The following is a 68,778-nucleotide window of genomic DNA, read 5'->3' as shown; positions in this document are numbered from 1 at the left end:
ATTTAGAAGTGAGTAGTTTTTCGAGATTTACGATTATACTGTAAATCATATTCTTGGTTCTTTCGGTAAAGTCACGTAGATATAAAACAAAAATCTAAATTAAAAGCAAAATATCCACGACGTTTCGATCGCAATACAAGCACAAGAATTCCTGCAGTCATGAAAGTTTTTATTGTAAATCACTTTCACGAATCAGCCCCCAAATGTAGTCTCCTATCATGTTCTCGTTATATTGTCCTTGGTAGCGGCGTTCAAAGTCCAGCATATCCTGGTGGAAGTGCTCGCCTTGCTCCTCCGAGTACGCTCCCATGTTCTCCTTGAATTATTCAAGATGAGCATCAAGGATATGGACTTTGAGGGACATCCTACAGCCCATTGTGCTGTAGTTCTTCACCAGTCTCAACCAGCTCCACATAGTCTTCGACCTTGTGATTGCCCAGGAAGCCACGAACCACTGCGACAAAGCTGTTCCAAGCCGATTTCTCCCTACTAGTGAGCTTCTTGGGGAATTAATTGCACACCAGGATCTTCTTTATTTGTGGTCCGACGAAGACATTGGCTTTGACCTTTGCCTCAGACAGCTTAGGGAAGAAGTCTTGAAGGTACTTGAAGGCTGCTGACTCCTTATCTACAGCTCTGACAATTTTTTAATAGGGCCCATTTTGATGTGCAGTGGTGGCATCAGCACCGTCGGGGGGTCCACCAGTGGCTCCCACTTGACGTTTTTCCGCCCCACAGAGAACTCGGTCCGCTGCGGCCAGTCCCGCCTGTGGTAGTGCGCCTTGGTGTCCCTGCTGTCCCAAAGGCAAAGATAGCAGGGAAACTTGGTAAAACCGCCTTGGAGACCCATCAGGAATGCCACCATTTTGAAGTCTCCGATGATCTCCCAGCCGTACTCATCATATTTCAAAGCGTCCAGCAAGGTCTTGATGCTGTTGTAATCCTCTGAGGTGCACCGAGTGAGCCAGGGGAACTTGTTACTATTATGGAGCAGCACGGCTTTGAGGCTCCTGGATGAGCTGTCAATGAAGAGGCGCCACTCATTCTGGTTACAGGCGATTCCGATTGCCTCGAACAGACTGATCACATTGTGGCAGAAACAGAGCCCATCTTGACGGGTGAAGAAGCTGCAAAAAAGTTGGTGACGCTTCCTCTTATCTTTGACTTGCACACTTTTATCCAACATGTTCCACTGCTTGAGCCTAGACGTCAAAAGCTCGGCATTGGACTTGGTGAGACCAAGATCTCTGATCAAGTCGTTGAGCTCTTTTTGGTTGGGGTAGTATAGGTTTATCTCAACTCCACCTCTGAAATTGTCATCTGGATCTGTCTTCCTCGCTCTCTGACTTGCTGCTCTCTTCTAAAGACAGCTGCTCTCTCTCCGGAGGAGTGGGTACGGGGAGCTCATGGCAGTGTGGCACCGGGGTGATGGATGAAGGAAGGTCCCGATACGTGATAGCAGGTGCATTCTTGCCAGTCCGACGTTTGGAATGGTCCACCATGCAGAAGTAGCAGTTGCTTGAGTGGTCAGTGGGTTCCCGCCAAATTCTTGGGATAACGAACTTCATGGCTCTTTCCCCTGTGTACCATCCTACAAAAATATTTATTTCACCAATGACTAATGTGTAAGATTCTCGCAACATTTTTCAAATGATATATTTTTTTCAATAACATTAAAAACTCTAGATTTGAAGCTTTCGTGACTGCAATGATTCATATTCTTAGGTTTTTTCGGTAAAGTCACGTAGGTAAAAAATTAAAATTAATAAAAGTAAAATAAAATAAAAATCACGACGTTTCGGAGGCAACACAAGCTTCCGTCTTCAGGTGGAACTCACAGCACGATTGCTGCATCAAGTAAGAGAAATTCCAAGAAAACAGTCCCTTGTATATGAAGTATAGTAAACTACGGCGGGAAACCACTTGACGGGTAGCACACTTTATTCACACTTGGGTTGTCACAATAACACGTGTTGTCACTACAGCTCACGCTACACGTTCCACCTGACACGGGTGGTAACTACTGCTCACACTACACGTTCCACCTGACACGGGTGGTAACTACTGCTCACACTACACGTTCCACCTGACACGGGTGGTAACTACTGCTCACGCTACACGTTCCACCTGACACGGGTGGTAACTACTGCTCACGCTACACGTTCCACCCGGCTACACACACACGGGCATTCCAGCCCCGTAGCATCCGGGGAAACCTCTAGACCCACCCCAGCTTGGGTACGGATCACGACCACTGGGTCCCGTGGCCCGGTCGTCACACGGACGTCCGGCCCCCGGGTCCCAAGGTCCCGCCTCTGAGCCACACAGGGCCCCGGTCCCTACAAGGACAGCAGGACTAGGTGTCTCAGGGCCCTATCTCTTCCTCCTCCGTCTTCCGTCTTCACTGGTCACCAACTTCTCCTCGAGCGCCCGCGTGCACCGCCTTATATAACCCTCCGCTCCAAGGAGACGGAGCCTATGCGGACCGCGATGCGAGCACCCACCCTAACCGACCAATCATCACGCGCTGCCACACGATCCCTTCTTGTGCCAGCGCACATAACCAATCCCCACGCGCTGCCACACGATCCATCACTGTCAGCGCACGTCACCAACACACAGCCAATCACCATCACATAACCCATGACCCCGCGCTGACCTACGATCTCTCACCGTCAGCGCGCGTCACCAACACACAGCCAATCACCACGCGCTACCCCACGATCCTTACTACCAGCGCGTATCACCACTACATCACCCCCCCCCCCCACATAGCTCGCAGCCGGCCCGGCTGCCAAACAACAACAAACCAACAAAAAAAACCCCACTCCCGAAGTGTGCCCCGTAACACAACAACAACGCAAAACAACAACACAACACAACAAGACAACACAACAACACAACACAACAAGACAACACAACAACAACCTATGTACAAACCGACGAGCAACACAATAAAATTATTCTGAAAAAACGTGTCCAGTGTCTCCTTGACTACCGATCCCCCTTCCGCACGCTCCTTGAACGGGTGATAAAGTGGTCGAGCGGACGGGGAACGTAGTGACGAGACGCTCCGGCCGCGTCGGCCCGCATCCCCACCCCATTTATTCGGTCAGGAAAAGTTGCGCGACATAGCGCGAGTCCGCCTGGCCGGTCCGTCGTACGGAACGAGACGCTGTCGACCGTCCGGTGGCACCGGCAGCCCAGGAAGGCACGGTTCGGGCCTGGAAGAACCGGCCGTGCCCCGGGGATCCGGTCGCCGGTGGTCGGCAGCCGTCAGTTCCCCGACACCTGGGAGCGGATCAGGCGAAAACATGTGAGGATCAGGCGAAGAAATCCCCCTTCCCGGGTCGTCGGTCACATCACCTGCTCGGTCATCACGACACAAAGGAAGGCCATATGGTGGCGAGAACGGTTTTAGCCGGGAGGGGTGAACGTACCACCGGCGCTTTCCCCATTTTATCTGCACACACTGGGGGCGTGCAACCCGCACGACCTCCACGGGTCCCCGCCATGGCTTCAACAATTTAGGTGACGTAGCCAAAGGTGCATGAGGGCAGTGCAGCCAGGCCTTATCGCCCGGTTTCCAATCGTGCACGGACACCTTCCGTGCACGCAAGCGCTCGTTGGCGACTTGCCGAGATCTTGAATTAAGCCGTGCGGCCTCCCGTGCCTCGGCGAGTTTTGCAATGTTAAATTTAATATGGTCGGCCAATTTGGAATTGGGCCGTGGCGCGGAAAGTCCCAGCTGAGTCTCCATGGGCGGATCGGCCTCCCGACCATACATCAGATAAAATGGGGAAAACCCCGTAGCTGCGTGGGGGGCCATTCTATACGCGGCGAGGACCCCCGGGACCTGCAAGTCCCAGTCAACCTGTGCCTCGCACACCTGCTGGCACAACATGGAGGTTAAAGTCCTGTGGAGTCGCTCCACCATCCCGTTAGTCTGTGGGTGGTACGGGGAGGTACGCACCTTTTTAGTACCCAAAAGGTCGCACACCTCCTGCAGCAATTTACTCGAAAAATTCTTTCCCTGGTCGGTCAGCAAGCGTTCGGGAGCCCCCTTGTCCAAGACGTAGCCTTGGACAAAAGCATCCGTCACGGCCGCCGCTGACTGGTTGGCGAGTGGCCACGCCATAGGCCATCGGGTAAAGTATTCCACACCAACCAACAGGTACTTGTTACCCCTAGTCGTGACAGGAAAAGGCCCCAAAATATCCAGCGCAACGAGCTCGTTGGTGCGCGAGACCTGAATAGACTGCAGGGGTGGATTCGGCGCAACGGGCGGTGGTTTCCGTTTGGCGCAATCCACACACCCCTTCAGTATATTGACCACATCGCTCCCCATCCCCGGCCAATAATAGTCCCGCTGGATCAGGGCAAGCGTTTTGTTTACCCCCAGATGTAAGAGGCGTTCGTGTGCAGCCAAAACAACTTTGCCCCGCATAGCGTAAGGCACGACGAGTGCGTGCCGCCGGGACATATTGTCCCACCTCATTAGCAGGCCCTGCTTGAGCAGCCAGGAGCCAGCCCATGTTCTACCCTCCTCGGGACCCCCCGCCCTACGACGCAACGCGAGCAGGGAGCTGTCAGCCATCTGGAGTCGGCCCCACTCAACGAGAGACAGTGAGAGTAGCGAGTCCCTGCCCGTAGGGTTAGCGGGAACGTCAACCATCGGCGCATTCGTGGCCGCGACCAACTCACTCTCGGGCACAGCACCTGGCGGTTTACAGCGCGCCGACCCCATCAAGCACGCACATTCAGGACTAGGCGACAACCGCGACAGGGCATCCGCGTTGGTGTGGCGCAACCCCTTACGGTAAGTGGTCGTAAATTGATAGTCCCGGAGGACTTCCAACCACCGTGACAATTGGCCCGAGGGCTGGGCGACCCTCAATGAATACTGAAGCGCTGCGTGGTCCGTCCGGACCGTAAAATGACGGCCATAGAGATAAGGCCGAAATTGCTGCACAAAAAAAACAATAGCCAGCAACTCGCGACGGGTGACGCAGTAGCACTGTTCCGCAGGCGACAAAACCCTGCTACCATAGGCGACCACCCGTTCAACTCCCCCAACGACCTGTGAGAGCACCCCCCCAATGTCCGTGTTACTAACATCAGTATCCAGCAAGAAGGGACTCGTAAAGTCAGGGTAACGTAAGGGCGGGGCACCCACCAAGGCGTCCCGAAGGGAGCAGAACGCGGCCTCCTCCTCTGGCCCCCATCGAAACCTGACTCCTTTGCCTGTTAGAGCGTGCAAGGGTTTGGCAATGGTGGCGAAATGCTCCACGAATCGGCGGTAGTATGACGCAAAACCAATGAAGCTGCGGACCTCAGAAACCGACGTGGGCGTTGGCCATGAACTGACACAGTTTGTCTTCGCGGGATCGGTGGAGATCCCTGAAGAATCGACAATGTGGCCCAAGTACCTTACGGATTTTCGCAGGTGGCATTTCGCCGGTTTGAACTTTAACTTAGCCGAACGCATCCGCAAGAACACCCCTCTTAATCGCTGGAGGTGTTCCTCAAAGGTTTTACTGAAAACAATGACATCGTCAAGATAAATTAAGCAAGTATCCCATTGCAAACCCGACAAAACCAATTCCATAAGGCGCTGAAACGTCGCGGGAGCGGAGTGGAGTCCCATGGGCAACCGATTAAACTGGAACAGGCCCCCTGGGGTCCGGAATGCTGTCTTAGGTTTAGAATCCCGACAGTAAGTCAAGCGTAGAAAAATACTGCGCCCCGGACAATGCGTCCAGGGACTCGTCCATCCTGGGGAGCGGATACGCGTCGGCCACGGAGATTTTATTCAGGCGACGGAAATCCACACAAAATCGCAAGGAGCCGTCTTGCTTTTTAACCAGAACGATAGGTGCTCCCCACGGACTGGATGAGGGCAAAATAATGTCGGCCGTCAGCATGTCATTGACGGCCGATTGAACGTGTTCCTTCTCGGCAGGACTCAGCCGGAAGGGATTCTGCCGGACTGGTGCTGCATCGCCTGTTTCAATGTGGTGGCGTAACAGGTCCGTGCACCCAATATCATATTTGTGCGTGCTGAACACATCGGAAAATTCGATCAGCAGAGCGCGCAGCGCACCCAATTGCACCCTTGACAAATCACTCGAGTCCGCACACAGCGAATCGACCCATTCAAGGTCATCACCCGATGCAATTTTCTGCGCCGGGACGGGAACAACATGTGCAACAAGGCGCTCTTCTGCAGGGACCCGTGCCGCGTGAGCAAGCACGGTGCCCTGCGGAATAATGGCCGGCCTAGAACCCGCGTTTAACACCATAACGAACGGGTCCCCGTCAGCCCGAACCAACGTTTGAGCCACCGCCAAATCCAGACCCCCGACGGCTCTATTCGATGGACCCAAAAGCACGCCTTGTCCCGCAGTCTCCCCACCCAATGGCTTCCGCAACCGGAGGGGTATCAACATCTGCGAACCCGGGGGCACGTGCACCGTCTGTGTCGCTAGCGCTTGGATCGTCGCGCACGCCGTCCGTATTTCAGTAGGGTTAGACATAAAAGAAATACGGCGACCCAATGGCAGCTCAATACAACGTTGATCCACGAGAATTTTAATGGACATCTTAGCCAAAAAATCTGTGCCCAACATACAAGGAACCGCTAGGGAAGAGGAGGTCCTGCCAATTTAATATCACCTATGGAAATGGACGCCCGAATCTGACCAATAATACCCAATGAGCCCCCATTTGTCGCGTAAAATGGCACGTCCACCGGAAGCAGAGGTCGACATTGGACGGGGAGAATGTTATAAATGAGGTCTGAAATTATAGTGGCCGACGCTCCCGTGTCCACCAACACCCTGACCTCGACCCCGTCTATGAAACCCGTAACGACCGACGAACCCGCCGCCGCGGCCACAATTCTGTGGCACAACTCGGACCATTTAATGTCCCCGTCGCCCCGTACGAACCCCCCTCTCCGAACTGATTCCCCGACCCCCAATCGCCCATCCTCCGCCGCAAAGCGACGGCCCATGTGTGTCGTGTATGTAGGCCGAGCATGTGAAGTGCCGCGACTTGCCGGGGGTAGGTGGGACGACTTGGGGCCATGGTCGTCGTCCAGCCGAGGTCCCGTGGCGCACTGACGTGGAGCGCGGCACCCGGACGCCACGTGGCCCCGAAGGCCGCAGTTGTAGCACGTGATGAGGGACGTCGGAGGTCTCGGTTGCTCCAGCTTGCGGGTCGATCGCAGAGGCGAGCGACCCCCCGACCTCCAATCCCCCGGTCGTGCAGCTGTGAACGCCTCCTCCCGTGGGCGAACGACCTGGGGCTCGGTGACCACCGGGCCCGGAGCTGAGACCCCGGCAGCAGTGCAGACGACCACTTGTTTCCGCTGCAGGACCTCGTGCGCTTGAATACTCGTTGCAACACGCAACGAACATATATCCACTTCGTCGGCTGTGTTGATGGGGACCCCCAGGTCCTGTGCCAACTTGAGCAGTTGTTCCAAAACCATAGCGTCCTACCCCTCCTCGTCCATACGAGGGAACGCGGCATCGGCGAGGGCCAGCAACGCCGTGCGGTAGGCGAGCGCGGTCTCCGTTGTCTGCCTTCCGTCGGCCGTAAAATAGGTGGCGGCAGGCCGAAGGTGGTCCGTAAACTTTGGCCATGAGGCCCAGCGCAGCCTTGAGCGTGGAGCGCGCCGATCTCGATGCGGACCCGAAGGCCGCGAGCGCGTCGTCGTCCAACATGGCCGGCAGTGCCCGCAGCGCCGTAGCGTCGGACCAGGCCGACATCTCTTGATGCGCCAGGAACCTCCGTTGGAATGCGCCCCAGTCCCCGCCGTCCGCCTTGAAGGCTGTCAACGTGGGAAGGCGCTGCTGGAAGATGAAGTCGTCCTCCGCCACGTGGCTCTCCCCCGCCGCACCGTCGGTCTGCAAAATGGCGGCCCCTATGGTAGGTGGAAGATGGCGGCCCGCAGCGCGCGCCGATGACGTAAGCGGCCGCGCTTGGAGGACCCCCGCCACGTGGTGCTCGCCATTCCCGCCAAAAGATGTCCGCTCGGTAGAAATGGCGGGAACTGCAAAGTAATTTTGGCGGGAATCAGCGAGGCGAGTCTTTTGAATGTCCGCCGACGTCCCCGCTCCTCCCGACATGGTGATCTCCGCCAGGATGGACGCCGCGGCGAGTAGCAGCTCCGCCAGGCGGGAGTGCGCCTCGCGGAGTCCGGCATCAGCCCCCAGCCGCTCGTCTGGCGGCCATGAGGGGTCCTGTGGCGCAGGCATCTCCTCCTCTTCTCCCCCCGATGCCTGCTGGCCCGCGTCGTCGTGGTTATCCTCGCGGTCAATCTCGTGAGTCCGATGAGTCTTCCTGGTATCCATGCCTGGAAGACTTTCACTCCTGATGCCAGTTGAAGTATAGTAAACTACGGCGGGAAACCACTTGACGGGTAGCACACTTTATTCACACTTGGGTTGTCACAATAACACGTATTGTCACTACAGCTCACGCTACACGTTTCACCTGACACGGGTGGTAACTACTGCTCACACTACACGTTCCACCTGACACGGGTGGTAACTACTGCTCACGCTACACGTTCCACCTGACACGGGTGGTAACTACTGCCTACTGCTCACGCTACACGTTCCACCCGGCTACACACACACGGGCATTCCAGCCCCGTAGCATCCGGGGAAACCTCTAGACCCACCCCAGCTTGGGTACGGATCACGACCACTGGGTCCCGTGGCCCGGTCCTCACACGGACGTCCGGCCCCCGGGTCCCAAGGTCCCGCCTCTGAGCCACACAGGGCCCCGGTCCCTACAAGGACAGCGGGACTAGGTGTCTCAGGGCCCTTTCTCTTCCTCCTCCGTCTTCCGTCTTCACTGGTCACCAACTTCTCCTCGAGCGCCCGCGCGCACCGCCTTATATAACCCTCCGCTCCAAGGAGACGGAGCCTATGCAGACCGCGATGCGAGCACCCACCCTAACCGACCAATCATCACGCGCTGCCACACGATCCCTTCTTGTGCCAGCGCACATAACCAATCCCCACGCGCTGCCACACGATCCATCACTGTCAGCGCGCGTCACCAACACACAGCCAATCACCATCACATAACCCATGACCCCGCGCTGACCTACGATCCCTCACCGTCAGCGCGCGTCACCAACACACAGCCAATCACCACGCGCTACCCCACGATCCTTACTACCAGCGCGTATCACCACTACATATATATACTGGTTGAGGGTGGGAGGAGCCAAGGCAGGCACCTGGATATTATTATTGTGAGGTTCGGTGCAGCTGAAGCACGCTGCTAGGAATGAGCCTTTGTTGTGTAGACTGGTTAAGGCTGTCACGTGGCTTGGGCAGGACTGGGTTCAGGCTGTCACGTGGCTTGGGCAGGACTGGGTTAAGGCTGTCACGTGGCTTGGGCAGGACTGGGTTAAGGCTGTCACGTGGCTTGGGCAGGACTGGGTTAAGGCTGTCACGTGGTTTGGGCAGGCCTGGGTTAAGGCTGTCACGTGGCTTGGGCAGGACTGGGTTAAGGCTGTCACGTGGCTTGGGCAGGACTGGGTTAAGGCTGTCACGTGGCTTGGGCAGGACTGGGTTCAGGCTGTCACGTGGCTTGGGCAGGACTGGGTTCAGGCTGTCACGTGGCTTGGGCAGGACTGGATTAAGGCTGTCACGTGGCTTGGGCAGGACTGGGTTCAGGCTGTCACGTGGCTTGGGCAGGACTGGGTTAAGGCTGTCACGTGGCTTGGCCAGGACTGGGTTAAGGCTGTCACGTGGCTTGGGCAGGACTGGGTTAAGGCTGTCACGTGGCTTGGGCAGGACTGAGTTCAGGCTGTCACGTGGCTTGGGCAGGACTGGGTTCAGGCTGTCACGTGGCTTGGGCAGGACACATCACACGATGGCCGATGGACGAGGCTGGGCATGGAATGGGAGCCAAAGTCGAGAAGACGCCCACGAGTGCAACCACCGTGGAGATGGAGCAGTGAGATCAGCTATGAGGCAGGAGATGAAACGTGACATCACAGGACCATTCAGCAGTGGAATGAAAATGTCTCAGGACGATGAGTCTCAAAGTATAATTGGATTATAATTGCCTGATAATGCTGATGGTAGTTATGACTACAACACAATCCACAACAGCACAATTGTACAACAAAAAACACTACGGTAGTGGAGGAATTGTATGCAGATGTCTAGAGATAAGAAAAATATACATTTGCCATGATTTTTGATTTCAGATAAGAGATGTGGCTCTTGATGAAGATGTCCTTCATTTCATTTACTACATCATAAATTAATTTATTGAAAAACTAACAGGAACGTGTGCACATTTACTCTAATGATAAGTGTGATACATGGTAAAGGAGGTATCATTTTTCATCTAATTCATTTTTCAAACGGTTTTAATGAAATAAACATGGTTTGAAACACAAACTGTGAACCCATGGACTGTATATCTTTGAAAATAATCCAGTTTTCAAGTTATTGTTACTATTCTGTCCGCTCTTTTGTTACAAAATCACAAGAGAATTTAAGAAAAAATCTATCGGGAGCATAACCCACACGTAAACCAACACTTGCCATCATCATTATTTAATGCAAAGACAGATCCACCACCAGGTCACAACCGCCACGTCGCCTATACAACCGTCCGTCGCGCTCCTTAGCACCATGTATACGAGAGGGTTTTGATTAAGAGGCTCGGAGGGTCGCGAAAGCAGGCACACAGCCCGCGACTCCCGCGCGCACCAGCGGGATCCACCACGTCGACACAGCGACCGCACCAGGGCCAGTGTTGGGCCAGCGACGGCCGATTTTGGTCAAGACGCATTCACTGCACTACAATGGCTCAATATACATCACTACTGGTAAGTGGATTTCATTGACCCAGCATTGGCTGCCATCGGTCAACACAGACCCTAACACTGGATGAAATTTGGCCCACAAGTGATAGCCCCCCCCCCCCCGTGTATTGTGGGCCCACCACAAAAGCGGAGGTGGATCTTGTTCCCTGCGAGTAGCAGAGAACACGTGAAAACACCGTCTGTTCCGAGACCCCACTAGCATCAGTTTTATGCGCTAATTCCAACGGCGAATGTGAATTATCTTATTTTATATTTATCGAGCATCTTAGCTCAAGCCGATATACATCGTTAAAAAGCTGTAAGAAAATGACTGATTTAGATGTTGTGGACGTGCAAGGGCCATGGAATGAGTGACGGTAACAGAGGTAATATAGGGGTCACAAAAGGGCACAGGAGTGGAGGGGTGAGCGGAGGAATTGGTAATAAAAGAAAAGGTGAACATTACGAGAGGAATCAAATGAGGTGAAGGAGGGGGACTGCTTAATGTGCAGGGGAAGTTGATTCCAGTGGAGGGGTGCAAAGAGTGAGAAAGATCGAAAACGGCCACCTTTGTCTCACCAGCCCCAGTGGCCAAGTAACAGGAGGGACAGAGAGACAGAGAAGATGGTGAACGAAGAGAGGGGACATAAAAAGAGATGATGGAGGCGAGATGAGGAGGGGAGCAAGGCCATGGAGAGAATTGAAGGCGAGTGTAAGGGATTTGAAAAGACAGCGGTGCAGTCAACCGGAAGCCAGGAAAGTTGTGATGGGTAAATGGGAGACTGAAAATAACCCACACGGAAGTAGTTTTTAATTTGGGGAGTGAGAGCATAGGCAGGGAAGCAAATGGTCAAGCAAGGTGACCTTTGTCGTGTTTTGTTTAGGTAGATTTGTAATCCGTGCAGCAGCAGTGGCAGCGGCCGGTGAAAACGCACCTGGAGGCGATACGCGAACACGGGACGGGTTTATATTTCTGCCGTAATACCATTTGCAAAGGGCAGCGATTTACATTAAATAAAGAAATAAAATGATGAGCAGGGAGCCACGAGCTCGGCTCCCCAGGGTCACCCCCCCCCCCACCAGCTTCTTCCACCGAACCAGCCCTGATGCTCATTTAGTCGCATAATTCAAGAACACCGCGGCACCCATGTGCATAACGATGCAAACCAACCCACACCCCGCATTTCCATGAATCGTCAAATTCTGGTGCACGAATCGGAAGAGGGCGAGGAACGATTTATTGACGTAAGTGCAGCACCCCCTATTGGCTGCAGAGGTCATGTGACCCTATTACCACAAGAACTGAAAATAATTCTGAGACACATGATTTTATTCTTGTACCACGAGCATAATAATCAATTTTAATGAGTGAACCGGAAGCATCGTTAGCGACGCATAATGCGGACACCAACGTTGCTGTCATCAATGCAGGGATTCTCAAGCAGAGGCTGGTGGAACCCGAGGGGAACACAGATCATACTCGGGAACAGGGTCACCAAAGGATAAATAAGGGGTCCCAAGATGATTCTCAGAGCACCTATAAAGAAAGGTGTGCAATCCTAGAAAGGTTGGAAACCTCTTAACTGTACAATACTTAGAAGTGCAAAAGCTATGAATTGTAATTCGTTTTTGTTGTACAAATCTCAAACGTCGCACGTAACAATCGCAGCAAGGCCGATTCCACTTCCCAAAGGCCCAACTTGTACATTGTGAAATACCGGCAAACAGGGAAACTAGCGTTTGTACACTTAGGCGGTTTGCATATTGTGATAATGGAATACTAGTAAAGGATACGACCGACTTAAAATGAAATCAAACAGATTCTCGAAAAATCTAAAAGCAAAACACCTCAGCTATACATTATTGCTGAAAACTGTACAGATGCATCGTGCACGCGACCTCCTATCCGTTATGGGCAACGCTGTACACACGCACACACACGCTCGCTCACGGCAAAACCAGTCACCGATTTCATTCTGCATATGGTGAAAACCGGCATAGAGGATGTATGCTCTTGTAAACAAGTTTGATGCAAACGTCTTGATGTGTAGCACCCTCGACAACTCAACAACGCTCTCCCTTCTCTTCACTCGGTCTCCACTGTCTCCTTGGCTTGTTCCAAATTATTCCCACGAGCAGTCACGCTTGGCCTCTCGGCATTGGGCCAAACGTCACCAAAATACCGGCGAATCAAGTTCCGTGGGCTCCGGTAGCTTCGGTGAATCCAGTGACTCGGATAGGCAGCGAGCGTATAATTCTGTGTTCGGCCCACGTGAGCGAGCGAGCGTGCCGTAGGGTGGGTTTGGGGGGCGAGTGTTTTGTTCCAAGTGGTAACGCCATGCTCTGGACTGGGTGGACCGAGGAGGCAGAGGATGAGGTCGTTAAGCGCAGGTGTCCGAGTTCTTGAACATGAGGATGGAGTTGTAGATCTTGAGCGCCGGGCCCAACTTGATGCTCATGATCCTCACTAGATCCGTCTGGTTGAGCAGCAGCAGCGCCTGCCCGTCAATTTGCTGTCACAAGCACGGCGCGCGCGAAAAACAAATCACATGCACGTGCGCTGCTGGGAGTTTGTTGGAGTTTGCACTGCCCGTGAATCACACAGACATACCGAGTATGGTACTGGGTGCGTTCATGTGATATCGATTGTACATCGGTGATTGCAGAGGCCAGCCACGGCGCAGAGCTGCAAGGGGCACCGAAGATAAGTGCGGAGAACGCAAGTTTTTTAAATCCAGTTTTACTGATGCTCACGTTATTGATTAATGTAGGAATAAAGGTTATTCATTACTGGCCTGACACAGCACAAATATGTGGCCGAATTCGTGAAGGCCACTTCCCTGATAGGCCAGGCTCTCGGCCGGAGGAACGCAACGGAGTGGGTGCTTAGATTTCCTGGCGCAGAGCGACGCAGCTACTCACCTGCTCGTGAAACATGCGTGCCTGCTCCTGGCATCCAGGCAGCGTCTTGATGAAGCTCGCCACCTGACAAGAGCGAGGACGGTGAAAGCGTCATCAAGGGGGTGGGGAGGGAGGTGGGCGATGGGTTGTGCAGTGAAAGTTCCCGAGAGAAACCACAAAACTGGCAGCGGTTAGGCTCTATCTGCGGCCAGAAGTGAACTTTGTCTTTCGTAAGCCATGTAAGAAACAGTTTATATAAATGTCATAGTTGAATGTTAAAGTTCTTTAACCAATCGAAGGCGGCAGTAGATGCTGTATCGATTGCAGCGATACCACCATTGTGTGCATGGATGGTGTACTCGTCAGTGATGTGTTTGATGTTGAACTAAGCCCACACGCTACAAGCGATGTGTTTATGTGGTCAGATTACCGAACGTTGGCAGCTGCCATCTATTCCGTTCAGTTTCTTGTCGTGTTTGCTTGCTTTTGACATTACCTCAAATCTTTTTCTTGCCTAGATGATTGTGGGCTTAGTTCCCTCTGAACCCCGATCATTGTGGTATGTCATGTTCCAGGAGTGCGGTGTGAGATGTGTAAGAAGTCCATAGCGTGGTTCTTAATCGGCAAGCGACGACGGAAGAAACTACCAGTGCGGAAATTCAACTCTATCATATTGTGCCAAGCACGCCGCCTGATTTGATTAAATTTCCGTTTTTTCCCATCGAATTTGAATTCTCGATGCTAATATCCTAATCGTAACATTAGCAGTTAATTTCCATACACGGTAAATATTATATCACTTAACTTCCTATGTATGTATATCGGGAGATTAACCAATTTTAATAATTGAGCTGATGCATCGTTACTTGCCCAAGTAGTTGAGCAGTGAGTTGTCATGTTGTTTTGCATGAGGCCTGTGCGGTGCGGTGGCTCAGTGGGGTGCGGTAGAGATTAGTGCGGCTGTTTATCGCGTGCATCGTCGTCGCCACCTCTTCCGTGCCCCAGGACGCCACGCGGCTCGCCGTGAGCCCCGCCACCTCTGGCAGCAGCTTGCCGTGCTGCTGCCAGACGAGCGGCAGCTCGCGCGCCGGATGCGCCGAGAGCGCCGACATGAAGACGGACTGGTGCAGTGTCTGCTGCAGACAGTGCTCCTCTCGCTCTGCACACGCACACGTGGACACTTGTAACATCCTGCAGAGATATTCCTCGTCCGTAATGGATGCACAGACAAAGCCAGCAAGACACACAGACATAACTCACACGAGGATAGACCGCACCGAGCGTACAAGCCACGCATGTACCGGCACACAGACGCACATGGACGTGCCTCTACCACACAGACAGAAACAGATACACCGAGCACAATGCACACTTAGAGACAGGGTTTAATTTCACACTCAATATTGACAATCAAACGCAAGTTTTTTTTTAACCACATGAGAACTCACAAGACCAAGATGGGCTGTACTTGTATACATGCACTGGTGTCGATGTTTTCAAAGCAGGTACTAATGACCTGTGTTTAAGTTAATCCAACACAACAATCTCGAAGTGTCATTGTCGAGAATGTTCATCACGTGATAATGCCTCCCTTCTCATGTTTTTGCCTCCACACATCATATCAGCTGCAAGGCCTTCTGGGAGTGCATCTTATCAACAGCATTGGATCAACGCAATCAAATTCTGGACCAGTTTCGACATTCAGGGTCTCATCAGCAGAGTTGGGTGTGCTTCAACCAATGCTGGTGAATCACCTGATGTTGGTGAATCACCTGATGTTCATAGGCAAGGGACCTTTCTATAAGATATGGGTTCTAGTTCATCTGCTCCGCTTATATTCGACATAAACCACCACGTAACCGAAGCCTGGCCACAAACTCTGTTGTTATAAGATGGCAAAAAACAAGATTGTGGTAAAGTGCATTCATCCATGACACTTCTCATCCCGCAACAATCTGGCATCCACCTACGTTGAACATCTCTTTCCTCTATTCAAGCCCCTCAAGATACATGCAACATTTCCTTTATTCCCTTTATTTACATGTTTACTTGCTTTAAACACGCAGGCTTTCGCGACCAATATCATCCATAACATAGATTGTTTTGGGTTAGATCGCGTGAATATAAATGTATCGTTAAACATGCCACCACCCGACACAGGGAGAGCAAGTCCACAACATTTATGATTGGAGTACTGGATTTGCTCTCCAACACACCGGTGTGCTGTAATAGTAACGAATTGGTATGTTCTGTTTAGGTGACAAACCTTACTAATTGGCTGTTTCGGATGGTGGCGGGTTTAACGACACATTTATATTTACGCGATTTAACCACAAAAAATTACTGTGTTTGACTTTGTACCCCAGCTTTGCTTAAAAATACAATATTTCAGTTTCAAATGACACGTGATAAACCTAGCAGAGATAAATAACAGCCGCCATTCGCCACGAAATCACCACTGCTTGTGCCAGGCTATGTACATTTTAAGGCCACATGAAGTGTCGAATGCCCGCTGACAGGAGGTCACGGGACAGACCCAGGTGCCATGGGTTTACTGAGATGGCTGGCAGATGCACCACGTGTGCCCTCTACTTTGCCATGACACACCTAGCACACACACATGGCACGCCTGGCACATATACACACATCGCACAAAGAGACACCTGGCACAGAGATACACCTGCACATAGACACACCTGGCACGCGAACACACCATGAGCTACAGATGAACTGTAGGTTTACAGAGTCAACTGGCGGTGGTGGTAGTGGTGGTGCTACCTTTGGCTTCACGCTGCTGTGCCAGTTCCTGCTCACGCTTGAGCTTCAAGTATTTTGGCGGACGGCCAACCCTGCGAAATAACCACCGCTCGCTCGTTTATTAGCTCATTAGCGACGTTCTCCCGCAGCAGTAAAAAAAAAGTTGACAGAGCACAATCGCTAGGAGCACTCTAATTGTTAAGCGAGCTCGCTCTTCCATAATAAATTATAATTATTATTTAAACGTCCACAATCAGGATCGTAAAACCACGGGTGGTCTGATGATACATTTTCCATCCGCTGCACTGTGCATCACCGCGTCATTCTTATGGGGAATATTAAAAACCCATTTGCCCGTGGAAAGAACAGCCGGAATTAAGATTACAGGTTAATTAACCCTGTATTAACTTAATATATATGCAATGTATCATTGATAACGGAAAGTGCAACCTGCTAAACCGTAGGAGCCAAACACAAACAGGAAAAGGTTATATTCTTGGTTCTTTCGGTAAAGTCACGTAGAAGGGAAATAATAAAATAATAAAAATATAAAACAATAAAATTCTCACGACGTTTCGACTGCAACACAAGCAATCATCATCACCTGATGATGACTGCTTGTGTTGCGGTCGAAAGAACCAAGAATATGAATCCCTGCAGTCACGAAAGCTTTAAAGGAAGCGGTTAATTAAGTGCCCCAACATCAAGCTAAGAATGTATTATCAGGGAGCGAAGTAATGCCCACTACACCCCCACGCCAGAGGGGTGACCTCGGCCGTTATCCCTGTCAGGAGCTCTCCCGCCGGACTCGAATCCAGGGGAAGCGAGGGATGCAGAGACGAAAAGGCCACCATAGTAAAAACCAAGGTGTCTCCGCAAAATACCCCACTCACTGGCCCAGCTCTCCATCTCACTTTCCAGCACAATTATCTTAAATTGCATCTCGCTAGTCACTCTCAGTCTCCATCGGCTGGAATTGCCACGTAACATTAAAACTCAATGTCAAACGTAACAAATACGAGTTAAGAACATGTCATTCAGTTCCACATACATACATACAAATGGGGCGTAGGAATTGGGGTGAAAGCGAAGACAGAATTTGCTTAGCTGAAAAAACACCCCCCAGACCACCGTGGTACAGCTTGCGCCAGACTGCACGGCCGTTCCTGCAAGCAAACCTTGCGGCAAAAAAGCAGCCAATTACACGCCAGGCAAACCGGGGACGTGGGAGCTGGCCACGAACCAGCCTTGGATAACGCTGCCCCATCGGCGGTGGTTTTTGCATCGCGGCATCCATACCTTGTGTTTGTTCACACTCACGCTGCAACTCGTAGGAATTCACGTGTGAGGACGTGCACATGCATTTATTAAAAATGTACCTTACGCGTCGTGCCCACTATAGAATACACAAAGAGATCGGCGTGAAGATGACGATGATGATGTAACCAGTGAAAACTTGAGAAAGCGTGGCCGATACAACCGATTCGAATTGCAGACCGTGATGAGTATCGTAATGCGGCGGAAGTGCGATACCTGTGAGCATCACTTAGGTACTGGGGGTATCCCTCGAGGTGCATGACAAATGTGGACACAAGCAATACATTCTGTTACGTCTCATTTGTATCATCTCATCTTTACTGTCTCTCTTGATTGTTCAGTTGCATTTGTACTGCTCGCCTGATCTGCGTTCCGCCGGGAACATCTGTGCGATGCTCCTCAGGGTATGCTCCATCAGCGGTGCAGGTGAACCACAAGAGTGTGAGCAGGTGAACCACTGTCCGCTCGAATGATGACTCGGATCATCAGTCGCCCGAGTCGGCTGTGACCGCCACATGCCGCACGCGAGCAATCAGCCGAAGAGAACGCAGGCCGCTCACCTGCCGTAGAGCTTGGGCTTGCGCCCCCTTGAGGGCGACATCAGCGACGCCTTCTTGGACAGGGGTGAGGCAGTGTCGTCTTCGGGGGACGGCGGGGAGGGCGGCTCCGACGGGGCCCCAGGGTCGTCGGGGTCCGGCTCGGCGCCGAGGCCGCCCCTGCCCGTCCCGGGAATGTCTACGCCACTCGCCGGGCTGCTTCAAGTGAGAACGTAGACGCATGCATCAGCCGCTTGTGTAAATGCGGCGCCGTGCACCACGCTCGCTAAGCTCACACACAAAGGTCCCCCACATAGCGAGAGAGACTGCTGTTAGCACCAACAACAGCATGGAGCACAAGGTCGTGTGTCCGGAATCACACCCGACCACTTTTGTCTCTCCACTGGTGACATTAACACACAGTAATGGATATGCATTCAAGACTGAGTCAAGCTAGGAGAGAGGCCCAGGACAGGTTCAGACACCAATTGCCACTGATGCAAACTATGGCCAGAAATGTAATCCAGCTATTTAGGTTCGTAGTGCAGAGTGCTAACCACGGTGGCATCGCTGTCCACACAGAAACACACACAGATACTACTGCAGTTTCCTCCCAAACGAAATACTTAGATGGAATTTCACACTGAAACAATACAGAGCTCTCCTGAGAAAGAGTCTTGAGACTCAGTGAGGTTTTCCTAGATAAATAAAGAGCATTACAGATTGTGTGCAAAGTACTGTGACCATTGCGATACCTGGTTAGATATAGCTGCAGGGAAATACAAAGAAAACAAATTTTACTTAAGAAGCATAAGAGCCTGAAGAACCTGTTAGTGCCATTGAGTTGCGTCAAATGTCCATCTGACATTTTTAGTCCTCACAGATGAAATTTGCCAATTTAACTGAAAAACTAAAATTAATATGATGGAGATTGTGCAGGCATAGCTGACTGGGTTCAGACCATCAACTCACGACATGGGGGGCAAATACCCAGATTACAACTCAGCATTTCACCTGTGTTGACTCGGGGTCTCTGACATGGACATGATGAATTCCGAAGGGCTACTCGGCCACCTTCATTTTGTACCAAAGTTTTTAACTATTCACGCATCATCATCATCCTACCATCTGCGCACGCTGTGTTGTTAACATCCAAGCATGCGTGTGAGCATGTCTTTGTGTGTAAGCACTGTGCTATGAACCAGGCTACCTCAGTGACTTTTCCAGCCACAATTAACAGCAGTGACAATTATCTGAAATGGTTCTAAGTCGATTCAACCTTAATGAGTACTTAGTGTCGTTTGTAAACATCAGCATTGGGGAGACAAAGGCGGCCATGTGAGGTTCTAGCCACACCATGCCCTCATGTGCCTTGATGGCCTTTGTAGGAACTCACAAACAGAACTTACCCAAACAGTCTGGTCAGCTATATGGGGAATCTTTGTGTATGCGCGTGAGCGTATGTGCAGTGGTTCGGTGGATTGGTGATTACAATTCTATGGGCTGTATGGTTTGGCAGCCGACTACCATTGTTATTGAGCTGATCTAACCCATGTCTTTCAATCACCCATAACTCTCTCGGAAGCTGGGGATGGTTCTGGCCACACCACAGCACTTGTCCCAGCAGTTTGTACAGCGACAGCAGTGTGTTTGTCTTTGCGAGTGCGAACAACCATGTGAGCGAGTGCACAAGCCAGAATGTGAGCCACTTGGTGGTACCGGGTGCCATCGGTGGAGCCGTTGGAACCCGTGGAGTCGAGACGGCGGGGACGTGGGGGACCCGCGGGGCCGGGGAAGCGCTCCCCACCACCGCTCGTACTACCGCCCCCCAGCCGATCCTGCAGCGACGTCTCTTTGTTGATGTTCAGCTCCGAGTAGGGACAGCCAAAAGCGCTGCAAGCACGGGACGTGAAGCACGGTGCAGGCAAAGCCCAGTGCGACGCAGATAAAACAACGGCACTGGGAAGAACCTCAATCACGTCTTCAAACAACAGTACTGAAAAGGATTCTGAATCGATCTGGGCGGTGCTTGGGCACTGTGAAGGCCACTGCCAATTTCCGACATTGGTACTCATTTTATCGATACTGGAGCGGTAAAGGGCCGAGTCAAACTCCAGCCAGGATTTGAACTTAACTTTGAAATTGTCATTGACTGTAACCATAGAGATAACTGGGTGCCTATGGATGCAGGTGAAACACAACAAACGTGTGTTCTGAATTAAAATACGTAGCCTTGCCCACCGACGCTTCCGAGCGTCATTCGGTTCCAACAGACGAGGTGAGTGGCGCGAAGGGAAACAGGTACACACCGCACCGAGGTGGGGTCTGGTTCATGAGAAAATTATACGTGGAAACAAGTTCCAGAAATGACTGCGAGAACACAAGATGTAATAAATCCCTACAGGTCCATCTCAATATCTTAAATTAAGGAATTAAATATTTTTGTGTTTGTTGAACTGTCTGGGGATTTTTCAAATTCTTTTGTTTTAGTTTTAAAAGGAAAATAAAAAAAATCTCCGAATTATGCCCAGGTTCCGTGCGTATGTGAAAGTTTCTCACCGCAGGAGAGTCCTGCATTGGTACGTGTGGCCAATTACTATTGAGCGCTTAACGTTGCAGGAGCTCGTGCTCACTCGTGGGTTCCCTGTAAACGCATCAAACTTTGGTGTGACAAAGGGGAGTGCTGAGTGTTCTGCGATGTGTGTAGTGTGTATGTAGTGTTTGTGTGCGTGATGTGTGCGGTCTTGTGTGGTGGTGTGTGTGGTGGTGTGTGTGGTGGTGTGTGTGTGGTGGTGCATCAGCTAGTCATCTCGGTTATCTCAGTCCGTCGACCCGTGGCACCTGGGTCTGCCCCGTGACCTCCTGCCAGCGGGCGTTCGACACTTCACGTGGCCTCAAGGTGCACATAGCCTGGCACAAGCGTCGTGGTGACGTCACGGCCACTTAGTGGCGAATGGTGGTTGTTGTTGTTGTGTGGTGGGGAGTGGTAGTGTAGCGTTAAGCGTGCTGCACTAAAAACCTGGCTACCTGAGTTTGATTCCTGTTCACGGCCAACACCAGTGACGATTATCTTAACCGGTCCTGGGCCTCCCTGGGTCGACAGCCTCAAATGAGTACCTGGTGCTGTGTGTAAACATCGCCGCTAGTGTGGTGTTGGCCACCCACCCCCTCGTACACCATGCCGGCCTTCATAGGTGCTCCCTAACAGCACTTGCCCCAACAGTCTATTAAGTCTATACTGAGGATATTTGTCTTTGTGGTGGTGTGCATGGAGTGTCAGATCCAAAATGTGAAGTGGTAAGAAACAAACAGTGCTTTCAAATGTATAACAAAGCAGAGTTAACACGTTTCCTGAATTGATTAAGGTTATGCTTAGAGCATGGAAAATAGACAATGGGAGTGAATTTCCAAGTGGAGCAGTGGAAGAGACGTATCAGAGAGAGAAGTGTTGTGACCTGCAGCGTGGTAAGTGAATACAGTGTGGATGAGATGAAACAGTCAGTCTAAAAGTCCGAGTATTTAATACAGGTGAAAAAAATCAATGAGTGAAGTTGACAGTAAAAGTAGCCAAGGTAGTAGCAGTAAAAGAGCAATAAGGAGGTGACTGACTGCCGGCGAACGAGCGACGTGCGGCATTTGGCTTGAGAAGCGAGCCCACCTGTGGTGCCTCGTGTACTTCGCTCCCTTAATGTGACCAATGCCTTTGCAGCCCGGCGTGGGGCAACCTCCAGGGCCTGGGCTCGACACGAGCTCCACGGAACCTAGGAGGGGCAAGGTACGGCAGCCGTGGGAAGGTGGAATTTGGAAAGCGTGGAAGGGGGAGATGTTGGAGTACAATCCTTTGTCATCCATATTTTACAGTAGAGCAGCAAGGAAAATACTTGTCGCCTCTCCTCCCTGTCCCAGCCAGAAAGGCCGCCTGTGGACATACCAGATCAACTCTGCGAATGGGAGGTGGCTCCTCATCTGCTGCCCCTACGCTATGGAACTCCCTACCGCTATCTAATTTCTCGGCCTATAACTGCCTCGCTTGATTCAATATCTCCTCTGCCAATCTGATTGTGGCCTCTCTTCACCTCTCTGCTCTCCCTCCCAGTCACATTTCCCCATCACTTGTTCCCCATACTTCTGTTCATCACCTTGAGATGTTGCATTTTGATATGCAATATATTTAAATTGTATTGTAATACTCTGAATATTACATAATTACAAGTAAATTTTGACTTAACTTTCGTGACTACAGGAATTCATATTCTATGGTTCTGTCGGTAAAGCCACGTAGATAGGAAAAATAAATAGCTACACCCCCCCCCTCTCTCTCCTCCTATCTCTACCCCCCTTCTTTCCCCCCCAATCTCTCCCCCCCCCCTCTCTCTCCCCTATCTCTACCCCCCCCCTCTCTCCCCTACCTCTGCCCCTTCTCTCTCCCTTCTCTCTCCCCCTTTGTCTTCTCCTACATTAACATTTGCTGCCCCGCCCATGCTGCTGGCACACTTGGACTACGCCAAACGAGCTCGGCACCACGACTCTTGTGCCCCGCCCACTCACACCTTGAGCTCGTCCATTCATGCTGCTTCACTGCTCTTGCGCCCATTTTAGACCTTTATAAGCAGTTTCAGTTAGAGGCTTGCCCCCCTTTTTTCTCTCCGCCTGATGACGACCTATTGTGTTGCGATCGAAACGTCATGAGTTTTTATATTTTTTTTGCATATTTTATTTTTATTATTTTATTTTCTATCTACGTGACTTTACCGAAAGAACCATAGAATATGAATATAATTACAAATGTCAATGCATAATCAAGGGTCAAGCTTACAACATTTATCAAGTTCCTGAAGGAGTAATTTATGACGTTGGATAAAAATGAGAGTTCCTAGAGAAAACCACACAAATTACGCAACGGCACTCAGAAATCTGCACAATGTCAGCAACATAGTCGCTGTGCTCAGTCTTGCAGGGCATCTCTCACTCAAGATGGGATGATGAGAACAGAACCACCAACCTTGCTCATCTAACTCCGAGTTGCCGGACCACAAATACGGTTTACTATGGCCAGCACGACACACAAGCCGGCACGTGCGCAGACAAAAGAGAGCGGGGGATACTCACTGACGGGCAGCTGCAGGGGGTGTCCCGTCTTCTCGCACCAGCCCACAGGGTGGATGTCAGGGCAGTCTGCGTCCAGCCAGTAGTTGTATTCGGGGCTCCAGCCGTCAAAGTGAACCTAGTTATTGTGACAACAGCACACGTTGCTGTTCGGAGCCTTTTATTCGAGCACAGCACCAACAATAGGCCCGGGCTTCGTTCTTGATGCTTGAAACTCGTCCCCTCCCCTTGTACTCTCCCCTCTTATACCCCTCGATCCCCCTTTCTGGAAGCTTCGCTCACCCCACTTCTATAATCCAATCCTCATCCTCCTCCTCTTAATGGTTGTCAACCGTCGCCCCTACCGTCCACCCTCGCTTCCTCTCCAATCCTTTTGAACCTTGCCTCCCGACCAATCACTCTGGAGGCCTCTCTGCACCAATCGAGGACTTGGTTGACTTCCTGACTGTCTGTTTGCACGTACGCTTGTTTTAGATAAGTGGTCTGTTGCCTCTGTCATTACACATGTGTAATGCGGGCGTAAACGACCTTCCGGATGTGACGTCACGGGGGGGAGGAGTTACGTCACGTGGGAGAAGGGTTCGGGTCTTTAAGGGGAGAAACCGGAAGAGGAAAGGAGGTTGTTGGAGACTGGACTAGGGTGAGGCCACGCAGGGCGAAGGCTGGGAGGAGTGGCGAGATCGCCACACACACTCGGAGAGAGGATTAGCACCGTCGGCCAGCGGTGACCAACCCAGGGAGCAGCGGCGAGGCTGCAGCGAGTGCAGCCAGCGAGGCTGCACGAAGAGGCAGCAGTGGGACTGCTCGGAGAGGGAGAGCAGTGGTGGAGCTGCAGCGAGGGCAGCCGGACAGGCTGCGCGAGGAGATCAGCAGCGAGGCTGCTAGAGGCTACGGGAGCGACACGAGGAGATCAGCAGCGAGGCTGCTAGCGGCGACGGGAGCGACAGCAGCGTCGGCGCCGAGCGGAGGGTCTCAGAGGGAGAGAGCCGTGTGGGAAAAGTAGACGAACCCGAATAAAGGACACCAAGCCAGATACCGTGGTCGAGTCTTTTATTACACTGGTGTTGGAAGTGTAACGGCATGTCGAAGCAACTAAGAAAAAAGAATATTCCGACGCCATCATCTGCTTCTTCGTCCGACGACGACGACCTTCCTCCAACGATGGATTCAGCTGCGGTGGTGGAGGAGAGCCCTGCTGAAGCGAGTGCGGGAACGGGAGTTGAAGATGTCGCCGCGTCGGCGGGCCCGTCAGCACCAACGGACGCGGATTTCCGATGGGAACAGATGGCGGAGCAGCTTGAGACTCTCAAGAACGTACTGGCGCAGTTATGTCACCTCGTCACGCCGAGGACGGCGATGGGGAGAGCTGAGGGTGGTCCACAGGCCGCCGCCTTGCCTTCGCTGTCGACGCCATCAGCCACGCGGCACGAAGCCGCCATCTTGCGCGCTCCGCGGCGGGAAGCCGCCATCTTGACCACGCCGCGGTTCGACGCCATTTTGAATCTACCGCCGGATGAACCATCGCTTGAAGACGGCGTGCTAAGGAGTCGCAGTCGGCATCTTACTACGGTCAAAGAATTCTCCATCGGGGGCGATTGGAGCGCTTTCGCCTGCAGATTTTTGGCGGCGGTACGTTCTGCTAGGTGGACCGACGCTGAGGCTTTGGAAGTGTTGCCGACTCTTCTTGATGACGAGTCGGTCAGATTCTTTCGTTCCATAACGGCCGAAAAGAAGAAAACATTACGTGGAGTTTTTGACGAAATGGCGGACGCTTACGAGCCACCTGATGATGCTCATCGCCGATTTGCTCAACGACAGCGAGCGCCCGAGGAATCGCCGGTGGCATATAGGGGTGCGGTGCTGGAGTTGGCTATGGCCGCATATCCGGAGACGAAGCCTGACCTGCTCGAGCCTCTCATCTTAGGTAAGATGCTCGAGCTGTCTCGGGATCTGGGGATTCCCATGCCTGTGTGTGGCCACGAGAAGCTGACTTCCCGGGCGGCAGCAAAATGTCTGGATGCACAGTTTAACCTCCGTCGGTGGAAGCAAGTCGCGGCGTGGACGGGGGGGCCCATCGTCGAGGGAGGCGCCTTGGGTTGGGACCCTAAGAAGGCGGTCTACGTGCCGGATGGGGGGGGCCCTCAGGAGCTGACGGCCGCCTCTGGTCCATGGTCGGGCCGCGGTGGGCCGGCCCCGCGCGCTGCACCACCGGTATGGGCCCGGCGGGACGCTGGGCCTGCGCTACGGCGCAACGACGTTGACTGCTTCCGCTGCGGGCGTAAGGGCCACTACGCCAGGGACAGCTGGGCCCGCGTCCCGGGTCCGCCCCAGCAGGAGGCCTCGTCAACGGACGCGCCAAAGAAGGAACCGCCAAGACAGGCAAGTCGGTGCGCACCAGACACCCGGCAAGGCTTTGCACCTCACCCATCACCGTTGTCGTGCGATCCGGGTGTTGTTATTAAGGGGAGGCCATCGACGGGGCCTTGTCGCTCGGTGACGCAGTGGCGTAAATTGGCACGGAGGGTCGTCGCGGCCGCTACGGGTTCGTCCACTGTACCGGGGTCTATACAAGGGGTGGACGTGCGTATTTTGGTTGATTCTGGAGCGTCTGCGACTATTATATCGGATGTCATTTTCCATCTGTTGGGCATCCCACCGGGGGCCGTGCGTCCAGTTTATGGGTCGTGCGTCGCTGCGAACGGGGGTAGCATGGGCATTGTGGGCCAGGTGGACGCTAAAATATCTATCGGGGAAGTGTCGGCCTCAGGAATTGTGTTAATTTCAAGATCTCTGGCAGTTCCTTGTTTACTGGGAACTGATTTTCTGGCTAAGATGCCCATTTTGATCAAAATTAATGAGAATTGTATTGAATTGCCGGGTGGCCGTCAAATCTCGTTTCTGCCGTCGCCCTGGGGGCGATCTGCTCCTGCCGCACAGGTGCAGGCGTTATCCGTAGTATCTGTTGACATTCCACCTGGCTCACAGATGCTTATTCCTTTGCGGTATCGGAAGCCCCTGCCTGATCGGCTAGGAGCGGTTGGGGTCTTGTTATCACCGTCAGCCACGATATCGGCCGGATTGGCGCTGGTTGGGGTGCAGACCATCGTCCGGCCGGACCAATTACCGTTTTTGCAGGTGCTCAATGCGGGTACCGAAAACGTGTTTGTCCCGGCTGGTACGGTTGTGGCACATGCCACTACGGCATTTACGGCACAGGATTGCCTGCACAGCCAGGGCGTGGTTGCTGGTGTTTCCGAGCCGGTAGCTTCGGATAATCGCTGGATTGCCGACTTATGTGAGGAAAATTCTTCCCTGTCCGAGGAACAACGTTGTGCGATTCGTAAATTGTTATTGACGTATTTGGATGTGTTTAGCTCCGACGATTTGGATTTGGGACGCACCTCGTTGCTTTACCATCATATTGACACAGGGGACGCTGCCCCTATTCGGTTGAACTCGCACCGGATGAGTCCGGCCGAGCGAGAACACGTTCGGGGGGCAGTGGATGACATGTTGGCTGCGGACATAATATCTCCATCTAACAGCCCATGGGGCGCGCCTGTTGTTTTGGTCAAGAAAAAGGACGGCAAATTGCGATTTTGTGTTGATTTCCGGAAATTGAATAAAATATCGGTGGCAGATGCGTATCCCCTGCCGCGTATGGACGACTCCCTCGATGCCTTGTCGGGGGCTAAGTTCTTTTCTACGCTGGATCTCTCTTCGGGATTCTGGCAGCTTCCCCTTGACGAGCCCTCACGGGAGAAAACTGCATTCCGTACGCCGCAGGGGTTATTTCAATTCAATTGTTTTCCGATGGGGCTGAATGCTGCCCCTGCCACATTTCAAAGGTTGATGGAGCTGGTATTGACGGGGTTGCAGTGGGAGACATGTCTCATATATTTAGACGATATTATCGTCTTCAGCCGCACATTTGATGAACATTTACGGCGGTTGGAGGCGGTGTTCACGAGGATGCGTTCCGCGAATTTGAAATTCAAACCAAAGAAATGTCACCTACTGCAACGGTCCGTCCGTTATTTGGGGCATATCGTGAGTGCTGAGGGGGTGGCCACGGATCCGGACAAAACGGCGTGCGTCTGGGATTGGCCAACTCCGGCCACCGTGGGGGATGTACGTCGGTTTTTAGGATTCGCCTCATATTATCGGAGATTCGTTCCAAATTTTGCGACGATCGCGAGGCCCTTGCACCTCCTTACGGGTAAAGGACGAAAATTTGGTTGGGGACCGCCGGAAGAGGCGGCTTTTCAGGGCCTGCGTGATCTATTGGCTACGGCGCCGACGTTGGATTATCCGGATTTCGATCACCCCTTCATTCTTGATACGGACGCGAGTGACACAGGTATTGGCACGGTGTTGTCTCAGTCTAAAGGGGGTGTGGAGCGCGTGGTGGCGTATGGTAGCCGGGTTTTGTCTCCCGCGGAAACCCGCTACTGTGTCACTCGCAGGGAACTTTAGGCTGTTGTTATTTTTCTACGCCAATTTCGACCGTACCTGTACGGTCGTTCTTTTATTGTGCGTACGGATCATGCGGCCTTGCAGTATGCTCTTAAGATGGATCAGCCATCCGGCCAGTTGGCGCGTTGGTTGGACACGCTGCAAGAATTTTCCTTCCAAATTCACCATCGGAAGGGGGTGCGCCATGCGAATGCAGACGCACTTTCAAGATTGCCGCAGCGCTCCCCTTGCGCGTGCGCGTCGGGGACGCATAGGTGTACGCCGATTCTATCCCCCCCTCAGCCGGTTGCGTTGGCTGTCGAGAGGCCGGATGCTCCGATGGAGTCGGGTCCGACTGACGGGGTTTTGAATCTGCCACGGTCTGTGTGGATTCGGGAACAAGTGATGGATGAGTCGTTGTTGTCCTTACGGAAGCGGTCTGCGGTGGAGAGTGGGGGTCCGGGTACGGATGGGGTGCCGGAAACCGCTCTCCGAGATGGTCTGCTCATGTGGAGGGAAGGATTCCAGGAACGCTGGCGTCTGGTTGTGCCAGCGTCCCTGCGATACGAGTTAATTAGGACTCTCCATTGCGACACGCTCTTACATTTGGGTGTGCAAAAGACCCTATTAACGTTGCAACGTCATTACTTTTGGCACGGCATGGCGACAGATGTCGTCGGGCACGTGCGCGCGTGCCCTGATTGTGCCCGGCGTAAGCCACCTAAACATCCTTATGTGCCGCCTATACAGTCTATTCAGGTGTCTCGGGTTAATGAATTGGTGGCACTGGACATTTTGGGACCCTTCCCACCATCTGCGAGGGGTAATAAATATTTGCTGGTTGGGGTCGAGTACCTCTCCCGTTGGCCGATGGCCTGGCCGTTGCCCGACCAATCGGCCGCGGCTATTACCGAGGCCTTTCTATTCGGGTACGTTATGGACAAGGGTGCGCCGGAGAGACTCCTCACGGACCAGGGCCGAAATTTTTCTTCTAAATTATTGGCGGAAGTGTGCGCGGCTCTTGGGACTAAGAAAGTACGGACATCCCCATACCATCCGCAAACGGATGGTATGGTCGAACGGCTGAATCGGACATTGTCTGCCATGCTGTGCCACACGGTGAGTGAACAACAATCAGATTGGGATCTGCACATCCCTGGGGTGCTTTCCGCGTACCGGATGACGCCTCATGCGGCTACAGGATATTCGCCGTTTTTCCTTATGTATGGTCGGGAAAACGTGCCGCCGATGGATGTGCAGTTGGGAACCGGTGTGAGGGGACCTGGTAAACCACTCCCAGATTACATTCGGGACACCGTTCGCCGGGTCACGGAGGCGCGGGAGGGTGCCCGCGTGGCTACGGCCAAAGCTCAGGCCCGGAACGAGCGGTATGCTCGACGTTCCAAGGGGGAGTGCCCCTGGAAGGTTGGGGACCTGGCCTGGCTCCATTGCCTGCAGGTGCGGCCAGGAACCTCTCCTAAATTGCATAAACCTTGGCAAGGGCCCGTCCGCCTCATCGAGGTTCCCAACCCGCAGTCGGCACGTGTTCGGATTGGATCTCGTCGCTGGTTTGTTCACACGTCGCGCTTGAAGCCTTATGTTGCTCCCCTACCTGATGCGTCATCTCCTGATGTTGCCTTGCCGGGGTCTGTTGCTGCCGACTCTCCCTTGCCTGCGTCCGTTGATCTTGCAAGAGCGCCTGTCGTGCCTATTCCAGACAGACCGGCCGTGACACCGCAGGTGACGAGGGGCCCTGCTCGGGGGGTGCCTGCCAGGACTGCGGGAACTCCGAGCCCTGCAGCCCTTCCGACCCCACTGCAAGCACAATCGCGGGACACCTCCGGGGCTGAGCCTTCGGGGACACGGGACGTTGGTGGGCCTCCAACAGCGACAGGAGGATTGCGGCCTGTCACTCTTAAAACCCCATCACGTTCCCGCTCTGCGGGAGGGCCGCCGACCGTCCGTGACGGGCCGGCGACCCGCACACGTTCTAAATCTCTTACGTTTCGTTGATTGTTATGTTGTGTTGTTGTTCTTACTGTTATAATTATTGCATGCTTCGTGTCCTTTAGTGTGTCAGGGTCGGTTTCGCCCGCATTACTGTTCGGAGTTTTGTTCAGCCGAGGTCGGCTGGGTTTTCTCTACGGGGGAGGGTGGTGTAATGCGGGCGTAAACGACCTTCCGGATGTGACGTCACGGGGGGGAGGAGTTACGTCACGTGGGAGAAGGGGTCGGGTCTTTAAGGGGAGAAACCGGAAGAGGAAAGGAGGTTGTTGGAGACTGGACTAGGGTGAGGCCACGCAGGGCGAAGGCTGGGAGGAGTGGCGAGATCGCCACACACACTCGGAGAGAGGATTAGCACCGTCGGCCAGCGGTGACCAACCCAGGGAGCAGCGGCGAGGCTGCAGCGAGTGCAGCCAGCGAGGCTGCACGAAGAGGCAGCAGTGGGACTGCTCGGAGAGGGAGAGCAGTGGTGGAGCTGCAGCGAGGGCAGCCGGAGAGGCTGCGCGAGGAGATCAGCAGCGAGGCTGCTAGAGGCTACGGGAGCGACACGAGGAGATCAGCAGCGAGGCTGCTAGCGGCGACGGGAGCGACAGCAGCGTCGGCGCCGAGCGGAGGGTCTCAGAGGGAGAGAGCCGTGTGGGAAAAGTAGACGAACCCGAATAAAGGACACCAAGCCAGATACCGTGGTCGAGTCTTTTATTACACATGTATGGCCCTCGGTCAATCCACTGCTGGATGAGGGCCTGAACCTGCCATCGCCGTTTGTCGTGGTCTTTCGATGCCATGATCCACCGCACTCCTGCGCACAAGCTGATCTCAATGCTCTATCTCCACTCGTTATTCAACCAATGCCACTCTGCTGGTCAGTATGAGTCGGTGAATGCGGGGAGCACAGATGCAGGAGCACTGCACAACAATGGACTTTGCACCTCGTAGTGCCGCAGTCAATAAACCACTGGCTGTGCACAGTGGTCATCATCCAAGTACCACCCAGGCTAAACTCGGCTTTGATTCCGAGGGCTGACGAGATCGGGCGCATTCTGCCTGATTTGGAGAGATTTGGCCATAGGCTGCCAGCAGAACAGTGACGATATGCACAATAGGATGTGCTCACATGTTGGCAGGTAGTCATACACGAATCGCCCGTAAGGTGATTCGATTAATTGTCAGGATTTGCGGTTGTCATTTGATTTAATATAAGCGTTTTTTTTCCGAAACATTCATGGAGTTGCCCTGGTATTATGGTTCGGACACGGGACTTGCCATTTAGATTCCACCTTTCAGTGCAGCAGTTGAAACAACAGCGCCAGTTTCTTGAACACTCCCCGCCTCTCTCCATCCAGTAGCATAAATAGGTACACCACAGGCGATCAACAAGTCATGTGTGGTGGGATAAAGTTTTGGTACGCCATCTCTTACAAGTCTGGTCTGCGTGTAAGAGTAGACCAAATACCTTCTAGAGCTTCCCCTAGCAGAAGCCGTTCATCCAGCAGCAATTGCAAGGCTGCACCTTTACCTATTACACTCCAAGCACGCAAGGCAACACACCCTACAGGTGAGTGTCTGAAGCAAGTTCGTGGTCTTTCAACCACGCATCCGCATTGCCAGATTACACACACGGCGGCATCACGCCCACAGTTTTTAAACAAAAGCCCCAGAATGTAATGGAATTTTCTGAAAATGCAGTGAGCTTACACCCACCCAGAAACATATTTGCACTCGCAGTGGAAGGCGACTATACTGACACAAACGCCCAGCAGGGGTCTCCTGCCTCCTGCACAGAAATCCAAGCACAGCACTCAAGGTGGTGGAAGCATGATGGTGGTGGTGGTAGTCATGGTGATGGTGGCAGTGGTAGTGAACATGGCGGTGGTGGTGACGGCCACGTTTATTCTGTAAGGACTCATGGGTTAAACTCAACTCTTATGCTCAGAATATGTGCATTCATATTCTTTGGGTCTTTCGGTAAAGCCACGTAGATATAAAAATTATAAAAATAATAACAATATCACGAATGTCGTGATATTATTATTATTTTTATTATTTTTCTATCTGCGTGGCTTTACAGAAAGACCCAAAGAATATGAATTCCTGCAGTCACGAAAGCTTAAAGTCAAGATGTATGTGCATTAAATTTCAAGTGTAAGGATCTATTAATTTTTTTTAAATGTATGCAAATAAGGTGCTGTTATATTACTGCTGATGGTAATGGCTGTGACGTAAGTGGCGGTGCTGGCAGAGACACGGTCTGCGTTGCTGATCCCACCTTAATGCGATGGTCATCGCAGTTGGCGATGGTCGCGACGCAAACCAGAGTTGGGTTCCTCCGGTCCACGGCCTCAAGACGCATCCCTGGCTGGAAGCCGTGCGTGGGCCGCTAAAGAAACGTGCGCACAAACACACACCGACACGTACACACACACACCGGCACGTGCACACACACACACTGACACACACACCGACACGCACACACACATACAGACAGACACGCACGTGCACACATATGTAAGCACAGTGCAAGCATACACGGACACACATGCAGGTTTGCATACACATTCCATTCAAAGACACGTATGCGCACATTCACATGCCCACATACGTGCATGCACTCATGCACAAGCACACAAGCATGTACATGCACATCCACGCGTGCACACGCGCACAGACTAAAATCGAAACACTCATGAAGCACATATGAGGAATGAGTGTTATTATCCTTTTTATTCAACTGTTATTGGCACTTCCTCAACATAGTTAAAGTGACTGACCTCTGCCATAATAATGTAGAATTTCCAACAATGGCAAAACACCGCCGGTGGTATTGAGCGTTGCCACACACGAGCTTGAGCAGACACGCTTTCACTTTGAAGACCACCACTGCGGGCTCAGTGATGCTGGCATGGGGTACCTGTGTATGGGGCCCATGGATGAAGGGGGCACCTATCAGGGGCCCTGCTGGGCCTGTGGTCTGCACATGGGAACTGGATGGGAGAGCGGCCAGGCGCACGCACCTGCTTGAAGGCGCGTGCAGGAGCAGCTTGTGCTCCATTCTCCTCCAGGTATTTCTCCCAGGAGAACTTTTTCCCTTCGCTGTAAGCTGCAATGGATGGAAAGAATGGTAAGAGATCATCCATCAGCCAGTGCCGTCACCATTGTGCATGGCACAGGCGGCGTGCGTCGGAGGTTAATGTGGTTGTGTACATTTTCAGAGGGGCGTATTATTTTATTTTGTTAGCGGTGGAAGGAAAATTGACAATGCTGCTGCATGGCACTCTATGAGGGTTTCACAGCGACAGGGCAGCACGACAACCCGCCCCGCAATCTGCTTCGCTCGTTTGTAAAATCAGACATCACCATCGCGTGACGGCCATCGCGTCAAATCACTCTGCCGAGCAAAACGAGCGCAAAGTGGAGGATTGTGCGGAACGCCAGGCTATAACACACGCTTACATTCGAGAGACACCGACCACCCATTAACCTTGATTCATTTTGCGCTGAGGTACATTAATCACTGCTTGTTGTCAATTAAAAAAACTATAAAAAGTTGAATGGAAAACGAGTAATGAAGGTAAAGGAGTACAATTTTAGTGAGACGCACATCAATAAGTGAAGCTATAAATTACTGGTGGATCTTGATGCAGCGTGCTGCACTTGGGAGCGTACGGAGCTCTGGCAGCGTACACGTGCATTGAATTTGTTGTTTCCCAAACGATGCGCCATGATGCCGTGTTTCTATGACTACCAACAACCATTCTGGAGCTGTGCTGGCTCGAGGCCAAGCTGGCCTGCCCGTGTTTCCACGGCAACTTGGTCTGGCTGAATATAATCGTAATCGGTTCCAGAACCTGGCCACGATAACGTTCCTCCAAGTGCCTTACTGACTGAGAGCCAAGCTGACCCCAGAACCAGATGACATGGGGTCACCGATGAAGCCGCAGGGTGTGACGTCACTTGCAGACTGAAACAACTCAGTCGACTAAGTGTAAGTGTAACAATCTAATGTAAAAATTAATATGCATCTTTACTGAATATATATTGACTAAAATAATCCTTAAGTGATTTCCAGCTCAAATTAGCATTGAGGCAATTGCACATCTCATGCTTACAGCCTTGAGACAGTTGTGGACATTCCATAAAACAACCACTATTAACAGCCCCATGAAGTGGTACAAATTGTATCGAACCTGGAGGCACGATGAGCTGAGTCAACCCCTAATCAGGAAATTAATATGCAAACTTCTGATTGCGAGCCACCTGTCCTGCCGCTGAGCCACCTGGCCTGTGTAAAGTCCAACCCTCCACATGCCAACATTAAACTTTGTCCAGATACACTTTTATTTAACATCTGGACCATCATGCCCATGCCCAAGGACTAAGAAAACACTTTGAGATGGATTCGGAAGAGATAAGCCCTCGGAGACTAATTTGCTCATATGCAATATATTGTAGATTTATGTTGTTTATAAATGTGACCAAAAGTGACCTCGCACTGTATTCACCCACTGTGTGTGGGGACAGAGGGCAGACTGGGAATCTAGCGATTCCTAGGTTGTTCCTAGGACTTTTCCTGGGCTGTTTCTGGTGGACACGCGGTGATGGTGAAGGACGCGAAGTATTGTGGTGGACATGTGGTATTGTGGTGCAGGGACTGACTCTGTGGGGGGGTGAGGGGGCGGCCATGCTCCTGACACCAGCCCACGGGGTGGATGTACGGGCTGCTAGAGTCGCACCTGCATCGCAAGAGGGGACACGGTCAGACGCGGGGACACGGCCACAAGTGGAGACAGGGAGACATGGCCACACAAAGACATAATCACATGCAGTCGACAGGAAGATATGATGGAATGCGGGGACACAGACACAATAAAAGACAGAGGCACGGTTATAAGCGGGGACACAGACACGTGGCTGTACACTCTCAAGTGGAGTGTTGTCGCTTCACGTTGTATAGGAGTGGCGTGGCACGGCACTCACCAGTAGTCGTAGGAGTCATCCCACGTGTCGAAGTGCACGAGGAAGCGGCTATCAACAACGTCGGTGATGGTGGCGACGCACACGAGCGCCGGATTCTTCTTGTCGACGGCCTCGAGCTTCATGCCCACGCGGAACCCCATCGGGGTCACGGTCTGCACCACAGGGTTCCTCCCCCACATTAAACACGGCTGAATCCCAACAGTCACACCGCAGATCGTGTAATTTATGATTGTGTACCCAGGAAAGCCTCACTGAGTCTCATGACTCTTTTTCAGTAAGGTGCTGGAAGGATTTCACAGTAAGGGCGATCATTGCTACGTATAATTCCAATTAAGAAATATGCGGGTATTTTTTTTCACTTTGCTAATTTGGACAATGCCAGCGCGGGATCTTTTAACATTCACTGTGAAGCAGATGGCACGTATTTTTGCATTTAATACACCCGCAGTATAATTCAGGGTGGCCACTGGATTTGAATCGTTAACCTCTGCAACAAGTGGCTAACATGCTAACGCCAAGCCGTTTCACCTATTGCAAAAATCAACATGAATCACCCAAATGTGTCTGTGGCACACGGCGGGACACATTGTGAGCCTGAGGGTCTCTGTGCGAGTCTATACACCTGGGTGAGAGGAGCACCCACCGTGTTCTGATTCTTGAAGAGCTGCCGCGGCGCCGCCTGTGCCTTGACGGTCTTCAGGTACGCCGGCCACGCAAACTCCTCTTCCTTGTGACCTGTCGCTCACGTCGGGGGCAATGGAATCCCCCTTCAGCCACTGAGGCAAGGCTTCCTTTGTCATGCGGTAGGGAGCTGATCAGATTTGCTTAATATTTTGGATTTTAAACACAGTTGTTCACCACAGGCCCAAAGGCCCAGAAGGTCAAGTGGCCAGAAATAAACAGAACTATCACCACAAGCACATTTCCACATGTGCTTAGCACATGGGCTTCCTCTTGCCTCAGCTTACAGGAATAATTCTGTTGTGGTGCTACATAGGACGGCTAGAGGACATCATTGTGCAGAACGAGCAGCAAGAGCAAGAAGAAGCTCGTTGAAGTAGAGGCGTAAACAAAGATCTTTCCATTGTGTTGTACTGCATGCACACACGTATGTACATACGCACGTAGACACTCCAGCATTCATACGTACAAGCACCATGACATAACTCTAAATCGCAACAGTAGTTAAAATAACGAATGCTCATATCACTGGTAGTTTAATAAAAGTGTGCAGTATGTGCCACATGCTTTATAAATAATTGCCAGCATTTTTATATTTTCATTTTAATCAATCTTACCTATAGACTAATTTTTTTGTCTGTTGATAAAACTTGCGAAGGATTTGGCTCGCGATCCGTGGGGTTTACGTTTAAAAAAAAGTACCTGGTACCACACGATAAGCCCCGTGGTGAGCCAGCGCTATTCCATTTTCGCATCCGTCAAATTTAAAGTAGTTAAATTAACAATTTAGTGCTATTTATTATCATGGACAAAACCACATACATTAACAAAATTCAGGACCTACTTAATGATGGCAGCTATACCAAAATCAATAGAGATCCTACCAACAGCCTGGTTACGAAAACCAACAAGATAATCACTGATTCGGCATCTTTAATCGAACCAACCAAGCGGCTTTCTCTAAAACCCTCTGCTGCTAGACCACCCAGATTTTATGGCTTACCAAAAATCCATAAAGAAGGTACACCACTCCGTCCTTTCGTCTCCACCATTGACTCACCCACCTACAAACTGGCCCGATTTCTGTCTGAGACCTGACATCCATTCACTGGCAAGACCACCTCAGCGGTACTTAACTCAGCTCACTTGGTATCTCTAATTAAGGACATCTCACTATCTTTAGGTGACTTGCTTGTCAGTTTCGATGTGGTATCTTTGTTTACAAAAGTTCCTGTGCCTGACACCATCCATTGCAATCATTGAAGATTTGGTCCAACAAGGACTGAATGCTGATGTACTTGCCCTGGTTACACTTACTTCACCTGAAATGGAACATTCTACAAACAATTTGAAGGTAGTCTTGATTTGAAGGTACCCCAATGGGATCCTACATTTACATGCAAATACCATCTCTACCCCCACCCACTTACCCTTGGGCTACACACAATACAATGGCCACCTCCACAGCTTTGGTGGCGCCCTACAAGCTAATCTCTCACAATACAAAGGCCACTGCCCCAGTCTCTGTGGTTGGACCATCTCTAGCTCCACCCACCTACCGAGATGCACCCACCTCAGGCCTATATAAGACCTTGTCTCAGCAGCTTTCTCTCTCTCACCTGAAGATGATTGCTTGTGTTGCGATCGAAACGTCGTGATATTTTTATTATTTTTCTATCTACGTGGCTTTACCGATAGACCCATAGAATATTTATTATTTATTTCCTTACGCCGCTCAGCGCGTGACATAAGCACACATTTGCGCATGTGCGACAAAGCCGTAGTTGCCCTTACCAACGCACACGCGCGATCGGTGGAGTTGGGGAAAAATTATCATTCGCGTTAAAAATGCAATAAAAACACACAAAACGCCGAGGTAAATTCTTCACAATGTGATGTCCTCTTCTCACCTCCCACCCCAATGTGTGCAGCTACTACTATAGAGTCGGTAGATGTTACTATAGGCCGTAGATACTACTGCAGAGCGGGCAGGGGGATCGTGGGTGGGGGGGGTGAGGGGTCGCAGCCCAGCCCCAGCCTGCCAAGGTGCCACCTCGGCCGACTGGGCAATCTAGGCGAGGCCGGGGGCTCTGCACGGGACTAGGCCTCACCACTACACTCTGTGAAGTTCGTACTTTTATAGATTTTGACTTAAAACTTTCGTGACTGCAGGAATTCATATTCTTTGGTTCGTTCGGTAAAGTCACGTAGATGGAAAAATTGTAATAAAAAAGAAAGTTAATAAAAAATAATAAAATAACAATATTAAATAAAACCACTAATATAGACTGACTGTCTGGTTCTGATTCGGAGTGAGTGTACTGGCAGTCTATAATGTAGACTGTAGCCTGGTTATAAAGTTTGGTGAGTGTACTGGCAGTCCATAATTTAGACTGTAGCAATTTTTTTATTCACTTTTTTTTATTGTTCTATCTACGTGACTTTACCGAAAGAACCAAAGAGTATTATTAAAGAGTTAGTATAGCTTCTACTACAGCCAGTACACACTGCTATAGAGTTAGAGGTCAATTTCCGCTCATGACCAATAACATTGGCAAATATTTGCACAGCTACTGGGCCTCCCCTAGGTCGACTCAGCCTCAAATGAGTAGCTGGTGCAAAGTGTAAACATCGCAACTAAGGAGACAAAGGTGGCCAGGTGTGGTGCTGGCCATCCACCCACTCGTGTGCCGTGCCGGCCTTCATAAGTGCTTGTGAATAGCATTTGCCCCACCAGTCTGTTTAAAGCTATACGGCGTGGGGGGGGGGGATAAGACTCCCAACACACTACCTCATGGACAGACATGAGGTAGCTGCTGCCCAAGGGTCCCATAATAATGACAAGTTCACCCAGGGCGTGTATGCTATTTTGCAGTTCTGTTTTGAGGATATTATCTCCCCCCCACCTTCGCTCTCCTTTCTCTCTCCTAAAAACACCACGTTCCAAATCGTTACCCCTCTTCCCTCCCCTTACCACGTGGACACCTGGCCCGGGCTTGTCGTCCGTGGAATAACTGTACCCCTTTCCTCTATCGCTCGAATTTTATAATGGGCTCTTATTAAAAAAAGAAAAAAACTACACAGGTGATCTTTGTCTTTTTTGTGCGAGCACCTTTGGGTGGCTGTAGTTTGTGGTTGGTCTTCTCGCACCAGCCCACGGGGTGGATGTCGGGCGAGTCGGCGTTCACCCAGAAGTCATAGCACTCAGAGTATCCGTCAAAGTGGAGTCTTACTCTGTAGCCACACACCTTCCACACACACATACACGATGCCTCGGAGAGATAAATGTGCTTTGAAAATGCTTGAGGCTCTGGTTAAGATAAAGCTATGTTTTCATGTAGCTCTGCTCTCTGTCAGAGCCACTGAAGGCATTATGGAACAAGTAGGTTTGTCGCAGCCAATGCTACGATTCATAATATATTTTTGGGTTAGACCATGTCATTATTTGACTTCCTGGATTTTATTCCAACTTCCTGGATCTTGTTCCGATGATGCTTGACACAGTTTCAAATTAAACCTCGCATATTCAATTCCTCAGTTTGGTTGTGAAAATAGTTCTTCAACTTACCGGCGAGCTAAAACAGCGATAATTAATTGGCGTGATGAACGTGCACACACGTAAGCACACGTAACAACGCAAGTTGCTTAGCTATGTCAGGTGGTGGAGGGTCTTATGACACATATATGGCCACATTATGACGTAGATTAAACCAAAAATCAATTAACTCGATAAACCAATGAAGCACGTACCAATGAACGATCGCATGCGAATACACAGCAACGCACCTCGGCCACGGAGAGCACGCACACCAGGGACGGATGCTTCGGGTCGATGCCTTCGAGCCGCATCCCCACCTTGAACCCGTTCCGGCTCTGGGGGAACGACTGAGACTGGAGCGGGACAAACACACACAGATGCACACGGACGCATGCAGTCGCATACATAGACACACGCACCCACAGACAGGTTATAACACTGCGCCAGAGTTGAGTGAAAAGCCCTCTTTGGCTCAAACCAGCCATGGGGGGAAGTGCTTTACTTTTGTTGAGAGCCCAAAGCCAGCGGTGGAAATTCCTCATTCGTATGTCAAGGGTGAGTCTATCCACAGGACAACCACTGTTGACTTCCCACCAAGTGGTACAAACTGTATCGACTAACGAGAAACAAGGGGCCATAACTAAAAAGCAGAACTTACAAGCTAAATAGAAGTTTTCTTATCGACACACATTTAGGCCGTGTGCTATTGTATGTCGCGTAATCTCACTGTGCGGCTTGGAATGTTATCATTGCTCATTGAATAGTTCCGACAACAAGTGCGTGTTGCAAAGCGTTACAGAATCCACACGCACCAGTGATTCACTTTCCTTGTTTTCAGCTGGTGTGCATATGCATGTATATGTTGAACCTCTTTTGCCTCGTGCGTAACCAACCGTGCTCATCAGAGGTGAGGGGAAGGACAACAAACTAAATACAAAAAGCACTACGTGTTGCTTTGTACAACTGACCAGGGCAACAATGACACCCCCCTCCTCCATCGGTGGCCGGAACGCACCTCTCTGAAAAGACGCACGGGAGCTGCGACGCCCTTGTCCTCCTCCAGGTACAGCATCCACGTCCACGCACGCTTCTTGGTGGTCGATGCCGCTGCAACGGGGACACGCAAACGCCGTCGCTCGCCCACATGACCGTAGGCCACCCGCGCAGCAGAGACGTGGATGTTGCCTTACACGTCCACTGCTGGGTGAAGGCTGTATTGAATGTTATACAATAGCGTTATGCATAACATTGCGAAAAGAACAAGCGCAAGTCGTTGACATCCGATTGAGTGTTAAGAACACCAAGCGGACTTGGACAGGATAAGTGGCTAAAAGGAAGGTGGCTGCAACAGAGACGTCCCAATGTTGTAGACACAATGTATTGGTCATGGGGGTATCTGACCATACTTCGCCATGCGGGTCCAAGATCAATACAGATATAAATTGTCAGTGGTGTTAGCTATAGCCAGGAATCAAACTGATGTCACGGAGTTTGTAGGAAAGTGTGTGAACCACTGTGCCACCACTCCATCCCATATTACTATACTTACCATAAAAGTAATAGCTCCTATTTTGTATCACTCCCGTGTAAAATGTAACATTACATAAATCATGTGATGGCAGAAAAATGTAAAATGCATTGTCAGTGAATTCGTCCAGAACTTCAAGTACCCAAAATCCACCTGTCAAACCTTACAACAGCCAGACCACAAATGGGCCTAAGAACATTATAGGGGGTAATCTGCTGCCCTGTCCACCATAAGGCCCAGTTCTAGCACAAGTATTTTTTATATGGTGGCCTATTTAATATTCATGTTTAATTTTAAAACTCTGTCATCCATACAAGTTACATCTCTAAACAATGAAAGGGCATTTGTAGGAGCACACGACTGTACCACAAATAAATCTGTATGGTGGGGGGGGGGGGGGGCAGGGTTTGGAGGGAGGCACGGGATTTAGGTCGTTACCCTCAGAGTGACGGCGCAGTTTGATTGGTGCCTCCACAGGGCTGGGGACTTTGATCTTCATCTTGAGGTCTCCCCGCTTCTCCTGCAGCAAACACAACCAAGCTGAGATGTTGTCTACCCAGAGCTTTCTGCTTTTAAATAGAAGATTGTGCTTACATTCGTGTGTTCCTATGTACAGTATATATATTGCACTGTACGTAGCCAACCGTGTTAATCGGAGGTGTGGGAAAGTCCTATATATATGTCGTGACACATATATGTTTTCAGTACGTCACTACAGATTGCTAGTGAGAGCTGTCTAAAGACACAGACACATACTGAAAAGGCACAGAATGAGCCAACCATGAAGAGACAGAGAAACAAAAAAATATTCACATGGCAAGAGGCCTTGACAGAAACAGACACAAAGACCACCCTGTGGGCCCACCATCCACAGGATGAAGAGGGAGGGGTGGGGGTGCGATGCCAGTATGGCAGGGAGAGGGATAGTCTCAGACGGATTAGACCTTGGCGATGGACACTCGCTAGTGGGATGTGGAATGCCATGTCACTGGGGGGGGGGAGGAGCCAGAGCTGATGGAGGTGGAAAGGTACCGACTAGATATAGTTGGTCTCACCTCCACGCACAGCATCGTCACTGGAACCAAACTTCTCGATCTCTCTCCTATTCCGGAGTGACCCCTGGTAAGAGGCCCCAGGCGGGTGTGGGGATACTCACAAGCCCCCGGCTGGGTGCTGTTCAGCTGGAGATTGTCCCAGTGGATGAGAGGGTCGCCTCAATGAGACTTCGCGTCTCAGGAGGGGAAGCTCTGACTGTTGTCTGTGCTTATGCACCAAACAGCAGTTTAGAGTATTCGGCCTTCTTGGAGACAGTGGGCGCAGTGCTTGGCAGAGTTCCGCCTCCGTAGTCTGACTGGGCGACTTCAATGCTCACGTGGGAAACGATGGAGATACCTGGAGAGGCGTGATTGGGAGGAATGCCCCCCCCCCCCCGATCTGATCCCAAATCGTGAGATGTTATTGGAATTCTGTGCAAGTTAATAACAAATACCATGTTCAAACACAAGGATGCTCATAAGTGTACTTGGTGCCAGAGCACCTTGGGCCGATGGTCAATGATTGACTTCATAGTTGTGTAATGTGAGGATATATCCGGGTGGTTGATGGATCACACCTCGTTACGATGATTGGCTCTACCGGTCCTGGCCCATAGCCAATGGGGGGAAGTCTAGGGGCGTGGCCCTGATGTAATGGGAAGGTGACATCTGTAAGTAGAGGATTGGATCTGCTGGCTTTAGCCACAGCCAATGGGGGGACGAGTCAGGGGCGCGGTCCTGGGATCGTACGATGGAGTCTAGAAGATTCCATGGAGGTTAACCAGGATAGGTGGAAAGGTACCACGTGACCCGGGTATTAAAAGGGGTGGAGACGGACAACACGTGGTCAGATCTGGAACGAACGGAGGGTGAGGCCACGCTGGAGCGGGGTCCAGGCTGCCACGTGGCCGCGCGTGTCTCTCTCTCTCTCTCTCCCTCTCACGCTGTCTGCTAGCAGCGTGAAGGGGTAAGACAGAAGTGTTGTGAAGGAAAGACAAATAAAGACCGGATTCCAGAAGTCGCTTTCACGACCTTTATTACAGTTGTATCATCGGACCTAACGCCGTATGTTCTCGACACTCGGGTGAAGAGAGAGGCAGAGCTGTCAACTGATCACCACCTGGTGGTAAGTTGGATGCGATGCATGGGGCACCGACCAGATGACGTGGAAGGCCCCAACGAATAGTGCGGGTTTTCTGTGAACGTCTGGCGGAAGACCCAGTGCATAAAAGATTTCAACTTCCACCTCCGGAAAAACTTATCCTGCACTTCAGGGGTGGTCGTGGACATTTAGTCCGAGTGGATGATGTTCACGATCACGATTGGGGATGCAGCTGTGAAAAGCCATGGCCTGAAGGCAGTCAGTGCCTGTCATGGTGGCAAACCGAGGACCCGCTGGTGGACACCAGCAGTGAGGGAAGCTGTCAAGTTGAAGAAGGAGGCTTTCCGAGCTCTACTCGGAAAAACGTCTCCCGACTCGATTGAGAGGTACCGGTTTGCCAAGAGGGCGGCAGCTGCAGCAGTCGCTGAAGCGAAAGCCCCGGGGGCGTGAGAGGAGTTTGGAGAGGCCATGGAGAGGGACTACCGAGCAGCCTCAAAGATGTTCCAGCAAACCATACAATGCCTTAGGAGGGGTTGACGGAACGTGGCTCAGGCTGTTTTCAGTAAGGGTGGCGAAACATTGACCTCAACTAGGGAGATAGTCGAGAGGTGGAAGGGACACTTTGAGGAGCTTCTCAACCCTGTGGACATGCCCTTCTTTCAGGAGGCAGCCCTGGAAACAGTTGGGGAGGTCAGATCCATCACGATTGCTGAAGTTACTGTGGTGGTCAAGGGAACTTCATAGCGGCAAAGTTGCTGGGGTGGACGAGATTCGCCCAGAGTTGTTGAAAGCGCAGGACAGTATAGGAGTGTCGTGGTTAATAAGCCTCTTCAATTTTGCATGGAAGGTGGGTACAGTACCTCTGGACTGGCAAACCGGGGTCGTGGTTCCCATTATTAAAAAAGAGGACCAGAGGGTGTGCTCCAACTACAGAGGGATCGCACTCCTCAGCATCCCAGGTAAAGCCTATGTCAGAGTGCTCGAGAGGAGGCTCCGCCCCGTGGTCGAGCCTCAGATTCAGGAGGAACAATGCGGATTTCGTCATGATGTTAGAACAATGGACCAGCTCTTTTCCCTCTCACAGATATTTGAGGGGTCATGGAAGTATGCATCTCCAGTCTACCTCTGCTTTGTAGACTTGAAGGCATATAACCGTGTTCCCCGCAATGTCTTGTGGGAGGTGCTGTGGGAGTATGCTGTACCGGTGCCACTTTTGTGCGATATCCAGTCCCTCTATTCGCAGAGTGAGAGCTGTGTCCATATTCTTGGTGTTAAATCAAAGTCGTTCACTGTGGGTGTTGGACTCCGCTAAGGGTGAGTCTTGTCTCTAATCCTGTTTGTGATTTTCATGGACAGGCTATCAAGGCGCAGCCCCAGGTATGGAGAGCATGGAGGTGGCGTCGCTGCTTTTGCAGATGACGTTGTCCTCTTTGCCTCGTCAGTCAGTGATCTCAAGCGTGTACTTGAACCTTTTGATGCCGAGTGTGAAGCAGCTGGGATGAGGATCAGCACCTCCAAATCTTGAGGTCATGTTTTCTCCAGGTGAGGGGGGAACAGCTGCCCTTTAGTGGAGAAGTTTAAATACCTCAGAGTCTCTTTCGCGAGCGATGGTAAGTGGGAGCGGGAGATCAGCCGGCGGATCGATGTGGCATCTGCAGTGTTGCGGGCACTGTACCGTTCCTTGGTCGTGAAGCGGGAGCTGAGCTCTCGACCAAAGCTCTAGGTTTACAGGTCGATCTACATTCCCACCCTATCCTATGGTCATGAGCTTTTGGTAATGACTGAAAGGATGAGATCGCGGATACAAGGGGCCGAAATGAGGTTTCTCCGCAGGGTTTCTGGGCTCACTTTCCGTGATCGGGTGAGGCGCTTGGTAATCCAGGAGAGGCTCAGAGTCGAGCCGCTGCTCCTCTGGATCAAGAGGAGCAAGTTGAGGGTTGTTCAGGCACCTTGTAAGGATGCCCCCCCTGGAACTCTACCGGGCACGTCCCACTGGACGAAGACCTCGGGGCCGGCCCAGGACACGCTGGCGGGACTATGTCTCTCAGCTGGCCTGGGAACTCACCAGGAAGAGCTAGTCTACTAACATGCTGCTGCCGCAACCCTAACAAGGACAAGCGGATTGAGAAACGAACGAACAATGACACAAACACATGGAGAGACAGACACAGGGACAAACAGACATACAGGAAGCAGCAAACATTGACAGATGCAGATAACTGTGGGAGCTATAGAAATAGGGTCCTGCACAAGTGTTGCCCGGCATGGAGACGGGTGTGACTTTTACCAGGCGATCGTCGCCATTTGACATCTGCTCGGGGTCGGCTCGCGTGTTCAGGCTCAGCTTCCGCCCGCGTTTCTTGGCGTCCGAGGCTCTGGTGTCGACGCTGCTTACCTGCCCTGGCCTACACATGTTAAATAAGGCACATAACACCCTGCTCTCAAGACCAAAATACACCCAGAAATATTATCACATTCCCTCTCTCACGTGCGACGTTAAAGACGCAATGCAAACACTCAACGAGCTCTTATATTGTAGACCAGGGGTGGGAAACCTACGGCCCCGCATAAGGCCACACGAGGACCACCACTGGCAAACGGTCCGAAAACGATATTTATCTATTACTGCAAGCATCCTTGCCACACTAATCGGTACTAGAGGGGAATATTTTGACTTAGCAACAATGTTTAAAATGTTAGCGCTACACGTACTCACTTCTGTAAACTGCAACGGCCTCTTTATATTAGGTCAACATGTACTTTTTGCATTAGAATTGGATAATGCAAAGGTTATCATGTTAATTTGTAGACCAAGGTATTTGAAATATTCAGCCCTCGGTCAGGAAATGATTTCCCATCGCTGTTGTAGACAGACAAATCTATGCTGCCTTAGGCAATCTGACACAACTCTAAAGCATGAGTGAGCCATCGCCCGTTGGCACCATACCACAAACATCACCACCGCGCAAGACGTGGGGTTTCCCTTGTTCGCGGTTGGCATTCCTCGTGGGTTTGAGCAACAGGGCCGCTCTGAGAGCCACTCCATGTGCCAGTTAAGAGGATTAGGGGCACAGGAAGATTAAAAGGGGAGGTGCGCGAGGGCACCGCACATCGGCACAGCTCCATCACCGCACCTGACGCCCTCACGTGTAAATCAGACTACTCACTGTGGCCAAATCGCACATACTGCAAATACAATACCTATCTAAATAATCAAATGAAATACTATCGTGCTATGAAGAAGGGTCAATGGCAAAAACTTTGCATATTAACATATGTTTTTTACACCACAGACTTATTGACGAACGTGTTGAGATTTGTGTTATTTGTCCTCGAGCACCAGTGTCAAATTGCTGACGCGCCTCTACTGGACATCGGTGAAAAAGAGCTTCATAAGCTCATTAGATTCCTCCCATCTAAAAAAAGATTTTGAGATTTTGATTTGAAGCATCACTAACATAATTTGTTTACTACAGCGATGACAAACATCTAGATGGATAGTAGTTATTGATTTATGATATTAATTGTCGCAAATTATAATACATACTGTCATAAATTTTTCAATATTAAAAAAATATAACATTAGCAAATATAATCACAACAAATCATAACAATATTTTGTAAAGTGGACGATCATGGATCGAATATTAGATCATAGGGTCGGCCCACTACAACCTAGCCAGTCATCCCGACTCCCTGTACGAAGATGCAACAGGGAAAGGGTGTAATGTAGTGTCTGTGACACCCTCAGCGAGAAGATGGTTATCTGCCCAAGTATCAATTGCTTTTGTGTTCATAGATTGATGTTTATATTTAAAAAAATAAAAATCAGCATGTCATCGTGTCCAAAGTTACATGCTTGTGGATAAATTATAAGGATTTAATAATTTATTAAAATTGATTCTTATGCTCATAAAACATGCAACAAATTGCGCATAACATCGATTATTTCTGATTTATTTATGTTTATACAATTATAGATTCTATAGATTGATAACACCAGATTCCACATGCACCAAAACATTCAATAATTCATGAATTGTAACCCCCAGTTGTGAAAATGTATCGGATTGTGGAGTGACAGCAGCAACCAAAACTTGCAGAATTAAGTCAGAGCATGAATTCTTAGAGCTGCCAAACGAACAAAGATCCACTACTGGTGAACGACAGCAACCACACTCATCCAAACTTTAAATCAGCTTCAAGTCAATTCAACTCATCATCGGCCCTAATCAATCCACTACTGGATGAAATACCTTCTCAAGCCTCTAGCAGGGATGACCCATGGAAACAAATAAGGACGCGGTGGCAGCTAAGACGTGGAATGCGTGCGGGAGGATGTCCGTCGATGGAGCAATGAACTTGTAGGTAGGTGCAAGATGCATTACCAAGTCCCAACACAGCGAGAGATAGCGATGGAAAGGCAAGGCCTTCATTCAGCACAGGATCATGTTTGATGATGCTGAGGAATCGTTACACCTGTCGCGAATAACTGTTTTTGTTCAGTGCGGTCTCTATTTCCACGGGTGCATACTTTTTGTTGTTTAAAACTTAATTTTACTTGCTATAATACTGTGAAGCTCAAATTAAACTGATGAATTTTGGTTTGCAAGTCCAATGTGCTAACTATTACACCGAAGAGGCGGGTGACGGGGTTAGGTAGAAGGGCGGGGGGTCCGAGGGCGCGTACTTCTCTGTAGTGAAGATGCATGCGCACTTGTCGCTACAGAAGCGTCCTTCCTGGAAGAACTCTTCAGCAGTACCGTAGTGCCCACACTGCTCGCAGCAGCAGATACCCTCCATACTTGGCAGCTCGTCCGCGCCGCCCGGCGGCTCCTCCTTCGGTCGACCGACGCCCTCGCCTGGAGGACCTGGCACCGGCACAGGGAGCCACGGTAAAACCCAGTGAGACACGAAAGTGAAAGTGACTTCCTGGTCAAACGAACACAACTGCACTGCTAATCTCCCACTCACAGCCCTCAGATAGTGGTGGAACTTCCACATTCCTATAGCAAGGCGAGTGAATCCATAGAGCAACCACCGGTAACTTCTCGCAAAGTGGTCCTAATTTTATTGACCGTAAATAAATCATACTGTTGACCCTCAGTTGGGAGACGAGTATTCTAACTCCTGCGCCACCTGGCTCAATTTAACGTCAATAAACCCAGAAATGTATACCTAGTAGAAAAATTATCCTCCCACAACGACGCACCCACGCACGTAACTACGTGTGGAAATCGGGCGACAATGAGACCCCGGTAACAGATGAGTGCTTGCAGCGCTCACCGCCTTGGCCTGCGTTCCACGAGCCCTCCATGGCCGCAGACTCCTCGGGAGAGACGATCTCCAGCGTGCCGAACTCGTTAATACGGAACTGAATCACATGACGACACGAGCACATGCGCGAGCACACAATTGAAGAATAATAACACAGAATGATAATTTAAACTTTCAAATTATGCATTTTTCAACAAAATCGCAAGGGCAACGCAAAGTGCCTGCTGTGCATCAACTGGAAATAATCTCCCATTGTCATTACCGTTCACAAATGCTGCCTGATATTTGAATACAGAATAATACCAGGTGAGGTTTGGCCAGTGGCCCTTATTTAAAACAGATAGCATTGGAACAAAACAGGATTGTAACTTATTTTAAGACTGCATTGAAAAATGTGGCTCAAATTTTACATTTGGAAATAATAGGAATATGAAATCTTGCAAGAGTGAAAAAGTGTCCCTTATACAGTGACTCTTCGCTTATAACGTCGGCCGGTTTAACGTTATTTATCTACAAAGTCGCGGATGAATCACTACCCACATATGCATCTAACGTCGTGTGGTGTCGCTACAACGTCGCTGCCGTGGGTAACTACTTTCCACGGCGGAGAGCGAGGCGGCTGCACAGCACGTACGTTGCTAGGCAATGCCCCCTACCGGCCCGGTGTATCTCTAAGCAGCCAGAACGTAGTGCGAGAGTTCTCGCGCTTTCTTGGGCTGCACAGGTGAGCGGAATGATAGAGTGAGCGGCGGAGCACCCTCACCTCAGTTTGTGGACTGTTTTTGTTTTCATATGGGGAGGTAATTTATCACTGATCCTACTGTTTCAAGTGCCGTGATGTGGAGGAAGGTGATCACTTTGTAAACCAAATTAGAATCTTGACTAAGCTTTCGTGACTGCAGGAATTCATATTCTTTGGGTCTTTCGGTAAAGCCACTTAGATAGAAAAATAAAAAAAAATATCACGACGTTTCAACACAAGCAATCGCCATCAGGTGAAAAAATATAGCGGGAGAGCTGCTGAGGCAGGGAAAAATATTTTAATTTTTTTTATTATTGAATTTCTATCTACGTGGTTTTACCGAAAGACCCAAAGAATACAAATTAGAATCGTTATCCTGCTTTGCAGCAGGATATATGGAGCGCATGTTATCAGTGTGGATTGATCAACATCAGCCCCATATTCCTCTCAGTTTACTGGTGATCCAGGCAAAGGCACCAGGTTTGTTTGAGGACTTAAAGGCCAAGGATGGTGAATCAGGGTGTTCTTGCAGCATCAATATTGTTAGTGAGGATTATGCAAGCAGGGAGCGCAGTGCTCAAGTGTCAGGAAAACAAATTATACTTTGCAATGCTAAAAGCAACTCTACTTAGAAAAAAAACTCATAACTTATCAACAGACCGGCCGCCTTTGTCTCCCCAGTGGCAATGTTTAAACAACGCACCAGGTACCTAGGGAATGACCCAGGGCCGATTTAGATAATGGTCATTGTTGTTGGGCATGAGTGGGAATCGAACTCGGGTCGCTGGGTTCGTAGTGCAGCACACTAACCGAAGCAATACCGCTCCTCCACTCGTGGAAAACCACACAACAGATCCGCTTTGGATCATCATCACTGGGAAGAACAGTACTTAGAATACTATTTATTGTCTAGGAATGTTTTTTGTATTAGGTTTTTACATGTTTATTTAAAATATTCATTTTTTTGGCATACAGTATAGTAGTTATTTCAATGTATAATGTGTCTTACTTATGTAAGGCTAAGTATTGAATATTTGCGGTTTTGACTTTCGCGGAACTTTCCAAGAACGTAACCCCCATGATATTCAACGGTCTCCTGTATTTTGATTTAAAGCTTTCGTGACTGCAGGGATTCATATTCTTGGTTCTTTCGGTAAAGTCACGTAGAAGGGAAGTAATAAAATAATAAAAATCTAAAAAATAAAAAACAATAAAAATATATATATTTGTATTATTTTATTATTTCCCTTCGACGTGACTTTACCGAAAGAACCAAGAATATAGGTCTCCTGTATGTAATAAAATACCACCTTAATTCTGCAATGTACCAATATTGCACACAACTCGACTTTGTGTTGCACTGACATTTTTGTAGACCAATAACATAACTGACACGCACAGTACACACATAACAAGACAGTGAAAAACATCAATAAATAAATCCAGCAGCCTGTTTTGTCCCTTCAGCAATGCAAGGTGTTTCCAAGTTGTACAAAGGGACGACCAAAATACGCTGCCATTTATTTTAGCACAGCTATGGACATGTCAGCCAGCTTGAACGCCACATTTAGGGCAAAGGGTGACAGCGTTGAGTTGGGACAACCGGCTGGCGCAAGTGGTGGCTACAAACTGTCAATTTCACAAAAATGCTGGGCAATGGGAGATAAATGGCACGTGGGTCGCGACAACCGCCGGGCACACATCAGGCACAATGGGTCACGTGTCATTTACTCGGCAAGCAGAGCGCGGTGCCCCAGCATGTCTGGCGAGTACAAAGGCACGCGCGCGCAATTGCACGCGGTTCTGGGACTACCTTGGCAGAGCCGTGTCGCACCAGGGAACGCTGCTACGTTCACAGCGATGCAGGCGCAAAACGCTTGATGGAGAAACAGACACTCTGAACCAGCACGATTACTGTGCATACATCCTCCAATTATAGAGGGTAGACGATGGACACAAGCTGAAGGCCACCACACTAAGGAACATTAGAGGAGCACTGTAATTACAGAAAAAGGTGAAAATCTGAACAAATGCTACATATAAATTGAGGACTCGATCTACCAGACTGCTTTACAATTTGAAAATAAGTACAAACACTTTAAAACTACATTAATGAAATTAAAGATAAACAATGAGGGAAACAATGTTATGTCCTTGAGACTCCAAATGTTTAAAACTATGACTATACAACTTATTAAATGTGAGATTAAAAAATAAAATCTTCAGATTAAATTAAAAAAATCACTCCCAACTTTTTACCTGTGGCCCACCATGGGAAGGGGTCTATAGCCTTTGAATGGAAAAAAAATTAACCCGTAAAAACAAAGTTTTTCACTATAAATCCTTTATATGCGTGGCATCGGTTTTATTTTATTATTAATTTCTGTTTTTCTTGAGTAAGTTATTCATTTTTATCACATTGGTATTTTAAATTAAATATAAGGAAAGTCGTATATAAGGACATTGGTCTTTGAAACGGGCGGCTAGAGTCCTCTCGTCCTCTGGCTTGAGATGGCTGCCACCTATGGGTCAGATTATTGCCTGCCACCATTAAGCAATTGGTAATTAAATATAATTTTTTTTTTTCCTAAAAAGTGTACAATTTTGGAAAAAAAATTTCACGAAAATAAATTGTCACGCACAACGAGTCTGTGTGCAAAATGTCAGCTCGATTGGATCACGGGAAGTGGGTTAAAAAACGACCGAAAGATTTGCACGGTTGTAAGCGCGCAAGCAAGTGAACTTAATATAAAGGATTTAATAAAAATGAACAGAAAAAGGGAGGAAAGAAAGCATGAGAAATAAGCGGAAAAGGATTAAAAAGGAATTGAAAATCAAGAGCCAAGCGTCAGGAAATAAGACAGGAAGAGGCGACATAGGGCGTCTACGCTGCTGCATGGAGCGGTGTCTGTTTTTAAAGGGGGCGGCAGGGAGGGATTCAGGCGAGGGGTGGCCACACAGAAGTCACGTGGTTCATCGTCGGCTTGAGCTAATTTACACACACAGACGTGGCAAGAGGAGCTGCTGAAAGGCATGAAGTGGAGAGTGATTCCCATTGTTTAGATTGATAAACCAAAAATCACATTTTTTCGAAATTTTAAGTAATTAGGTCAATGTCCGAGGAACAAATATTACAGAAAGGGGACACAGAGAACATCCTTTTATAACCAACGAGACCACATTACTCCAATGCCTCCACCAGCTGAGTCCAATCCTGGATCAACTTCAAGATCACACTCAGCATATTCAAGATCCTCCTTGGACTCACCTCTGCCCAACTCTACCATCATCTCACTCTTCCCCTCTACACACACTCAGCTTCAGCAGCCAAGGCTTTCCATCCAAGACTCCATAAAACCTTTGCTCAGTGGCAGGTTGCTCATTCTGCCTTGTTTCTTTATGTATGTATATATGTTGAACTTCTTTCGCATCGTACGTAGCAAAACATGCTAATTGGAGGTGCTCTCTTCCCTCAGAACACCGTGATCAACTCTCTGCTGCCATTTAATTCCATTGTAAGACCTTTCTCTTTTATCTGCCTATAACGCTCTTTCTATATACATGTAAAACATGTGTCCACTTTTTCTGCTCAGTGTCTTGATATGAGTGTGCATTTGGAAGCTATATCAATATCAATTATACGTATTATACTTTTTGCCTTCAATGGTGGTGCGTGTGAATTCACAAATGCAAGAACAAACAACACAATGCTCATATGTCAACGTCCATCGTTGCCTCTGAAAGAGTGCATACAAGTTATGACAAGAATCATACATTAATTCTAACAAATCTACAAATTTCTAATGCCTCCAATTTGCAGCTTTTTTCAATTAGCGCGCGTGATTGACCGGCCAACCCAAACTCCGTCGGCGGTCGTGCTTGTGAGTGGGTTGCCGGTGACTCACGCGGAGCGTGCTGCCTGGCAACGTGCCGATACCGTCCCTCCAGTCCATGGCTCCCACCACGTCGAAGTCCGGGTGGCTTGGCACTGCCCCATCACTGCCGAGAGGACTGTCAGGCAGGGCACCTTCCTCTGCCTCCAGCTTCACCTGCACCTCCTTGGACGAGGCTGCATCTGCGGCATGAAACCAGCACATGTGACCACCACACAGCGCTGTTGCTACTGGGCATGTAATGATGCGTTGGTTAACAGATATGCATCACATCATGGGTGTGTCAGAATGGAGTAATGTACTTTAAATTAATAAACGTTGTATGCAAATTATTCTACAATGTTACATTTAGGCTAATAGAGTGAACAAAACGGTAAAAACAAAAGAGATAAGGCTGTCTCCTTCAAATATCTCTCTCCACATAAAAAAAAAACATTATTCTTTACACAAACCATTGGCCCCATGTTCTTCTGGGAGTGAATAATTTCAGTAGCATTGATTTAGTACAAGCAAATTCTAGACCAATTTCAACATAATGTCTCATCAGTATTCAGGCTTGCTTGAACTTGTAAAAACAAGTTCATATTTCAAATTTGTTCCAGTATAACTGCACGTGTGACTCGTCACATGTGAATTGTAATCAAGGCTGCGGAAACTTCAATTAAAATTTTCCAAATAAGTTATCAATTCTTGTGCACAGAGCTTTGTGCAAGTATCGTGAGCATAAAATTGAAGTGAAATAGTATGTTTGTGCACGTAACAATTTTTAAATATTGCGTAACATTTAATATGAAGCAATGGAACTAGCGTTGCTTATATTTTGCACAACAGCTGCATATTACAGATGCATTGTAGTCCCTGATGGTACTTGCCTTTCATCATTAATAAAGCAGAGGCCTACGCCTGACCCCTGCCCTGCCCTCTTGCCTAAAAAACAAGGCATTAAGGTAAAACACAAGGAGAGCATCTAAGCTAAGAGAGGTGCAGTTTGGCCAAAGTCTAAAGTAAAAACTGCCATTGTAAAGAATATGAAACAAAGAAAACAATAAATGTGTCAATGATATTTAAAAATACCATGCTTTACCTTGTCCAGCCAAACATTTCGCTTGTGCCTCAAAATTATTTTAAAAGGTGGTGTGAACAGTTTTGCATAACTTAATTGACTCAGTGTCCTGTCCATGCTAAATAGGTCAACACAAACAGCAACATTGTGTTACACTACGTGTCAAACAGGAGTTACACTGTTCAACATCAGCTTAAAACATTTATTTTAATTGATAAATCGATATATTTGTAGCATGCCACTCACAGGATACAATAAAGTTGAATCTCCATTATCTGTGGAAAAATGTTATCCAGCTGGCAGATTAACCCATATATGAGGACAAATTAAATAATATATTGTTCCACACACTGGTTAAATTCTTAGCTATTCCTTCCTTGGCGAGGGTCAGTGACTCAAGTGTCTAACTGACCACAAACATGTATATGTAGCTACACAAACATAAACACAAAGCATAAATGACAAAGAAAATCCCAAGGTAAAAAAAACAATGCGTAAACGTGTAAGAGCCCACATCACGACTGCTCCCTGTGGCTGTGACTGCTGATGCTGAATGTGCAAAGGACACTCCGAGCCCTCACCAGTGGGTGTAATCTCATCTGCATGTGGTTTCTCCGGGGCCGATTCCATTGTGATGTGCGAGCCGTTCTTCTGCGACGCCCTGCTAAAGAAAGGGACAATTGTTCAGCATAGTCATCAGCCATGGTCAACCCACTGCTACATGGAGGCCTCTCCAAGGTGCTGCCACCTGCTGCGATCCTGCGGTGTAACAATTCACCTATCAGCCGCACACGAGGCGATTGTATGGCCTCGGTAGGTAGACACTCAAGTCACTGGTATAAAATACATTAAGCTGAGTATTGCTGTGAAAAAAAATATTAAAGTGACAAGAAAAATCTCAACACCAAAAAACACTCTGCTTTACTTAAAATCACGGTTGAATAAGTTTTCATTTCTAAATAAGATGAATATTTTTCCATGAAAAACAAGCATTGATGCGATTTAAAAAGATAAAAGAAAAAAACATGCGACAAAAACAATGGTCAACTCATTGTAACTGGAGGTAAAACAAAAAACCAAGTGCCTCAACATTACTTTTCTAAAATATTACAATAAATATTAAAGCAGTGCACACCGACCCAAACACATCATCAAACGCATCAGCCCTGAAGGTGTAAAACAGAACCCGAGGGGATTGCAAACGAGTTTTTGTTGTTCTGGTGAGACGGGGCAACGGTGTGTGAAGTTATGGAATCTGCACAAAGTTGCCCCGAGCTGCTGCAGTTGTGTATTGAATGTGGGCAGCGAGAGGCGCAGAGGAGACATCATCTGCCTGCAGAGCACAGACGATTCGCAAAGCTGCTGCTGCTGCCCATGGGTCCCCCATGATCTCCCATGGAGCTCCTCCATTTGGCAGCGGCCAGCGCTGGCGGAAGCCATTTTGGCCGTGGTATGATGATGGATCCACTTTTGTGATAGTTTTGCCAAAGAGGGGAGGACGCTGGGTCCGTGAGCGACACGCGAATTGGGTGGCAATGGGAATAAAACCCCAGCAGCGCCCATCTTAGTGGCGGCGCCCCAGCAGCACCTCCAGCACAGACGCGCACGCTCCTCAACCCCAGCTGCCCACATGTCTCCTCGTGACCTCGACACGGTGCCAGGGTCTCGTGAAAAAACATGTATTTATTATAAAATACATGTTCACACACACTAACCTGCGCTTCGTTAAAACGAGCCTACAATATGTACAGTAATAAAATGAAATAAATTGCCGCTGCTTATTTGTTTTGTCTGACAAATTAAATTCCCACGTACTTTGTTACAGCATCAATTTGGATTAAACAAACGCGACCCCGGCATGTTTAACCATTAACAAATACACAATGAGACATTTGCTCGCCACACGAATGACCACACACCCGCGGCTGTAGACTCGAAGCCCACGCAGAATTATAACGAAATAAAACAACTTACGACGACGACGTCCTTTTGGTAAATGCCGGAGAACAGCTCGACGACTGACGACCGGGGGGGGGGGGCGCATACAGCGCGCGTGTGCGCGCTTGTGTTTAAGTGTTGCGTGTTTAAGTGTACACACGTGTACGTGCCGCATGTGTTACAGCGCCTGCTTCGCTTTAAACAATGGGGGCGACAAGACGCAGGGAAAAGAGAAGTATTCGAGCCGGATATTCAGGGGCCTTTTCTCTCTGCGCCGTCACCACCACCACCAGTAACCACGCCGAGGACTGGAGCAGCATTACAACACACACACTCGTGCACACAGCTAGATGAACACACAGACACGCAAATACAATATACACACAGGCACGCATATACTGCCACATGCAGTGATACAGTATACACACAGGCACACGTGTTATGTACTCACGTATACAGTATGCACATACGGATACTTGATAGAGTACTTACACGGTGTACAGAAACCCATAGATACACACTCTCACACTTGCTCTCAGGCATACTGGACCGACACCCCACTCATAAGACTCGCACACTCCCCAACATGATTGTACACTCCGCTACTCACATAAGCGCGCACTCATAGAGACTCAAGAGACATCGTCACCCACACAACTCAAAACCCCACGGACTCATAGAGACTCAAGAGACATCGTCACCCACACAACTCAAAACCCCACGGACTCATAGAGACTCAAGACACATCGTGACCCACACAACTCAAACCCCCACGCACTCACGCAACGCCGTGACGCGCCTCGCATGCACCGCACGCGGCGGCACGTGCACGTGTTCGTGTGCGCACCCAGTGTGTGTCACCAAACAGTGTGTGTGTCACCAAGCAGTGTGTGTGTGTCAAGCAGTGTGTGTGTCAAGCAGTGTGTGTGTCATCAAGCAGTGTGTGTGTGTCACCAAGTAGTGTGTGTGTCACCAAGCAGTGTGTGTGTCAAGCAGTGTGTCACCAAGCAGTGTGTATGTCACCAAGCAGTGTGTGTGTCACCAAGCAGTGTGTGTCACCAAGTAGTGTGTGTGTGTGTCAAGCAGTGTGTGTGTGTGTCAAGCAGTGTGTGTGTCATCAAGCAGTGTGTGTCACCAATCAGTGTGTGTGTCACCAAGCAGTGTGTGTATGTCACCAAGCAGTGTGTGTGTGTCACCAAGCAGTGTGTGTGTCACCAAGTAGTGTGTGTGTGTCAAGCAGTGTGTGTCACCAAGCAGTGTGTGTGTGTCAAGCAGTGTGTGTCATCAAGCACTGTGTGTGTGTGTGTGTTACCAAGCAGTGTGTGTCGTCAAGCAGTGTGTCACCAAGCAGTGTGTGTATGTCACCAAGCAGTGTGTGTGTGTCACCAAGCAGTGTGTGTGTGTGTCAAGCAGTGTGTGTGTGTCACCAAGCAGTGTGTGTGTGTGTTACCAAGCAGTGTGTGTGTCACCAAGCAGTGTGTGTGTCACCAAGCAGTGTGTGTGTGTGTCACCAAGTAGTGTGTGTGTGTCACCAAGCAGTGTGTGTCACCAAGCAGTGTGTGTGTGTGTCACCAAGCAGTGTGTGTGTGTGTCACCAAACAGTGTGTGTGTCACCAAGTAGTGTGTGTGTGTGTCAAGCAGTGTGTGTGTGTCACCAAGCAGTGTGTGTGTGTCACCAAGCAGTGTGTGTCACCAAGCAGTGTGTGTGTGTGTCACCAAGCAGTGTGTGTGTGTGTCACCAAGCAGTGTGTGTGTCACCAAGTAGTGTGTGTGTGTGTCAAGCAGTGTGTGTGTGTCACCAAGCAGTGTGTGTGTGTCACCAAGCAGTGTGTGTGTGTGTGTCACCAGTGTGTGTGTGTCACCAAGCAGTGTGTGTGTGTCACCAGTGTGTCACCAAGCAGTGTGTGTGTGTCACCAAGTAGTGTGTGTCACCAAGTAGTGTGTGTGTGTGTGTCAAGCAGTGTGAGTGTCACCAAGCAGTGTGTGTGTGTGTCACCACACACACACTGGCAATGGGACCCCCTGTGGAACACTTTTCAAGACAGTATTGTAAGAGCACCGCCGCGACTGACCACCTCGGTGCGACAAAACACAAATCGAATAGAACACAAATCAAATCAAACACGTGCAGCCGGCTGCTGCTATTGTCTTTGTTTAACGCGTTTGGTGATTTTCCCAGCTAAGACCAATATCCCCCGTAAAGTCTAAATAGACTTTGGGCAAGTGCTGCTAGTGATCACCTATTAAGGCATACTCGGCACACGAAATGCGGGTGGCCACACCACTCCCGGTCGCCTTTGTCTCCCAAGTGGCGATGTTCACACACCGCTCCAGATCATTGTCACTAATGTTTGTGATGGCCGTGAGCGGGAATCGAACTCGGGTCGCCGGGTTCCGAACGCTGTGCGATGACAACTGCAACACGCTACCGCTCCCCACACACACTTACACAGACCCAGCGCACACACGCACAGACCCAGCGCACACACTTACACAGCGCGCACTTACACAGCGCGCACACTTACACAGCACACTGATGCAGCACGCACTTACACACACACACAGCACACTTACACAGCACGCACTTACACAGCACACACACTTACACAGCACACACACTTACACAGCACACACACTTACACAGCACACACACTTACACAGCACACACACACTTACACAGCACACACACACTTACACAGCACACACACACTTACACAGCACACACACACACTTACACAGCACACACACTTACACAGCACACACACACTTACACAGCACACACACACACTTACACAGCACACACACACACACTTACACAGCACACACACAGTACACACTTACACAGCGCGCACACTTACACAGCGCGCACAGCACACTTACACAGCACGCACTTACACACACTTGCACAGCACACACACTTACACAGCACACACACACTTACACAGCACACTTACAGCACACACAGCGCACGCTGCTGGGGTGGGGGCGGCACTAAGACGCGCGCCGCCGGGGGATGGGGGGTGGGGGGGAGTGGGGGATGGGGGGGGCTCCAGGACAAAATGGCGGAGCTCGCCGCCGCTGCGCGGAGTCGTGGAGGGATTCCTGAGCGCGTTTTGCTCTTCACCTCCCTCAGCTGCCTCCGCCCCCTCGCGTCTCTCGCACCTTGCCCACCATCTCCTCCTTCCCCCGTTCTCCAGCTCTCTCCGACACATTTTGTTTAGCCGGTGTGTTTGAGGGCTTTTTTGTCTTTGCCCTTTCCCTCTGGCTTTTTATTTTAGTTTTTGTTGTTGCTACATCTGATGATGCTGATGATGAGGCTTATGCTGCTGCTGATGAGGCTTATGCTGCTGATGATGAGGCTGATGATGATGCTGATGGCTGGACGTGGACACGCAAGGCCACCAACATCATCAAAGTAACCTGTTACTGATGCTAACCCTGCTTCTCTACGGATATATATTTATAATTGTCACTATAAATCCTCAACTCGAATCAATCGCAATCTCCATTTCACAAACTCCACCTTCGTCCAACATTAACAACACATTATTGGTTAAAATGTGGGGGACATCCATGACTGAGGCAAAACCCGACAATGCAAAGCCAAAACATTCACCGAAAAGGAAAAACATAAAATTGGACAAAACTAAATTGTACAAAACTAAATTAGACAAAAATTAATTGGACAAAACTAAATTAGACAAAACTAAATTGTACAAACTTAGACAAACATGCCAGCAGGCAACTCTAACAAGGGCACGATGATGAAGATGATGAAGACATCCCCAGAGGGCCGCTGAGATTGGGGAGAGCGCGGGGCGCGACTCCCCCCCCCAAGTGGCGGAGCTGATCGAAGCGCGACTCGACGATGTCGCTGGGAATGGTTTTTAAAATATTTCCTTAATTATTACAACCGCTAATTTTACGTCAATTGCAACAGCAATATATTGATTTTGTGTTCGTGTGTATCAATATACACCTCCTTCTCCTCCTCCTTGAATAAAGGGAAAAACAAAAGTATGTGCGTGTGAAATGAAGCAAACAGGGCCTGACCACCGCCTCCAACTTAGGCGACGAGAGTGCGAATAGCGGAGAGACAGAAACTACAACAACAACACCACAAAGACAAAGATCCCCGTATAGCCCTGCAGGCTGGTGAAGGCAGGTTGTGTTAGCGAGCACCTATTAAGGCCGGCACACAAGACGCACACAGGACACAAGCACTCCGCATGCAAGCTCAGCTATTCCCTTTACTTCATTCGCTGTTAGTGCTGCTGGCTGCTGCTGTGTGAGTGAGTGTCGCCGTGGCTGCTGTCCGGGGTCATCTCGCGGGTTCACCACCACCACCATCGAGTGTCCACCACCAACACCTCCACCACCACCACCCCAGTGTCCTCCACCTCCTCCCTGCGCTCTGTCTCTTACCCGGTCGGTTTCCTCCTCCCGGCAGCAGCGGCATGGGCCTCGCGAGGCCTCTGCGCATGCGCGAACAGAGACCCCCGCCACTCATCCCCCACAGCCCCCCTCCCACCTCTTCATCTCCCCCCCCCCTTTACTTATCTCTGCCCCCCCCGCGCCCATTGCTCCTCATCACTGAGCGCCCCCCTCGTTCTCCTCGTCCCCTTTCTTCGCTCCCCAGACCCCCCCCCCCACTCCTCGTGCTGCTCTCGTCACGTTTCTGCTGCGCTCAGGTCTCCCTCCACAATGCGCGCTGCCTCCAAATCGCCTCTCACCTCTACACCGCCCCCCTATTCACCTCTACACCGCCCCCCTATACACCTCTTCACCCCTAAACTAAAACACCCCCAGCGCACCCCCGAGACTAAAACACCCCCAGCGCACCCCCGAGACTAAAACACCCCCAGCGCACCCCCTTCTAGCGAGCGTTGTTCAGTCGCCTCCTGAGAGACATTAGCAAACTCGCAACCTTCACACCCAGCGCACCAGGCACGGGTTCCCTCACGACGCGTCCCACCGCCACCACTCTCACATCGCTAATTCTCTCTCTCTCACATTCACCGTCTGGAGTTGTATAACAATTATCGCACTGCAAAGCCCGCGACGCAATTCTAACCGGTTTGCTCACACCAGTTCAATTCCTTCGACGGGCATCCGGTATTGCTGCTCATGCGACAACTGCTGCACAGATACCATCACCACCACCATCATTATTATTATTGATGATGATGGTGATGATGGGACCAGCGGCACGCCGTCATTGTCAATGTAGCACCAGAGCTTGGCGTCTGGCCGAGCTCAGGCGGACGTTCAAGAGCCGTCGGGGCACGATCCGCGCGTCGTGGGGGCGGCACAAATCGCGAAACCAATCGGGGCAGTGAGGCGCGCGATCTCCCGGCGCGGCACGCGTTCATGCTGACACGGGAACTCACCTGCAGCTGAAGCTGTCGCTCTCCGTGCCGGATCGTGAATATTCCCTAAAGTTGTTTACAAATCTAACGCGAAACACAAACTGTATTACCCTGAAATAATTTAACAAAGTGTAGAGGATGTGACGTCACGCGTGTTATGCAACGCGCGCCGGAGCGAGCTGCCGTGCCGCGCTCAGTGGGCAGCGCGGTTGTACCGCACTTCTATTTACGTCTATGCTCCCGGCCTTGGCCAGAGCACATGGCAGCCTGGGGAAGACCCTCATCCAGCAGTGGATCGAGAAAAAAATGGCGCTGTGCGTGCAAAAGGTGATTAGCAAATAACAATGATGTCATTGATTTGTCCCTGGAAAGACTCAGTCCCAAGACTCCTGTTTAGGAGGATTCTGCAGTCACGGTGGATAATTTGTGTGGGAAGCCGGAATAGGCAAAGAAAGCCCACCACATATTAGGGGCTAACAACAACTACGGCGGCTACACACGGCTTCACCAAATCCACTTGCTATTTTATTTTATAACCACGCAATACAAGCAGATTTCTGAGTTTCACGGATCTCTGTGTGGTCCACCAACCATTGTCCCTAAAGCTCAGGGCCACACGCGTACGCCACAGCGCCTGCTCAAGAGGTATAATAATGTCCTGTAAGGGCCATACTTTCTCTTTGGATATTTCGGTAAAGTCACGTAGAAACAAAATAAATTAAGTAATAGAATACGACGTTTCGATTGCAACACAAGCAACCGTCATCAGGTAGAACTAAATTTGAGAGAGACAAAACACAGACACGGAGACACAGACAGACACACAAGCAGAGAGACAACACAGAGACACGCACAACAGAGACACAGACAGACACACAAGCAGAGACACACAGAGAGACACAACAGAGACACACAGACAGACATACAAGCAGAGAAAGACAACTCAAACTACCTATTCATCTCTCTCAAAAATTCACCAGGCTCGCATAGGTCCATTCGCTCTTTCTCTCCCGGTCGTTTCGGGGTGAATTTCCACGCAACTCTCTAAAATGTACCAGTCTTGTTGGGTCTTTCATTGACACGCTAATTTCTCTGCTCCAGCAGCTGCTCCAGCAGACCCACCTCTCTCTCTCTGCCCTCCTCTCTCTATTTAAGGCCTCGACACAGAGGCATTGGGTCTCTGTGTCTGTTGTGTGCCTCTCTCCGCTTGTGTGTCTGTCTGTGTCTCCGTGTCTGTTTTGTCTCTCTCTCAAATTTAGTTCCACCTGATGACGGTTGCTTGTGTTGCAATCTAAACGTCGTATTATATTATTTAAAAATTTTCTACGTGACTTTACCGAAAGAACCAAAGAGTAATTCCTGCAGTCACGAAAGCTTCAAATCAATTTTGGGCCATACTTTCCTTTGAAGTGTTGACTGCCAACGCATGATCACATCACGTTTTATATACAGTGCCACGCCGCTGGAAGGGATGATGGACGATGGTCGGAGTGGCATCCGAGGAATGGAACGCTTTCGAGAACAGGCCACCGAGGAGTTGGAGCACTTGAAATCAGTTCGTGTGCAGGTGTGGAGTGTTAACTACATCGCAGCAGCGTCCTGATGGCGCCGGCTTGGGGAGGCCTTCCATCAGATCATGACCGGTGTTGAGTTGATGTGGGTCAGCAGCCGGAACGTCTTGCTTGATGGCAACGAATTCTTTAGAATTCATATTCTTGGTTCTTTCGGTAAAGTCACGTTACTTTCTAGATTTTAAGTTTTCGTGACTGCAAGGATCCATACTCTTTGGTTACTTTACCGAAAGAACCAATAATATGAATTCCTGCAGTCACGAAAATTGTAAGTCTTCTAAAGGAATTCGCTGCGAGGACTAAAGAAGCTCCGGCGCGTTGAAGCGAAACCCGGAGCGAAGAACCGGTTTTAACTGCTATTTTTTACAGAGCGAAAACCAAAAACTGAAATGAACCTTTTTTTCTGCTCCAGACTGCAATCCCCCTAAAAAGATGCGGTTTTCGGTTCAATGTAGAAGTATTGCACATTGGCGTTTGGATGGTAAAACGTTAAAACAAACACACACAAAGATACAGGACTAGATGGCGTGGGGGGAGGGTCCGAGGGTGGGGGTTTCCTGGATGAGAAATGTACTGCCCCGACTATGACGGTGACAATTGCCGATATCAACCGCGATAGCTGTGGGAATCAACGTCCCACGCACTCGAATTTTGAGTCAATGTCCCACGCACTCGAATCTTGAGTCAATGTCCCACGCACTCAAACCTTCAATGTCCCATGCACTCGAATCTTGAGTCAATGTCCCATGCACTCGAACCTTGAGTCAATGTACCACGCATTCAAACCTTGAGTAATGTCCCACGCACTCGAACCTTGAGTCAATGTCCCACGCACTCGAATCTTCAGCTTGCAGACATTGCCTTGAATTGGCTCGATTAGCCTCTTTGGCGAGCAGCGTTCAATTAATTTATGAGTTCGATAGCTGACCATGACATACGACACCCGTGGCAAAGGGTGTCTGAAGCCGACCTGGGCCTAGTCCACTCATCCTTAAATATGAACCTAGCATGGTGTGTAAGCATCACCACTGGGGTGACAAAGTCAAATCAGGGTGATTCAACATAACACCCACCTCCTTGTCCTTAATAGGTGTTCGCTGAAACAATTGCTTTTAGTTTCGTTTGTTTTCCTTCCCCCACACTTCGGATTAGCACGGTTAGCTACGTACGGTGCGATAGAAGTTTAACGTACATACAGCAGTAGATATAGCTCCACGGGGATGTATATTTTGTGTGTAGACGTAGCGCCGTCTTGTTCATTCACGCATTGACACGCTTCCAAATACAAATCAGTTCTATTCCTGGCGATGACATTTATCCGATCAGTGGGTAAGTAGTGTCTGGGCCTCTCCTAGGTCAACTGAACCTTGAATGAGAGGCAGGTGAATTAACGATAGAAACCAGCACTTGGGAGACAAAGGCGGCTAGGCGTGGTTCGACCTCCTCTGTAACCCCCCCCCCTTCCACTCACAACCTTTGAGCGCCCTCAATGTGTTGCTGCTAACGAGGTTATTACATCATAGTCGCGTGTAAACGTGAGCGAATAAAACTCCTGGAACGCAAATTTCCCCACATCACAACACTAAACATTCGCATACATCAAACACTACAGCGCAAAACACATGTATTTAATTTTGCGTGCTACGACACTGCCATCGAGTGAGTCTATCGACGAATTATTATAAATCAGCGTTCTAACGCACCGAATTTGCCCGCTGAGGTGACCTACCGTTCCAATCGGATATACGCCCGTCCGTACAGTCTCCCTAGACTGTATATGGGTCAACCTAAGAGGTGTTAGAGGATTGTGCGAGGCAAGAGCCATGGCAGCTGTGAGATTCAGCGCTGCTCCCAGCACCACGGTACTGCTGCTGCTGACGGATGAGTTGCACCAGCGGTACTGACAGCAGGCTACCGCAGTGATGGTTGCTGTGTTGTGAATGTGTTCGAGTACCGTGTCAGTCGGTCTGGCATTAGATGCGTTGTCGTGTCATCGCAGTTATCGATATCGTCACGACTGTGTTCTATTCCTCGCTCGTGTATTCATTGTATAATCGGACGGAGAGGTGGCAGAACGGTTAGCGCACTACGCTATGAAACAGGCGATCGGAGTTCGACTATTTGCCACGGCTGGCATCAGTGGCGATTGATATCTGAAAGGGTTCTGGGTCTCGCTCCCCCGTCCCTCTTCACGAAGCTGCTCCACTGACCATCGCGGTGATGTAGGGACAAACAACCCCCACGACCATCACGGCCGTGGGGAGGCCTTCGTCCACCAGGGGGTTGATAGAGGGCTGTGAACTTTACAACCATCATCATCTACAATAAGCATGGCTTCATGTCAGCCGGTTCGCATCCGGCACACCACATCCAGTAGACGATGCGCTATGGCTGTGGCTACTTTTCCAGTCTCCCAGCGCCCCTGGAAATATTGAATGAGAAATGAAACCCTGCACACAATCCGTCTGTCATTCTGATCGTCTACCCAAGCAGTTCTTCGCCATCATCACCCGTCCGTTGTGCTGCTGCTGCTTGTGGCTGTGTTGCAGACCATTTTGCTCAAACTTGTCACGTGTCTCTTCATCTTCTACTCGGCCTTCTACACCGTGTCCAGCCTATGCCTCGGAGTCTTCAGGTAAATCCTCTCATCCACACACGCGCACAAAGACACCCCGTCTAGTCTTAATAGACTGTTGGGGCAAGTGCTGTTAGCGAGCACCTATGAAGGCTGGAACGACACACGAGGTTGTGGGTGGCCAGCACCACGCCCGGCCGCCTTTGTCTCCCGAGTGGCGATGTGTACACATCGCACCAGATACTAATTTCAGGCTGAGTCAACCCAGGGGAGGTGCAGGACCGATTCACCAGTGTTCGCTGTGAGCGTGCTAACAGTTGCGCTGCCGCTCCCCACACGTGCGCACACACACGTGCGCACACACACACGTGCGCACACACACACGCGTCCCACCGTTATTACGAATAAATGATCTCACTAAAGGTTGTAATATCACTGTTGTTTTTCATCCTTGATCACACGCTTACTAAGTTGCTTGAAAAACACATGCTCACTCCTAATGTCCTCTCACCTGGTTATGAAAATGTCATGAATGAATGAGCTCATAGAAGAGACGGTGTCAGCGGGCCGTGACCTCGTTATAAATAAAGGACGTGAATGAACGAATTAATGAGTAAAAGAGACAGTTATTGTCAATGAGCTGTCATCTGATAATGGATATAGTTCATGAATTAGTTCATGTCTCTTACACGATACGACCATCGAGGTTTGATGTACACTGGTTTTGACCGGGTGTGATATTCACTTTATAAATTCATACTGTGTAATGTTCCGTTCGGAGTGAATTTCCAGGTGAAATAGTTTACTAAACAAATGTTGTGTCCACTTTTATCGTATCCCTGATCGTCCACCTTGCAGGATGGATAAGTTTGATGGTCTCATGCCCTTCGATTTCAACGAGCCTCCTTCGCTAAAGCCCTCCTACATAGGTGAGACTCCCAGTTCAGACGCTTGAGATGTCACACTGATGAGGAGTGTTTGTGTGTACGGTTAATGCCCCTCGTGTTTTATGTATCTAGGAAAATAGCACCGACTCTCAATACTTTTTACTGGTAGGAACCTCCAGGTTACACCAGCCCACAGGGGATTATTGTGTCCGTCCGTCGTGCATCCAAAAATGGGAAGGGTGGGGCTGGGTGGAGAGGGGAGGGTGGGGAGCGGCTGGGTGGGGAGGGTGGGGCTGGGTGGGGGGTGGGAGGGGTGGGGAGAGGCTGGTCATCCCGTGGTGCCCTTATAAAATTCCACGTTTAACCTACTCAAGCCGGCTTGTGCCCGCCCTCAAAGTCGGGCATATTTGCGGAATACACCACGCCGCCGTTGACCCTGGCCATTGACCGAGCAACCCAACGTTCCTACCAGCTCCCTCCGCAGGAATGTGTTTCATATCGCTCATTCATTAGGATGTTTGGTCAGTGCCATGAATGAGTGTTGGCTTCATGTGGGAGGAACCTGGAGGACCCAGACAAAACGCATTCATATCAGGGGGTGACGACACCCCAAGCTCCAAACAGATAGATTCAACAATGCATTGCTGTATGAGCATTTCTAGGCCACCTTGCAATCCAAGCCTACAACACCTGGTACCCCCAGGTAACCTCTCATCCAAGTACTTACTAGGCTCAACCCTGACGAAATCCGACGGAAGTGATTGCATTTAACAAAATGTGTTAACGCGATGTTGGCCAGTAATGCATAAGGTAGACTCAAAAGCCGATGGGGTAACGTGGCCAGGACTGCCTTCTGCCATCTTTGTCGACCCGGCTCTGCTGTTCACCCTGCACTAATTAATATGTGAGGTTGAGTTCCTCTAGGAGAGTTCTTCACCGTTTTGCGAATGTGTGCTTGCGTCAGCCATCCTCATCTCCACGGAGGTGACCTTCCTGCTGAGTGGACTCCTCTTTGCCATCGTCGTGCGGGGCTGGCTCTGGGACTACGCCGTCTCCGTGACTGTCGTCCACATCATCACCACCTGCATCGGTGAGTGGAGCACTGGGAGCACCACCACCATCATCCACCTCATCAGCGACATCCACATCGCCACCATCACCACCACCACAAATCACTATCTCAAACATATAATCACAACCATAATCACCATCATACACATCATCACCACTATCATCCACGTCATTTACATCATCAACACCATCCACATCATCACCATCATCCACATCATCACCACCACCAACAAGCATCCACATGATCTGCATCACCACCAACATCGGCATCACCACCACCTCTGTGTGTGAGGGTATCGCTGCGAGCACCACAGAGGAGGAGACGCGACCGGGATCTGGAGAAGCTCCGCAGTGCAGTGGGGAGACTGGGCGAGGAGATGTCGTGCAGAAGGAGACAACCAGACGCATCCCGAAGTCGAACACTTTGCCAAATCCTCACGCCGTGTGGGTCATGGGGGTTATTTGACCATCACCACGCTGGTGTTTGCGGATTCGTGCTGGTGGGCAGCACGCACTTGGCAGTCTGGGCGAGAAGCTTGCAGCAATGGGTTGCGCTGCACTGCCCTCTGCTGCCCACCGCACAGCCCTGCTGCTTTATACACCGTGGGTGTACAGTCGCCAAAGGCTACGGTACTTGCTTCCTTAAGATTCCAAGGTAAATGCATGGTTATTAGTAGAAGCATGAGAGTAGGACGACAACAGCGACATCCAGCAGTGGAGAGAACAGGGATCCGAGAAGTGACGACCGCGTCACGGGGGAAACGGAAACACCGGACAAGCGTGAACCAACTCTCACACAGAAACAGCATTGTCCTGCAACACAAGTTGGCACAGAAAAAAATACCTTTAAACAGTTCAAAGTCATTAAGTAAAAAAAACGTTCAACAAGTTTAGGAAAAGAGGATTTCTACCCCTTCTTTGTTTAGGGCTATGGCCACATTTGCGACTTATTTTTTCCCCAGTAATGAAGCTGAAACTTGCCAGACAGCTCAGGACGCACAACTTAGTAGATGTGCGTGAATGTTATTTGTATGGAATAATGCAATATATCACATAATACTGTACATCACGCACAATCAACAGATATTCCATGTATTGTGAGAAATTGTCCCGCGTGTCCCATAGCTGCACCAGTGCATACTCACTTCGCCACGACAACAACGACCAAACCTCCCTGAACGCACCGATCTCGTCACATTTCAGAAGCTAAGCAGGTTTGAGTCTGGTTAGTACTGAGGTGGGAATCCTACGTGTTCTAGGCCTTGGCTGCGAGGAGACCATGAGATGGCAGCACATCAATTAATTCTAAAATCTGCCTGTGCAGAGCGTTGAGTGTTAATTACACCCTCGTATGTATATCCGGTTTCCTCCCACACTTAGCCACACACTCGTTCATGGAATTGGCCACACATTTTCATGTCGGACTGGAGACTCGGTGAGGCTTCCCTTGATGAAGGGCATCGTTATCGATTATTCTAGATCAAGATCGTGGCCAAAGCCGTTGATGCCGCCCAAACTGGACGTCTGTGAAAAAGAGCTTCATAGCTCATCGGGTTCCTCTTGCTGCAGTCTAAATACAGATTCTGATGCCACCGCAGCTGCTGCTGGTGGCT

At 50.1% G+C, this 68,778-nt stretch overlaps 2 protein-coding genes across 8 annotated transcripts in view; one reads left to right on the top strand and one right to left on the bottom strand.

The window, feature by feature from the left end:
• Positions 1-10,387: 10,387 nt before the first annotated feature.
• L3MBTL3 (L3MBTL histone methyl-lysine binding protein 3) lies at positions 10,388-61,185 on the bottom strand. 7 transcript variants are annotated; one of them, XM_078614866.1, is made up of 23 exons: positions 61,083-61,185; positions 54,336-54,415; positions 52,704-52,873; positions 48,066-48,153; positions 47,470-47,650; positions 45,067-45,184; positions 41,082-41,163; positions 40,131-40,222; positions 39,364-39,468; positions 38,690-38,825; positions 35,540-35,631; positions 34,897-35,048; positions 34,576-34,652; positions 32,934-33,019; positions 32,189-32,299; positions 23,467-23,581; positions 22,016-22,118; positions 20,077-20,250; positions 18,382-18,576; positions 16,526-16,596; positions 14,737-14,906; positions 13,769-13,831; positions 10,388-13,359 (listed from the first exon to the last, which is right to left on the bottom strand). In XM_078614866.1, the coding sequence occupies exons 2-23, from the start codon at positions 54,382-54,384 to the stop codon at positions 13,228-13,230; spliced, it is 2,562 nt and encodes an 853-aa protein (XP_078470992.1). In that variant the 5' UTR covers positions 54,385-54,415; positions 61,083-61,185; the 3' UTR covers positions 10,388-13,227. The 7 variants fall into 7 exon arrangements, with proteins under 7 accessions (XP_078470992.1, XP_078470956.1, XP_078470964.1 ...); XM_078614830.1 differs by having other exon boundaries at positions 54,336-54,418; positions 61,083-61,176; XM_078614838.1 differs by lacking the exon at positions 61,083-61,185 and adding an exon at positions 60,118-60,186 and having other exon boundaries at positions 54,336-54,418.
• Positions 61,186-64,455: 3,270 nt separating this feature from the next.
• TMEM244 (transmembrane protein 244) overlaps positions 64,456-68,778 on the top strand; it is a 7,004-nt gene continuing 2,681 nt past the window's right edge. Inside the window, exons 1-4 of the mRNA XM_078603474.1 lie at positions 64,456-64,494; positions 65,182-65,267; positions 66,066-66,136; positions 67,059-67,184. Of these exons, the coding sequence (XP_078459600.1) occupies positions 64,456-64,494; positions 65,182-65,267; positions 66,066-66,136; positions 67,059-67,184 (322 nt within the window). The remainder of the gene's footprint in view (positions 64,495-65,181; positions 65,268-66,065; positions 66,137-67,058; positions 67,185-68,778) is intronic.

The sequence above is a fragment of the Lampetra planeri genome, chromosome 2 (genome assembly GCF_965212315.1).
Source record: "Lampetra planeri chromosome 2, kcLamPlan1.2.h2, whole genome shotgun sequence".
In the NCBI taxonomy this organism is placed as follows: domain Eukaryota; kingdom Metazoa; phylum Chordata; class Hyperoartia; order Petromyzontiformes; family Petromyzontidae; genus Lampetra; species Lampetra planeri.
This window is presented reverse-complemented; position numbering and strand designations above follow the sequence as displayed.

What these genes read in the sequence shown, in the direction of transcription:
- L3MBTL3 (XM_078614823.1), bottom strand. An exon ending in CCCCCTGCAGCTGCCCGTCA is followed by an intron (nt 22,119 to 23,466) that starts GTGAGTATCCCC and finishes TGCCCCTCCTAG; the next exon opens with GTTCCGTGGAGCTCGTGTCG. An exon ending in ACAGCAGCGTGAAGCCAAAG is followed by an intron (nt 14,907 to 16,525) that starts GTAGCACCACCA and finishes GTGCGTGTGCAG; the next exon opens with AGCGAGAGGAGCACTGTCTG.